This window comes from Cydia fagiglandana, chromosome 5, assembly GCF_963556715.1.
Source record: "Cydia fagiglandana chromosome 5, ilCydFagi1.1, whole genome shotgun sequence".
NCBI lineage: Eukaryota > Metazoa > Arthropoda > Insecta > Lepidoptera > Tortricidae > Cydia > Cydia fagiglandana.
The window spans coordinates 11,606,421-11,678,509 of NC_085936.1; the positions used below are offsets into that span (position 1 = coordinate 11,606,421).

Below are 72,089 nucleotides of genomic sequence, written 5' to 3' on the forward strand. Positions count from 1 at the left end.
AGAAAAAGGGTTTTCAAAAAGTAGAATTAGATACCTAGAATATAGAATTAGAACTAAGTATTACTTAAGTACCTATTAACTTTCGAACTTTATCCCTTTTCTTGACTAATTAAAAAATCGTGAAGCCTCGATTGTGCATGATAGAGCAAAAAAATGCGCTTAGAAAAAAAACACAAAAGAGGGTGTAAAATTATGTATCTTATGATACTTTGCCAAGAAAAGGCTATACCGATACTAGGTACTTACACCTACACTGCCACCGTTGTTACTTTTGACGATAACAACCCACTAGGTAGGTACTACTTATAGTGTCTATTATTTTACATCAGTATCATAATAACTTAGTTCCAAAGTTATTATCTCCTTAGTGGTGAATATGTAACTCGGTATCGCTTACCGGTGTCAGATGAGTAAGAAATTATGTTAAAATATGTGCCCTGTAGGTACAGGAACAACTTTCGCAGAACTACTGATCTTGTACGCCTACGTGCTATTGGATAACATTCGTAATAACGTGTGTGGATATTTAACTGTATAATAAACTTCCATATTGATACTTATGCCTCAGATAGCACTCTATTGTATTTTCGTCGCCACAGCAGTCGTATTTTTATGAGCATCTGATGAAAAATGTATTATATGCTGGCCCGCTGGATGACTTAATAAGGCATTGACCGTTGTTGACGTTTTCACGGGGGCGTATAAAGTCCTAAAATATTGATACCTACTAATTTCATATCAAAATTCACCACACCACATGTACACAAACTTGGCCTCGGGGGCGCTATATAGGTACACAATTTTTTCCCATCTACATATTTAATGTTGATGTTAATGGCATAGCAAACATATACTGGGTGTGGCCTGTAACATGAGCAAATAATTAAAACATAGATTGTACTCCTCAAACGGTGACACTTTTGTTCAACAAATTTAAAAAAATTATAAAGTATTTAGACTTCCTATTTTTCATACAAAATAAATATTATCTTCAATGGACGCCATCGCCACGCCATATCATTGTGATTTACGTTGCTTGTCACGCCTAAAAGATAACAAAATTCGCAATACATTGCGTCTTAGAATAAACTTTAAAGTGTATTATTAAAAATCAAACCACAAGTTATTTTTAAAAGTTGCTGAACAAATGTTGGTCAGTATGAGGAGTACAGCCTACAGTTTAATTTTTTGCTCGTATTACAGGCCACACCCGGTATACCTAATTGACTGCTAAGGAGGTAAGGCTGAAATCAACTCTAGGTAATCAAAATACTTTTGGATCATTATCTACGAAAAATGTGATAAGTATTTCAATTTCATTTTCACTGCAATACTCAACTTTAAGGGACGTGTTCATGTTCAATTGCTTCGAGAACAAGTTCAATTATTCAATCGCAAAACCTGCCTAATGACCATAATGTGCCAAACTGTAAAAATATAATAGCAAGTGAAGAAGGACAACGTTGAAATGCGTATTATCTTCGACGATAAATTCAAGTACCTATCTGCTGCCTATCAATAAAGGCCTGTGCACACCGGCTGCGTGTGTAGTGCGGAGTTGTAGTGTACAGGTCCTTATGAGAGACGGCACACCACTTGCGTACACGTGTGCGTGTGCTGCTCCAACATTTTAGCGCACGCGCACGTGCACGTCACGCACACGCAAGCCGGTGTGCACAGGCCTTAACTGGAAAATGGCGTCAACAATTGGTTTGGTTTTAATTGGTTAGGTCATGTTAAAAAAATACAATTTAATACCTACGAGTAACTATATTGTTTGTCAACAATACTGAATGAATATGAACTTCATCGCACTTGCGCACATTCACTAAATCGAGCAAGCAAACTTAGGAAAATTATTTTTATACAACAAGTATGTAATAAGGGCTCGCTTCTACAAATAAAACAAGCATTTATTTTACTATCGAGTTTTATTATTTTACTAGGTATAAATGTTATATCTAAAGGCTAAGATGAACTTTTAACATCAATATTTACAATTGGTTGAGTCAGTCGTAACTCTAGTGCGAGGTGTATTAAATATACATTATTAAATGAATTATTTACAAGGAATACTGACTTTATTTACACGATATACTTACATATTTAGTAAAAGGCGATTATTATATATGTGGCGTAGTAAAGACATCTGCAATTCTGAATCATTTAGGCGCTAACGGTGGCAATTCGGTCACCTACAAATGTATAGTCAGTGCCATCAATGCCATCATGTCAAGTTACCAATTTAAAGCTCATAATTCTTGTTTTAGTCAGTAAGTAATATCAGAACTTGACGACGTACCTACCGATAGACAACAGTACGATGAACAAATATTATATTTAATGTTGACAGAAATGAATTATTTTCTCGCTAAATAACATTTTCACAAATAGCAACGCTTAATGTATCGAGCGTTCGTGACCTCAGATATAAGTTTATATGTTCTTGTAGTGGCTCAATTACACCTATTGTAGGGTACCGTAATCGGACCCCGCGAGTCACGCTCGATCCACACGACCCGCACCCCTAGAAAGCAAGGCTCAATACTCTCAATACAACTTACAATCGTAATTTGTATTAAACATAAAGAGATTAGGCTTTTTAATGTGGCACACCACTAAAATAAGAAACAATTACTATGAAAAGATTACTTGCATCTGCTATCTACAATAAAATTACAAAACTATCGAGAATACTGAGCTCGTTAGTAAAGATGTGTTAAGTACTACAAAAAACATGATTTTCTAGCATAGATTGTCGAGTTTTTAAATCAATCATTATTAAGGCACATCTCAAGTCACCATAATGGACTATTTACTGACCTGTCCAGCATTCTTGCAACTTGAACAAGAAAATAATAGATACTTTTCTTTTAACAAATGTAGATCCTACCAGACAGATTGACACAATGAGGTCGCCCATCTGCCAAAATTATATCCCATCAGCATCAAGTATTCGGGGAGAGTTCCGTAATAATATACGTAAAAGTACTCTTTAAATCTTCGAACCGGATTTTTAATAAGTATACTAGATGTCCAAAAACTCAGTGATGCATTATAAACATGGCTATTTGTGAAAACGGCATCGGCAGCGTAAATGATGAATGTAAAAATTACAGTAATTCCAGAGAATAATTATCGAAAGAGCATAATGATTGAGTTTAACGTTGACGTACTTGTCTTGCACGTTTAATTAAGGGGGAAGCCTACCAACATATCAGATATGCGAATTAAACAAATATAGACCCTTTCTAATTAAGATAAGATCTTTGATAAGTGCAGATACGTTGGTGCAGCTACAAACCTGCTTGGCCAACGTTGTTCAAACTCGGAGTAATTAACAATGGAGCCACCATTAACAGGCGTTCCCCTCTGTCGAAAATAGGCGGCCAATGGTCAACCTCATGTCAACCATATGTATGGACTGACGTTTATCTGACATGACGTACCTATACATTTGATGTGCCCCTCCCCCGCAAAAAACGGCAGACTATTTTGTACCGAAAATTTTAGACATGGCGTCTCCGTTGGTTATATCCTCTAAGTGTTCAAAGGTCGAAAGCACGCGATTTTTAAAATAGGTACAAGTGTTGTTCTTAAAAACTAGGGAACGTTTTTATAGTTTTTGTGTAATCTCATTAATCTGGCATTGTTCGCTATTTCACAAACAGGTAAGTAAGTAGTTATCCCACTTTCAATTCAATGAAAACATGAAATGTTAATTATTGGGTCAAATTACTCAATTTTTTAATGCATTCCTACCTATATTTGCAGATTGCGACGACGGCCAGGTTAACAAGATTTTTAAAAACTTCAACAATATTTCTAAGGAAAACATTTCCATTTGCTGACTTATTATTAAATAGATTTCTTATTTTATTTACAAACGAAGCAGTCTCCATGGCTTAAGTAATAAATATTTGTATGAAACATTAATCTTAGTTTAAATGCTGAGTGACGGCCTTTTCTTTCGCACACTTTTGCTATTTTTGCCAAATATTGTGCCGATTACCTGTTAAAAGAAAGAAAATGTTAGATAACTTTTAGATTAAAATAATATTTATAACTAAATCAAAATAATAGGTATATGTAAACTGCCGAAGTACTGCGCACATCGTAACAATTGTTCCCATTTTACACAAATAGGTGAACCCTGCTTCCAACTTTCCGCTGGCTCTTAGAACGAACAATACGAACATACCTAGTACCTACATTAGAGATAGAATGGCCATCAACAGTGAGGCGAAGGCGGCAGCAGTGAAGAATGCGCGCCTCCGCTTTGGCACGTGGCGCAGCCAACACAAAAGTAAAGACGACGATATCGATACTAAAGCAGGCCACTGACGAGCCTTCCAAATGGATGCCGTTACAATGGATTCATCCAAATGGACGGCATCCTAATATTAAACATTGTACGTTTTTGACATTCACGGGCCGATTTTGGATTGCAGCCACGCAATTTGGACTGTTGGATGGCTCGTCAGTGGCCACCTTAAGGATGAGAGCCTACCGCGACGCAAGTCACGTCGTCCGTTCGTCTATTGGTCTATTAATTTTTTCTTTTGAATATAGGTAGGTACAGGAGCAATAGAAAGGCGGAAACGAAACTTCTACATATTTTCGCGGTAGGCTCTCAGAATAGGCATCAAATTTTCGCCGGCATGACGGCAGCAGTAAAACGAGCACGCAACTGCGTGTAAACGGTAAACGCCGTGAATCTGCTACGGACATATCGTAATACTTACTTTAGAAACAGAATAGGCGGCGAGCTTGCGCCGAGGCGAAGGAAGCAGCAACGCGAGCGCGCGCGCCTCGCGCAGCAGCGCGTGGAAGGCGAGCGCGGCGCCCGCGCACGACTCCGCCGCCGACACCTCGTAGAACTGGCACCCGAACCGCAGCGACAGCTCCTGACCCTCCTCCGCATGGACCTCCCTACCAACAAAACTTGAATAAAACCTCAATATCGAAAACGACAGAAGCGGAATGTTACGTACTCTACCTTTACGTTAGGTACCTTTCGTTCGACTACAAGTTAAAATAATCTTGAAGAATTTGCAAAAAATGTTCACTCATTTCGATTTAGGCACTGTGCGCGCCTGGGAAACCGGACCTCGTGGGTTAAATAAATACTGGTTCTTACCCTAAAGGTTCCAGGCAGCCATGCAGTGTATAATATAACTATTAATACTTACGAAACATATTTAACTTAATATCATTTAAAAGCTTGCTGAATAAAGAAAACATCGTGTACATCCCTGAATGTGCAGCACCGAAGAAGTTGACTATTAGTGACGTTAGTGTAATGAACTGATTATAGGCTATTTCCAAGGCCTGTGTCATAAGTATAAGTTCAGTAACCTGCTGCTTTGTCCTCTCACCTAGCGTGTTCGAGGTCTCTCTTGTTCCCCAAGAGGGTGACGGCCGCGCAGCCCGGCAGCCGGGTGCGCTCCAGGAGCGATAGCAGCTCGGCGGCCGCCAGGAAGGACCGCCGCTCACACACTGAATACACCACGGCGAACGCGTCGCCCCATCGCACGTGCTCTGCCAGGCAGCCACGAATCTGGGAAAGATTGATTCGATAAGTATTGACGGCATGAAGACATGCAGGAGAAGAATATTGTAAACCATTGGCAATGCCCAAGAAGCGCGAACATGTATTGAACAGTAGGTATGTTATGTTTAAATACGTGATAAAAGGCCCACTGATTAACAGTCCGCCGGACGGTATCAGCCTGTCAGTTAGAACAAAATTTTGAGAGTTCCGAACAACTGACAGGCCGATACCGTCCGGCGGACTGTTAATCAGTGGCCCCCTGTACCGTCACAGTCCGTTGTATGTACTCCTGTACCCTGTCTTTACTTAGTAAAGGGATACTCGTACCTTAATTAGCTACCTAGGTATTTATTCAATCCGAATATGTTTGGTGAAGGATTTACCTAAGCTCTCTTAACTATTTGGACCAGTCGAGACTGAAATGATGCAGTAAACTTAATTATCTGTTCCAGACTCTACCTAAGGAGTCAGTAGACATGCAAGGTTTTTTTGTTATGGTTATGGCGTGGAAGAATTACGTAAGTACCTAATTTTAAAAGCTCGTGACCTAAGAAACTAAGACCGTTCAAATTAATTTACCTAGTCATTATTTGAGTAAACCATATTCCAGAGACATTTATTTTAAAAATAACTATTTATTTAAAATAAACAACGCCACGCCTCAAGTTGAAAATCATAAAGCGTGGTATAAGTTTGGTTTGATTACATATTCAAGCCACTCAAAATGTTTGCCTTAATAAGATGTATTTCTCAAGACAGATTAATTTGAACGCTGGCGCCTATTACAACGGTGTCATGACATGTCTCCGCTTAATTAAAAGTAGCGGTGCTGATAAAGGTTTGGGGCACAAATTCCGGAAATTCAGATTCAGTTCCATTAACAAAAGGCAAGATTAAGCGTAATCTATTAAATAAATGTATTGGAACTCATTAAAATGCAGTCAAGACACAAGTGTCTCTGCGGGGCGCAATGGGGCCGGCCGCTTTATAATCTATTACGCAATTCAAAACATTGAAACACTTTTTTTACAGTTCCGTTATGGAATTTTGGACCTCCATCTAACACGCTCGTAAACAAAAGGAGTATTTTTAACCACACATTAGTGTTTTCTTGTTTTGAGTTGATATTCCAGTACGTGCCACTGAAATATCAACTGAAGCAAGCAACTGCGCCGAAATATCGGCAAGCAAAACATAAGGTGATCGAGGTTACTGGCCTCTTCAAATCATCTACTTCAGATGATGTTTATAAATGTATCATAAAACATATATACCTACCTAAATACCTACTACATATGTATAAGTCAGTAACAGTGCAGCAGTGGTGGGGTATACATAGAACACTGTTCCCGACGGATTGACTATTTTGAAACAATAGGGTAGAAGAGCTTTATTTACAGGCTTTAATGAAAAAGCAAGGAAAATTTAGCTTCGGCATATTTACTGCAAATGTTGAAGCTACGTATTGGGACTTATGTAATGCAGTGGGTAGTAGTACAGTTTAAAATTTACATTGGGAATTTTATTTTTCGCTATCCAAAAACTGTAGAAGTAATCATCGTAACAGGTCGAGTTGAATTTTCAAATTTTTTTCTGAACCCTTTTAAGGTACTTATTTACTTACATTTAATGTAGCGTGCAGCAAATTGCTCAAAGATTTCTAGAAAGTAGATCAAAAGGCACTAGGTAAGCTTTCTTCAAGACCCACCGACTAAAAACAATGACAAATTCAAAAAATTATACCAGCTTACGCAATAATTCGTTTCGCCGTCTGTTTTTGAGATAGGCGGTATTCCGCTGGAGGCGACCGCGGCCGCCGAGATCGCATCTGATAGCCGATACAAGACCCATAAACTTTGTCTAATTAAATTGTACGAGCATCAGCTCCCGCTACCTTGCAGATAAACATCACCATTGTCTACCGCTAAATGAATCTCGGCCTTTCCGGCTTCATTTACAATACTGTGGCCACTTAAATCTTTATTGTTCACCACCTACAGATTAACGTCGAAGGCAATAAAGTTGAACAGCAAAATAATTAACTTTATCAATTTACTTACTGCACAGTTAGAAGTGTCCATAATCTCGACTTCAGATACCGCGCCGTCGAACGCGACTCGGTGCTGATAAAGAAAATCTGAAACCAAACAAAACATTTGTTGGGTATTCCCAGCTAATAGCCACCACTAAAACTAAGCATCAATTAGTATCCTTTAAAGCTAGGATACCTATAAGGATTTAAAACGTAGGTACTTACAATAATTATTTACAGCAGCGGCCGGCAACCAGCGGCCCGCGGGCCGCATGCGGCCCGGGAACCTCTCACTTGCGGCCCGCACTGTAATTTGCTATAACATTACCGACAATTATGGTATAATGGATTGTTATACGGCCAGTCGCTATAGGTATAGCCATACCCTAAACGGACAGCTACATTGTTACCTTGTTTATCTTAATATAGGCAGTGGAATGCGAGTGAACGATAAACACTAAATTATGTTCTTTTAAGAGGCTTTCGCTACGTACTAGCAATGAATATTAAAATCAATTTCCTTAACATTTTAATTTCACTTCGAAGCGCCACGCCAGTGACGCAAAACACGACACTTGCCATTCGTTTAAGGTCGGAAGGAAGGAGACATTTCAATTTAAAGTTGCACTCGACAGCGCGCAAGTTGACGTCAATTGCTTGTAACAATAACTCGTAATTTTGCATATAATATTCTCAGCCTCATAAACGAAATGGCCTCTGATAATTATCTACGATGATTGTCGGTAATTTGATTGTAAACATTCACTCACCTCCTGTAGAGCTGTATTCACCTATGTACCGCTTGGTTAGATAACGCACGACGACCGCTGCAACAAACAAATAACTTATCTTATTATACCATTCAATTATGATGTAATTGATACATCAACCTTTACACCTTTTATAGACACGAAGTTACCAGAATCATGACCCTGGTCATAAAGCTAACAATGACCTAAGGTCGTTCCTCCTAACTTTCTACCAGAAGCGCTATAAGCATTGATTAGTCTTTTCATTCCACTCCCGGTATTTCGATCCAAGGGACGTATACAATACAAACAGTTATCAACAACAATGACGACGCAATTTTGGAGAAAGCCCTCGCCGACAGCTACCTACAAAACGACGAGGGAATCCTGCCACGTCGAAAGGAGCTGAAGAACCTATTCAAAAAGTTCATTACACGAGCCACGACTCGACGGGCGCGGAATAATGAAGATAGGTTTTTTTTTTTTTTTTATGAAATAGGAGGCAAACGAGCAGACGGATCACCTGGTGGTAAGCGATTACCGCCGCCCATGGACACCCGCAACACCAGAAGAGTTGCAAGCGCGTTGCCGGCCTTTAAGATGGGAGTACGCTCTTTTCTTGAAGGTTTGAAGGTACTTGACCCTTTGATGGATAATAATAATTATACGAGTTTCTACTCCATGACTGATGGAAATTTATGTTCTGATGCACTTTCTTGTTTGAATTACTATGCTCAGATCTGATAGTTGATGAAAGACTAGTTGTCTGCATTAAATCTTATGCAGCGTAATTTCTTATTTACCTTCCCTCGCTAACAAATGCTGTTTATTATTCCAGGCGCAGTTTTATCATCAAAGGCGGTGTTAGCCCAGGGGGATTATCGCCGCTTCCATTTTAGTCTGACTCTAGGCCCAAAACGATTACCCAACGTCTACGCAGCCTTATGCAACTGCAGGTCGCATGACAATGGACTTGGGTGGAATGCATTCATGACACATTCTAGGGCATCCGATTAAGGTAACTTGACCAAACGTTCTTCATCTCGATTGCGACTTCTGAGAGTAGGTACCTGCATCTCGATTGTGATTTCTGCATTGGATTTTTTTTGTTAATTCCCTGTCTCTTAAGCATAAATGCGTTGACAATAAAATAATGATTTCAATCCATGTAACCGCATCTTGTTGTTTAGTGCTAAAGAAACGCTCTGAACTAGGGAGATCCCTAATATAGTTAGTCATTTTTCTTAACATTACTAAACTCGGCCATTACACACTACACAATAAACGTGAAATCACAGGTCATTTGTAATCGTAATTAAGTACAATATCACAAAACTGTTTACGGTAAACATTGTACTCGTACTCCTTTGATTGACATCATTCGATAAACCCACTGAGTTACCATCAATAAAGTTGAATGGTTGTTAACAGCATTTATGAAGAATGAAGTTCTTAATGAGGCATTATGATTTTTAAAGACGTAACGTTACCGAACCACCGGCGGTAACACAAATTTATGAAAGACATGCCAAATTCCACACTCTCATTTTCCTTTCGTTTTTTTTCGCCCGCGCATTAAGTGCATACACTTTCTCCGGGACTCGATTACGCATTCGGTGATAAAACTTGACTGTTTAATTTGATCGAAACACTTTTAAGTCCATTACAAATTAAAAACAAACAATCATTTCGATCCGTTATAATTTTCGATATAAAAATCATTTAAATGCGCTGAAGGGCGTAAGACAAATTGCGATGATCAAGCTACATGGCACCACGTGGGTTGATAGATGGTGCTTTATCTTAGGAACAATGGATGTATCGGCAGGAATCTATAGGGTAATTAATAGATTACGAGTCTCATCGATCAAGAGTCGATTGATGCGCGTGTCGGCGAACAGGTAATACGCATCTAGGACTAGGATATACCAGCTTGGCTATGTTTATCTCCACTTTCCTCTATGCTGTCACTAGCAAATTAATTCTTGATTGCGCTAACATGAAATAAAAAAAACCTTAGATTCGTATACTCATAAAAATATTAATATTGTCATAAAAAACATAAAGTTTGTATCTGTTGTTATTGAAAATATAAACTGTTTAAGTTGACTCAAATATAAAAGAGGTGTATGGAGTATGGAGCACAGCAAATTTATTAAAACTGCTAGGTACTGGATTCGATTTATTTATAATAAAAAAACTCCGAGGCCCTCCGAACGTGAGATTCGACTCTTGTAAGTAAAAACCTATTTATATTAAATTACAGAAACATTTTTTCCTTTTACTCGCACAGAGAGGTTTGACATTAAATCGATGCGGGCCCATCGGGTGCTGTGGTTAATGTCGAGTATTAAGGCGCATAAAAAAGCGACTCCACGTGAAATTGTGGCTACGTGAGGGCATTACCTGTCTATAGTATCTATACTGACGCGTGCGTGCACTGGATACCACTGCGTGTCGGGTCACACACAACAAAGAATTATGTTCTGTCAATAACAATTTCATATTGGTGAAATTTATAGAGGATTAAAAGCCGATTATGGCATTTTTGAGTGCATATTAGGGTAGATAAATAACTTTATTTTTTGAGTCTATTTTTCGTAGTCAATTATAGTTTTGCCATGTCCGTCTGTCTGTCCATCCACGGTTTTGCTCCGTGGTCGTTAGTGCTGGGACGCTAAATTTTGAAATACTTTACTACTAAGCACAAATCAGTCACGCCGACTAAGCCGTAAAGTAAGATCAAGCAAATACATTTTTTTTTTCATTATTACGCAAAAAGTGGGGGTTTATTTTTTTCGCTTTAACCCTATTATGTGGGGTTTTTATATTTTTATACAAAATAAAATATCTGAATTCTGATAAAAGCACGTACACATTATACGATATTTACCATATTTTTTTACAGAAGCTAACTTTGGGCTTTTATGATATTTTAAGCAAATTATTTTAAATTATATAATAGAAATATTCTTCAAAACGATTGATCACTTTCTGTTTTACACTTCTATGTGCATGGATAAATCAATAAATTGTCCAATTGACAGTTAATTTCAAAATCTATATTAATATGATGCCGACGTGTACCACCGCCACCCGCCAGTGGTAGATGTCGGCGGCACCGCGGTGCATCACTGCGGAGTGATCCATCACAGCGTGAGAATGAAAAGCCGGCGACGCGACGGCGCAGTTTACTGTATAGGCGGTCCTTTTCACCCGATTAGCGAAGATAGGAGGATGAAAAGGATAATGTTTGAATATGGGTCTATCGGCTCGATTCGGAAAATGAATTAGATTTCTACTAGACCTCAACAAGTTACGATATGGATAATTTAAAGATATTTGTCAGATAGATATGTCAAATTTGACGTTTCCACGATTCTGGAGGTCCTCTTGAACGATTTCAACCAATAATGACCTAGATATCCAAGTCACATCTAGTCGATATCTAATGTAGATCTAGTTGACCTCTAAATCGTCTCCGAATAGGCCTGTATGTCTTTTTTAACGCGTGTGATGTCATAACATTCGTCACATCTGTGGGCTGTCGTATGTGTCTAGGTCAGTTTAAGTTTAATTTTCCGTATTTATCGATTTTTTATACCTATGTGTTTATTGTGGGACCTACTTATTCCTATTTGTTTGAAATGCACCGCAGTCCATAAGACGTCGTTTTCATCTCAGTTGTAAAAGTGACATACATATTTGTGTGATCCGGGATATTATTTTTACCATTTTATCTCATAAGTAATGCATGTCAAGCTATATGTATATAGCTGTACATGTACAGTGCTGCACAATCTACGCTCTTAATTGACATTGCGACAGATTCTCGACACCAAAAACGATTTCCAAGTTTATTTTTAGCCGCTGTCTGTGCCTTTCAAATTTCACCCCACGAATACACTTAATCAACTTCCAGGGAACGTCATGGCAGATCGTTAATAAAATACCTTATTGACCCAAGTTAATTGTTTTAACTGGTCGATTTAAAAACCGTTCATACGCATATCATCTCGAGACTGGCCTAGTTATTCGGACACCAGATAAGGGATAAACTGCATTAAGCACCAATGAAATTATAAACGACTAACGGACATTATGACCTGTAAATAACGTACGGCGGCTCCAGTAATGAGCTCCGAGAATAACTTAAAATCGTAGTCGCCGCTTTATGCTACGGGACGAGCTAAACGATGTTAGTCGGTCGCGGGTCCCTGCCACTCCCTCGTAGACAGGATCTACTTTAAAAACAATTTCACATGTCGGCCCAGCGCTTTTCTGTAATGAATTGCAAACGCGTGCGTCTACGCCGGTCCGTCAGCCGTCAGCCGGCGCGCCGGGCCGGCAATTAGGGCGGTGCAATTACACTCGACGCCGGTGGGTCAGCGCGATTTCCCGACACCGTCGCCTGGCGCCAACCGTTGTGTAACGCTAAAACGTCCGATTAACGCTTAACCGAGGCCCGAGGTCGTTGATCTACACTCACCTCATGTGCAAATCATAAAAGCTATTTTAATAACAACTTTAAACGCCTCTACTCTAATTAACACAGATTTTCTTAATTAAGTGATAATGTTTAAGTCCTGCTATGTAGGTTACGTTGCGACAGCTGACGCCGTGTCCTATAAGACGCCGGATTCATGAAAGTCTTTGACACTATTCACGATAACATTTTTTCTAATGGACAGACGATGTACCTACATGTCCAAACTGCACAACATGTCGAAATTAAACCATATTAAAACATTTATGTATAACATTTGTGTGTGTATTTGATAAAAGAAGTATTTCACTCGTATATATCGGTGTATTCAAATTTGTCCCCGCGAAGCACAGCTAGGAATAGGTATTTTATATAAATCATTCCCATTAGACCCCGCTTCGTGTATGGCGGCGGTCACGTGGGGCCGGGACAAATGGGAAATATGGGAATACACCCTCATACCTGCTATTCTCTACAAATTGATTGGTTTGAATATTTAGAAACACTCATATATATAGTTGCACCAAACAAAGTCTGCAGCGGATTTGATATCCCACGCAGTGTAAGTGTTATGTATACGTCATAATTTCATAGAAGTTTGACGTTTACTGCGTGGGCTATCAAAATCGCTGCAGACTTTTTACAGTCTGACTTTTTATAACATTCTTCGTGGAATGTCTAGGAAAAACTCCACCTGTCATCAGGAATGTATAATGCATCATATTATTAGTGTGTGCTTTTTGATAAGATGCATAATTAAATAATAATGGAAAACAATGGCGAGACAATACAAGGTGAGCTTATCATAATACCGTTTACATTGAAACATTCCGTCTGAAGGAATTTGGTAAACAACACCGGAGATATTTGTTGACGAATAAAATAACGATTTTTAAGCAAAGGGTAGGTATTCTAAATTAGAGTAAACTGACAGACTACGCTGACCTTTTTTTTAACCACATTGCAATTGCAATTGTTACAAGGAGCTTGTGTTCATTACTATAAGATTACGTAGTTTAATGTTGTATTAGAATAGCATAATTTTCTGTAATTTGTTATAGGCTAAGGGAACAAATTGCCAATTAAAAAATAAATACTTAATGTACACAAATTAATGACGTTTGAGCTATTTAGCTGCAAATAATCACTGCAATCGCGCGAACTAACGATGAGCGAACGAGAGTTCAAGGTTACGATAGCGATGGTGCATGCCCAAGTAGCACAGATTAGCTGTATAGCAGCCGCATAATGAAGTACGAATACGCTTGAAGCTGGAATAAAAAAGCTGCATAAGAGCTGTATAAGCCTCTTTTCAGCTTTTATAACTCTTAAATGGGCACAAATTATGCAGCCTTAAGTTCACATAGCTGTTTAAGAGCATTGTAGCAGCAATTTAATGGAATTATAAGGGGTAACAGGAGTTATAAGAGGTGTATATTGACTGGGTAAGAGACCACCAGTTACCCTTTATTCAGTTAATATGTCACATGTGCGCCCTAATACCGGGAAAGATTGACGTTGGGCTGAATAAAAGATAATTATTAACATACTTTTACACCTCTGCCTTAAAAAACATATTTATATTGAAGCAAAAACCTTTAGCGCAACAACACCATAAGTCATTTTGTTAAAGTGTTTAGTTAAATGTTAGTACATGATCTTTTATATATTAATGTGAGAAAGATGTTTGGGAATGCAAGTTTATTGACATTATATATATACATTATCTAAGAAAATTTCAATGCGCCACGAGAATAATCAGGATTTATTTAAATTAATGATATAAATAAGCTATTGTGTAAAAACTACTTTAGTGGTTTGGACGGAATTATGAGATAAAAAGTTAATAATACGTTATAGGAAGTGCTAAACTAGTGATTTAGGTTAAGAACTCATGCACAAAACGTTATTGTTGCCCTTAAAAGTTGGAAAAGTAATTTAAATTTTGTAGGTTATATACAATAAAATGGCGGTCAATGTTAAAAAGCAACGTGAACCGTTAAAATTCTAATATGCAGCATACGACTGTTATATATCTGATTAAGATACTTAAGTGAACCACTATAAAGTCCAAGTCGTTCTTTCGATACACTAGTGAACCTCTAAACAGTTATAAGGCATCTTGTGAACGTTTAAATAGCCGCTATACACACAGTCTCAATGGTAGTATAATAGGCTGCTTAGCGGTAAACATGTTCAGCGCTAAGCCGTATTATGCGCCACATGTGTTCGATTATACGTCTATTGGTTTCATAACAGTTCACTCGTTCTCCCTTATAATAAGTCAGCAAAATAAAAGCTGCTTTAGCGGTAAACATCTTCAGTGATAAGCAGTATTATGCGCCACATGTGTTTCATTTATAGGTCTATTGGCTTCATATTAGTTCACTCGTGCTCCCTTCAAAAGTCAGCGTAATAAAAGCTGCTTAGCGGTAAACATGTTCAGCGATAAGCTGTATTATGCGCCACGTATGTTCCATTATACGTCTATTGGCTTCATAATAGTTCATTCGTGCTTCCTTAAAAAGTCAGCGTAATAAAAGCTGCTTAGCGGTAAACACGTTCAGCGATAAGCTGTATTATGCGCCACAGGTGTTCCATTATGCGTCTATTGGCTTCATATTAGTTCACTCGTGGTCCCTTAAAAGTCAGCGTAATAAAAGCTGCTTAGCGGTAAACATGTTAAGCGAAAAGCTGTATAATGTGCCACATGTTTTCCATTATACATCTATTAGCTTCATAATAGTTCACTTGTGCTCCCTTAATAAGTCAACGTAATAAAAGTCCACAATTACCTCCTTATACAGCACATGGCGTAATTTTATCCACTAAACAGACCTTATAACGGTTAAAGCATTTGATAACCCTTAAAGCTGTATAGGTTCGTAGCAAATATACCTTTATATCACTCTTTGCGTATTAATGGTAGTTTTCAGAGCCGTAATGCAGCTTTTAATCAGCCCTAAGCTATATAAATATCACTGAAATCTATTATACAGCTGTAGGACCACGAGTGTGCTGTTATAAGTGTCTTAATACGCACAGAGCGTTAGATAGAACTAAAAGTGAGTAGTTATAGAGCTATCTGTGCTACTTGGGTGGGTATACCTAAGAAGGAAAAAACCGGCCAAGCGCGAGTCGGACTTGAGCACGAAGAGCTCCGTACCGTTACGCAAAAAACGGCAAAAAAATCACGTTTGTTGTATGGAAGCCCCACTTAAATATTTATTTTATTCTGTTTTTAGTATTTGTTGTTATATTGGAAACAGAAATACATCATCTGTGAAAATTTCATCTGCCTAGCTACCACGGTTCATGAGATTTCACGGTTCATGAGATACAGCCTGGTGACAGACAGGCGGACAGACAGACAGACACCAGACGGACAGCGACGTCTTAGTAATAGGCTGCCGTTTTTGCCCTTTGGGTACGGAACCCTAAAAATTGCATTTTGTTAAATTTCGTTGATACAATCACGCTAATTAATGAGAATATAAGTCTCGCAGAAGAAAAAAATAGTCCTAGCCTCATAGACAACATGCCAATCGCTAACGCTACGAAGCGAACGAACTGTCTATGGGCCCGATTCGGATTTTGAAATAGATATCTTTTAGACATCACCAAGATACGATAACGATATGTTTAAGATCTAACTTGTCAAATTTGACATTTGCGCGATTCTGGAGATACTCTTGAACGATTTCCACAGGATATGACTTAGAGATCGAATTCACATATCTTAATCTAATAGATATCTTAATCTATCTAACGTAAAAGTGACATTGGTTGCCCGAATTGCGCTGCAAAAGAGAACTAGTTGATATACTATAACGTATCTAGAATGGATCTAGAACGTGTCGTCTCTTGTGAATATATTGAAGTTCGAATACGGCAGACTGTCACTAATATGGAAGAGTGATAGAGCTACTCGTAGAGACACAAAGCGATTCGAAGCGATTTTTGCTTAGTTTTATTTATTGTAGTTTTGAGCACAGCAATGTATGGGCGGGTTCCAGTGTCACCTTGGCTAGGCCCCCTGAACTGTTAATGTTCTTATTTTAACTGTCAACACAATTTTAAAGTACATTACATATCTAACGAAAAGTAATAAAGAAAGATTATGACGACGAGTATCTATTTGAGGACTATTATCCTTTTTGTATATTGTGGACCTAATAAAATAATACTTAACTATAACATGTGTCTCTTGTGTCATAGAGAAAAACATACATAGAGTGCTCACACCATACATCAGTTTTCGACTGCGAAAATAATAGTCGTTTTGTTATAAAAATTGATGTATGGAGTGAGCACTCTATTTTTTATTTATTTCTCTATGCTTGTGTTTACATGAATTACTTTTAGAATTGTACATAATTATATTAATTAATAATTATACAGGAATTGTAAAGATGCATTCATCATCCAAGGATGGAACATTGTTAAAAACAAATTGTATTTTTAATTATGCACACATCAATCTTTAGTCTGTTAATTAAATGGACATCATTATTAACCAAAAAACTCTTTTTCACGTGTTCTCTCATAATAAATGCTTCCCAAATTTGCAAGGCTGTTAACCTGTTGGCCGTAATCATGCATGGGTCGTAATCATGCATGGTTTCACATTTTATTACATTCTTCCATTTATTATGTTTGTAAAAGACTGTTTCTGAAAAAAATAAATTTATTATACACTCATAAGGAGACATCGTGTAGGTACATTTTCCGGCATTTATGGTGCAACGGAGTGGTGTTAACGGAATTGGTATAAATAATTTCAACCCTAATGATTAATTAGCGTTAATTACGTTAATATTAACCTTAATTTACCATTTCAGTTGAAAATATCTATACCAATTCCGTTAACACCACTCTGCTGCACCAAACATGCTGGAAAATGTACGATCATTGCTCATAAGAAAAAAAAAGTACCTACTTAGCTAGAGTTAGACCAAGATAAGTCTGCAACGATTCTGATCGCACACGCAGTGCAAGTGTTATTTTAAACGTCAGGCTTCTATGAAATTATGTCGTATAAAATAACACTTGCACTAGTTGCACTGCATATGCTATCAAAATCGTTGCAGACTTTTGTTGGTCTAACTCTAGTTAGTTGTTATTTAATGTTTTTACGGTGTTCCGGATATTTGCGAAGCGTGCGCGGAGCCGAAGCCAACACGTAAAGTCCCTTTGGACACTTTAATGATATTTGTACAGGGTACGTTGTTTTTATGTTTATAATTAAGGACATAAAATTAATTTTACTTTTATATACTTACGTACGAAAATGAAAATTACAAAATTTTACATTACCTACCTAGTAAGACTGTGATAAATATTAAAAATCCTGCATTTGTATAAATCTCATCTAAGTACGTTTGTATTTAATATAAAATACTAACCCGATTTCCCGCACCGCGGACTCCCCAACACTACCACCCGAATGCGATTTACAGTCATCTTCATTTGTGCTGTTTTTCACGACAGTCTCATCAAAGTCATGCGTACTCGAACATATCGACGGCAAAGTTCGCAAACAACATGGTCCAATGCACTTATAAACTCACGATTCACGACGCTTAAAAATCGCAAGGATCTATCTATCAAGTTGTATCGTAAAATATATCGTTCGCGATTTGTTGCGTGTGCTCGGTGTCGGGCGCGACCAGCTGCCGCGACGATTCTGGCGCGACTGTCGGAATCGCGAGCCTCCGAGGGCATAGCACAGCGCCGACGCAGCCTCCGCTCTATGCGTAAGCGCATAATACAACGAGATGACGTATTTACTACGATAGTGCATCGACGTTTGTTGTTATTGGGAGTTGGGAGCTAAGAAACTTAATTCGTCTTCAATTTACTTAATGAATAAAAACTAAAATTTATAAGCTAAGGTATAAGAACTAGGAACTCTATTAGAAATATGTCATGCCTAATTTAATTTAAAACGATATCTTTCGTTACACAAAGGGAAGTTGAATATAAAGAAAACAAGATTATGAAGCAATGATAGAGAAGACTGGTAAAGCAAAAGGTTACTTATTTTATTTATTAATTTTAAAGTAAAATCATAAATTTAAATTAGGACGGAACACCTAACAGGGTAGGTGTTTACATACTTATTTATACAATTAATTAAGCACTACTCGTAAGTAGGTTTACCATCATAGCATCAAACTATGATGGGCAAAATAATAGTCAATGAAATTAACTGAGATTAGATAATCAAATTACCTCTCGTACAGCACTATTCACCTAATTAAGACCAATGTCGGTAACCCGAAGCTTACGCGTAACACCAGAAGCGTGCGTGGTACTAAAATGGTAATTAATACTTAATGGGCCCGTAAATTTAGTCGTTTTGGGTACTTATAGGTCTTGCAAACCTGTCGCACGGGGATCAGGGCTATAACCGCGTAAATCGAAGTTCGCTAATTGCGGGCATTTTTCTCAGTCACTCTAATCACGCCTTCATCGGAGTAAAGGAGAAAGATCCCAGCAATTTGCGAATTTCGGTTTTCGCGGTAGCCCCTCTGCTCCAGATCGGCACGTCGGCGACATGTCAAGGTGAGAGCGTCGCGGGCGCAGACGCCCGCCGCAATAAATTCGTTCTTGCTGAGACGTAATTGGATCCGCCCCGCCCACGCTGGCCAGCTAGGCTACTCCGCTTCCTCCAGCCCATTGTAGGTTAGACCACTTTACCACGCGACAAGTGCACCTAGGACAGATGAGACCGATTTCGAACCCTTAAGCCGACCACTGACTAACAGTCCGCCGGACGATATCGGCCGGTCAGTTGTTCGTAACTGTCAAATTTTTGTTCTAACTGACAGGCCGATATCGTCCGGCGGACTGTTAGTCAGTGGTCGGCTTTATGAATGAACTAATACCGTGCAATCATGATAATAGACATTCTAGTTAATAAAATAGTAGCGGTAACAATCGTTAAACCCGTCATTGAATACCACTAAGTTTGCCAAGAAAATTGCTATAACGCGTTATGTAGAGAAATTTCATACCTATCGATTCCACGTATGAAGATGGCTCAAAGACGAGACGGGTGTCTAAAGACAACTCCATTTATGGGCAGCTGATGCACATTATAAAATGTGGTCTAACACCATCTTTTCTAATATAGCTAAGAGCCTATTAAGACATCAATCTATAAGTATGCATACTACCTGTAAAGTAATGAGATCTAATCATTTAGCGTGAAGAGGTATTGCAAAAGAATGTTCATATTTACATAGGTATGTCTTATAAAGACACATTGCCGCAAATTGAGTGTGGAGTAACCATTAACTCTGGAGTGAAACAATTTCTTAAATGTTAGTTTACGTGCTTTAGCACAAATCGCCATCAATTCGGTTTAGCGCTATAGATTACCTTGACGGACGACGCAATATCCACGTAAAAGTAAAACTTAACGAAACTCGCAAACCGTATTTGTCAGCATTCATTAGCGATCTCACAAATATGAACTTTCGAAAATCGAAGAAAATACCTCGATTTGCATAGAAGTTAGAGCGCGGTGCGCGTTTCTCTGCTCATTAAGGAAGGTTGGGCCGGGAGAAAAAACGCGACGAGTGCTGTCTCCCGAGGCAAATTGGTCGTTACTGGACAGCTTCCTCGTATAAGGTCGGACCTTACCGTATTTATGCAATCGGCGTCATAGTGTCGATGGACCTGGTTCTTAAACTACATTGTGCTCGAATAAAATTATCCCGCAAACCGGTATATTGATGGGCTACAAATCAAGCATGATTTCGACGACGTCGTAAAAAATTGGTCAAGCGCGATCGGGTGTTATTGTTAAAGCTTTACAACCAGCAGTAATCAGGGCAATAGGTACTTACACTTTTGATCTACCAACTCATTATTAATGAAGGTCTATAGACTCGTAAAATGTATGTTCTTGCCTGCTTATATAGCATTTCTTTAATACATGTAAGTGTACATACCATATAAAAAATAAAAATTCAGTACACACGTCCATAACATAGCGCTACAGACCCCCAAACACGACAGCTTGTAGTATCATCTTCATCAAAACTCTACGTGATCAAAATACATTAAATGTGGAGAGCTTTCTATGTTATTTAACAATTATTAAAATTAAGTATCGTCAACTGAATTTAAAAAATTGTCTTAGATACGTGTTCATTTAAGTAGGTGTACGTAATATACGGGCTGGCGTTCGTTACAAAATAGACTAAGCTTAAACTTATATTTAATCAATCAATATATTTATTTATCTATATTATCCTTCTATACAAATAGACAAGAAAATAATGTATGAGATAAATTTGAATATTAATTTAAAAGATACTAAGTATCATAAGCATTTATATTGTAGGAAGGTACGTACTAATCTCGGAATTTCTTTGTGTGACTGCTCACGTGCCAGAGATAGGCATAATCTTTGCTTTGACTATGGAATATATTAGTGTAATGCCGAGGTCAAGCTAATAATATATATTCCCTGTTCCCGATAGTCAAGGATACGGGAGTTGAGACTTGAGAGATTGCTGTAGAGGCCAGAATTTTATAGGAGCATTTCGTACGTAGGAAGCGGTTTATGCGGATAGGTTTGTCCGTATGACCCTTAAATGTCCACCATGTTTACGATACACGATTTCTTTTCCTGTAAGCGCCAATTATATCTTATCAATAGTATCAACCCTCTGTTTAACGCGTTGCTTATCTCGATCTCAATCTTGCGCACAAATTGGTCCAGTCGGCTGCGGCACACGCAAATCATATTTGATTAATTCATTGCGACATTTGCAAACTGCATATTTTCGATATATGCATTCAATTAAAGTTGTTCTAATTAAATAAATCGTGTATTTACTGAGCAGTTTCGCAAACTCGCGTGTCAAAACTCGTTTGTTAATGGTCGCAACAATGGTTCACACTTGCCTATTGAGCTTCGTATCTCTGGATCTTGCTTGTTGCAACGTTAACACCTACTCTTTAGTTGAACCGTTCATTGAAAAGAGCAATGAAAACATTTCTCAAGATTATTATGATTTCAAAAGCTTTAGTAAATATTGCGTTGAGTTAGTTTCGGCGAACTGGATTAAGTGCAGCGTAATAATGGTTTTAGCGTCACTGTATTGTGGGAAATTATGCAGAAACTATAGAATTGTTAACATAGGTTATAAACCGCTTAAAGGGGCTAAGCAAAGTCTTTGTCCATTTGTCTTATGCTTTATTCCTGGAACAATTATAGTTTTTTGGTCTTGGTGGATGAACTTTCAGTTGAAATATTGTCATATTTTTTTGTATTGTAATGCCTATTATCATAATAAACTTGGTTTTTACTGAGCACTAATTGTTATCAGTGCTCAGTAAACTATGTTTAGTAGTTACAACAAACTTTGTTTAGTTTGTTGTCACCATAAACCACGGGTGTTAAAACAGAACATTCTTCATTGTCATCTTATGTTATAACTTATGTTGTCATGGTGAAATTGGCGTACAGTCAGCTGTAGACATAAAGTATACAACCCCCCCACCCCCCTGCATAGAAGTTTGTATACCTAGGGGGGTACTTAGTATTAGGACTGTGGAAGATCTGAAAACGAGCATATCTCTTGGTTTTTTATTTTACCTACTAAAATGTCGCATCTCTGATTTTGAGTTAGAAACAAGTTATTCTGATAAATTACTCTTCTCATTAAAAGTGCAGAGAACAATAGCGTTATACATACTAACAATGAGAGGCTATTAAATCCAAAAAGCTGACATAAATTGAAAATTCAGGCGGACGCTGTTGTAGCGCAGAAGCTTTGGATCGAATGTCCAATACATTTACCTACCAAATGGGGCATTATGGTTTTGAAACCCAGAGTACCACGTGCGTTCGTTATTAAATTGGCGGAGATGGGGTCACACGATTTGTTCAACAACACTAACAGGGCCGGCCCACGCCGAATTTAATTTAATATAAAATAATACTCAATTAATTATAGTGTCGACAGAAGTAGGCCTGCTTTTGTTTTATTATACTGGTCCCTGTTGGAACCGAAATGATAAACGGAAACGGATGAGAGAGATTTTTATAGTCGCCAGTGAATCTGCGTTGTCGATTAACCTTTATGAAACAACATTCGTATAACAGATTACCTAAGTAGAAGTATTGTGTTTTGAAAATGCGCGATGCTGCAGGAGATTATCACATGTGGATGAAATGTTCAAGCATATATTATGATGCGTAACATCTTTAACAGTACGATCTCTAAACCTTCATTAAAAGAGCATAATCCCATCTTAATGTCATATTTTCATAGAAAATTGACATTAATCATGAATTGCAACACTTTGTCGTTGCAAATGCTATGCAGTGTTAGCTTGATCCGACTTTAATCGAACTAGTTACTAGCATCTCTTAATTTAGTAACTTTTATTTGTCATATCATATAGCCACAGAAAATATAAGTAGTAAAGTAAATTACAAGCTTTAAGGGGCCCACTGATTAACAGTCCGCCGGACGGTATCGGCCTGTCAGTTAGAACAAAATTTTGACAGTTCCGAACAACTGACAGGCCGATATCGTCCGGCGGACTGTTAATCAGTGGGCCCCTTTACAAGTATATATAAAGCTCTCAATTATCATTTTCGCTGTAACTTTATTTTTTATTTGACGCTCCCAAACATGACCTCCGCCTGTCTGTTTTAATCGATAAAAATATAAGATTTTCGACAGTTGACTGTCAACATGTCATGACAGTAGACAAGGTAAATGACAACGATACGATTTTTTGCATCGAAATTAAGCTGCAACACATACTTACCTCCATCCATACCCCTAATTTAAGTGGTTGTGAGAAGTCATTTGAGTGCTTTGTTTACGTGTTGGTTATTCATATTATATGTTAAAATAGTTTTTAGCCATACGATTAAATATATGTACTTATTAACTTTTATACTGATACATTTTTCATCGCACCAGGATAAGCCTGCTTTATAGTCAAGTCCAATACAATATGTTGAACTAAGTGCAACGCACGTACGGTCTTATACTCCCTCAATATAGAGTCTGCAGAACATTTTGAGAACCTTACCACCTTAAATTAACACATTCATTGCCACCCAGACAAACAAGATTTCCGCGCCTGGCCACAATAATTTCGTCATTTAAAGCAGAAAGTAATAGTACCACGATCCCGCCTGTCGGGTCGTCGGGAACGAAATCATAAAATACCCGATAGTCGGTTTTTCGGCACTGAATGTGTTATTGGTGGAATCTCCCGGTTTTATAAACGAGTTTTCCACTGGCGAGGCGAGAGCATACTCTCTTAATAATAGAGTTTATTATTTTGATCAACCTACGAATTTGCATACGAATTCCACTCGGTTGAAGCGTGAAATTTCAAACAATTATTAACACCTCACTCGCTTGCGATCGTATTTCACTCGCGTCGGAATCTTCCAAACCAATATACATACACTACCCTATGTATAAGGAAATGAATACCTTTTTCAAAACTGTCTTAACATGTAGTTTCCACCTTGTCAGAGAGAAGGTCATAATCGTATTTACGATGTCTTTAAATTCAGGTCTGATTTCTTTTTTCCATAGTTTTTCCTACTCTTCATTTTGTAGGTAATCATCTACCCAACTATGCATTGCAATTGTTTGCCTCTTTTCTTTCACACATTGACAATTATAATACAGTCAATAAAAAGTGACAGTTTTAGGAATTATAAAATACCTGTATTCCAACTCCCACCACTATTGAATTGAACTGTTAATGTGCAAAATGGAGTTGCTATCTCAAAATGTCGCAAAAGCATTTTGAAACCACCAACTCTGAAAAGCCAGCCCTATTCGGCAAACGCCGCGGTATCGACACCTACCGTTACATAAAACAACGCAACAGAATCATAAGTACCTTTCTGTTTTTATTGTCATGTCTCCAGGTATCTGAAGATAAAGACATTTGCCAGCAACGAAACGCCTACACTCGTATGATTAAAGGTAGAACTCATAACCAATGGATTTGCTTGCCTACTTATTCAAAATATTTTTCATTTCACCTGCTCGTTTTTTTTTACATTTAATATCTGCGTGAAAAGCCCTACACGCCTGCAAATACTATTTTGGTTTGGTTTGGGTAGGCAGGTTTAAATAGTATAACTCAATTTATGTTAGTGAACAGACACACTCGAACATACGTCTTACTAAAGGACCACTAAGGATTCGTATCATTGCAGAGTTTACGAAAAAAGTAACACTTACTTTAGGTTACCAGGTTGCCCGACTGCCTTTAGGTACCCGTATAGCTGGTTATATTACGTATTATTGTAAACTACCATGAAGGGCCTGGTGTCTGGACCGATCACGAAATAATCTAAGATGCACTATAAGACTTACCTACATCTTTTGAATCCTACAAGATTTTCTCTGAACATTGCATAACTGTCAATACTAAAATAAATTTATTCAGCAACATCGGTTACTCCACGCATCTGACAAAAGACCCAAAAGTGTGTCATCATTAAAACATCGGCACACATGTCTAAGATAACAAAATTCCTTTTCAATTTTGCGCACTCCCAGCCGGTTTGTACACAAAAACGACGTAATCGCCCCGGTATTTATAATGTCAAGATTAAATTCCCCGCTACTGAACTACGTGGTTATTACAGAGAAATAAGGGGTTTGCTAGAGAACCGTCATTACTACCTGATAGGTATTTTAAACGTAATTACACCCTTCATAATTGTTTCATTTTAAAAACGTATCATAAGCGATACCTTGACCGTCTGGTTTATGATATTTGTAATTCAATTTTCCTGGCATGTTGATACGGTACCGAGTGCGGAATGTCTACAAGAAATCCATTAACAGGGTAAATGCTCCATTTATGTCCGATCGTCGGTTGTATACGAGGGCAGTCGGAGCGGCGATGTTCGGACAACAGAGAAAGCATGAGTCTCAGTAATAAATGGGGGTAAATAAATATCAAGCAGCAGACAAAGCGCACGGTCGGTGCACGAGCTGCTAGCCAGAGATCTCCATCACGATCGCCAAGGCCTACATTCTGTTTCTATCAATCGAATTCAAATGTAATTCTAATTTACGCAATCAGATTATTAGCGGACCTACTCCGGACATACCTACCTACTTGGATTCGCGTTAGCGCAAACTTGTGCGAGAAAAGACCCTATTCCGCTCTAATATCAATACCAACGTTAATGTTTCTTTTAATTTTAGATGCACAGAGTTATCAGATAATTTAAAACTAGAACGGTAATATAGTGTTATTTCTGTGAAGTCCTATTTCAGTGAAATCGTCATATAGTGTCAAGGTACAGTGGCACAGAGACTACTATATTACAAATACGAAGGTAATATCTATACTTAATAGCCAAACTAAGAGACACAAAACATACAAGCGCGAATATCAATTGATACCGGAAGTTAAACTTGTGTGCAAATAACTACCACAAGAAGCTCAGCAGCAGCGCGGCGGAAGCACACTGACAACTTTTTTTTAAATCTCATTTTTCGCATTTCTCGACATTTATTACATTACAAATTAAAATATATTTTCACAAAATTAAACACTTTCGTTTCATCAATCATCCAGATGAACCGGGGTTATTATCACGACCCAGTTTCGGTAACTAACTAAATGATGAGAAAGTTTAAAACCGGCATATTTATAGCGGGGACACGCGGTCTGCGGATATTGTTTCGCTAATTTATAGCACGACAATTCGTAAACGAAACGTGGACCGAAAAATCGTAATTCAATAATACCCATCGTCAATAAAGCCAAGCATTCAATAAGGGCTACAGTAAGTTCACATCGCACCAAACAGACGGCAATTCATAACGAGTACTGAAATAACTACACTAACATTTAAAGATAATGCCTTTTGACGACGTAAAAAACGCACACGCGTATATCTCAATGATGAAATGTTAACGCTTAATAAATTTTCCAAAAAGGCCGAAGGACATACCAACGGGACATAAGGCGGTATTATCTGTTGGTTATTTTATTTGAGCCTCCAAGAGTTACGAAAAGGGCTATCTTTCAATACATCTGTTAGGTAAATAAATACCTTTGACCCAAAACCGTCGGGTTGAGCGGCGAACGGTTTTGTTAACCTTTCTGCGCCAATGTACAACGCTGTAAGCGCCCCCAAATTTAGTACATATAAGTTCTTTTAAATTTGGAAAATATGATGGCCATGGAACACAGTGTTTACCATCGATATTGACCAATTTTACAAGGAAATGATCCGTTGAAATATCTATACTTTATAAGGTATAGTACCCCAACGGACCTCACAATGGCATAACTGTAGCTCACTCTACAGAGTCTGGTTCATGGAAACATCATATCTTTTATTGCACATCTCTATCCATCGAAGTCCTAGGTATATTTGGAACGAATTTTTTACTGTTACGTTTCTGTGAACTAACGTTCAATTTACACTTATTTCATTAAATACTTGTTTTGCAAACTGGCATCGTTGATACCCTTATGCCGAATTAAATTGTTATTATAGGCTTGACTTATGCTACTAAACTAGAGTATATTGCACAGCAAATCATGAAACTAATTTTATAATATCTGATGACATACTTAACTACAAATCTGCAATGATTCTGATAATCTTGAGTTAAGCAGCTAATACCAAGAATAAGGTCGGTAGTAATTTCTCTCCTCGTATTACATGTGGGACTAACGTACCTAATGGTTTTTATATCACTGATAGTTTTAGTCAAGTGTCAGCTTTCTTCGGAATCTGACCGTGGCAATTTGTTGTGGATAAACAATAAGTCGTGAGTGGACACTCCCCCCGCCTCCCGATAGCGGAATTCACGAGGAGCATCCAATTTACGACATAACTGTTCTGTTACACAATAGTCTTCATAGCTTTATGGCTGAAAGGGAAGTACGGCTTTAACGCATTATAAAATAACATTACTATAACCGTGGACCGCTTGAATTCGTGGAAGTTTACTGGGACTTCCATGTTCTAGAACGGATCGTTAACGATGAGGTCCCTAGGTCAACGATCAATTTGGCGAATATGTAGGTCACCTAAAGGATAAGTATACATAAGAACCCAATTATACTCAGAAAATAGTAAGATTGACAGCAAAATCTATAAAGACGGCGGGACGACTAATCCAATATCTTAACTAGATTGGATGCCCAGGCGTACAATTGGGAAAAACCTATACATACTTACATTTTTATCATTAGCTTAGCTACACTAAATTTTATATTTATTGAATAATAAACAACTGACATTATTTATTTACCTATTACTTATTAGTTCCTTATTGCACTCATCATACTTGGTAAATATTTATAATGTTTAAGGGCACTGCTGTAAATTTATAACGAATAAAAGAAATGTTTGACTTTTTTTTGTAATATACGAACCATTATTGGAGACTAACCAGTAACCCCCCTATTCATAAACGCGCTACAAACCTCAATTAGCTAATAATCGTTTGTCCTTATCTGTCATTTTGACTTATGTATTTGTAAGAAAAGGATAAACCATAATTTAACTAAATCAGGCCCGTAAAGTTTAATGAATAAGGGGGTAAGTTACAAGTTGGTAAATAGTATCCGCCTAGTATCCGCCGATTGCGTATTTAACAACGTTGACCACGCGGTGTTAAAGTTTAGAGACAGTGGATTTCCAATAGTGTGTTGCGTAAGCCTGCATGTACGACATCGGTTTAGATTTAAGCTCCCTGTCCATTTGCTTTATGTTATCCCGTAACTTACACATCAGAAGACATTAAACAGGCTTCCTAAGTCAAACGATTTCTGCAACTCTCAGACAGCATTATTGCTTAATCTACGTAGAATCAACCTAAAATACAAGAGCTTAGATATTTTCCCTCCCATGAAAACAGTACAATACAGTTCCCGAGGGTCAGGACACAGAGATTTATTGAACCAGCCCGATAGGAAAACCGTTACCTTTTAAACAAAGGCAGGCAGTAAACATAAAAGATTGCCACAGCGCAGGTCCTGATCTGGCTTCAGAAACAAATCAAACACCTGCGAAGCAAATCCGAGGATCTGCGCGCTGCGCACACGGCACCTGTTATGATTTATGCCCCAGAAACGCCATTGTGCTGTCATGACGCCGGCCCGCGCAAACTTATGAACCGCCTAACCTCAAATGACTTGTGTTTCAAAAACACACTGCCGCTATCAGGCAAGTTTACCTATAACCGAGGTCATCATTCACACGGGTTAGCAAATTTAAAATTGCACAATGCTGGATTTTACCTCAGGTGAAACCATATTGAACGAATTACCGACCTAGCGGCACGTTCGTTCGGGGCAACGTACCGGACGGATTACGATAATCGAATAAGCTGCTTTTTTCGTAACCGAGCCACAACGGGAAACAGAAATCCTCTTATCGTGGTCTACTGAATTTGCCACGTGTAGTGACGGCGAAAAAATATCGAAACGATTCACCGTTTTCCTCTTGACTTACAAAAATACTTGAGCTACCGGCTGTTTCTCGTGCCCTAGTTTATTAACGCAATGATATTTAAGTTATTTGTAACTTAACCTTTTCGCAAGTTGAATAAACGATGTCATTAATCTTTATATTCGGGGACTTACGTACTCGGAGGATGATATGTGGGAAGGTAATCTCTCAGGCTTACCTAAAGTGTTAAGGAGGTGGTTTTGGGCGTCATGTTACTGAATCGAAAGTAAAACTGATGTAGTAATCAATATTTACATTCTCGATTTGGTCAGTGACGGCATTGACTATGAGAAAGATTAAAATCAGGAAATGAAGTATAAAAACCATTCAAAAGTTAACGAGATTTCGACATGATATACGGGATTGATAAAATTATGCGACCTCGTTTGAAACAGTAGCGATTGATTCACATAAAAATATTGGCAGACAAAAAGAGAAATGCAAATTATTTTTAATTGCCTTCCGGTAGAAAGCGGGTGAACCTGAACACGGAACGGGCTGGCCGTTTCGGCTTGGTACTTGTCGAAATAATGACAAACCAGGTGAAGCCAGGCGTCGAAATCGCGCTGAAGCCTGACATCTCGTGAGCAGCATTGTTATTTGCAGAGTATAGCGAGTAGAGGTGAGCATAAGCTTCAATACGAACCAGTATAAGTGAGCCTTAAGATGGAGAACAACAATGAGTAATTCGAGATTACCGTTATGTTGATTCGGCTGATACGAATTATAGCCAGCGCTAGCTAAGCTATGGGATTTACAAGGTTGCCCGCGCGTGCCTGTTCGCCGCCCGAGCACTTTCTACGCCCTCCACCGCCCTTTTATTACGAGCAGAAATTTATAGTGCCTGTTAATTTCAATCATAACCATATGGTTCACTTACCGGACGTAATAACACAGATATGGAGCAAGATTTTATAAAAATAGATTACTTCTCGTCACAACGACGCTTCAGTTTTGCTCTCAGCTTACTCTAAAGAAATTCTTGTAACTATTTGGTCTCAGGCGCTTGCTATCGAGACATAATAACAAACTTACAAAGTGAGCAATTCAAATATAAGCGGATATAACTCAAGCACCAGAGAATGAATCAGCCTCAAAGAAAGCACACGAGACGTAAATAAACAATGTGAGACAAAGCCGACTGCACTTAGATTCTCAATGTCAGTGATAATAATCCAATGGCAATCAATAACCAATAAATCCGTATGAGTGTGGGCGCGACGTGTTCCCATTTGTTTTACTTAACCCTCGGCGTCCTCTAGTGTCGGATGAGTGAGGTTCTTTCCGGGAGTTTAGTGGGACCTCCGAAACGTGGGTGTATCGGTCAATCTGCGACAATGGAATGAGTTGACAATAAGCTCATCCACGTTTTGTGCGCGAATCACTCAAGTGAAACCCTTCCGCAATAGCAAAGCTCTTTACAATCTTTGTCACGGACCAACCGAGATCGGTATAAAATCGAGGAAAAATTTGAAAAAGGAAAAAAAAACATGAAAATTATGGCTCGCGATTGGTGGCTTCGCGCGTAACTCTTAATGGTAGAGGAAAGAATCCTGAGATTTTAAGTGATGTTTTTCGTGTAATGTTGACAGCAGAACTAAAGCTAAGTACGTCAGGACCGTTGTTTCAGAAAACCACACACAAATTCACCACAAATTATATTATAGCTAAGTATATAGCGTAGTAAACTTCAGGCGCGAGTAACAAACGTCCAATAACTTGTTGGCAACTACTACGAACAGAGTTGAGGCTTACTTTTGGTGGCATAGGTAAATATTCTTAGAGCTTACCATAGGCAACGCAACGTAAGGTTACATTTGTACCGTTCTAATTAACTCACACGAACTAAACTATCTAGAATATTAGTAATAAAATGTACCTATGTCTAATGACACAAACGGGTCTACCGCGATATAATTTCATTGTTTTTACCTTTAATTCCGACGTTTCACCCGCGCCCCGCGGTAGACCCGTGTGTAATTAAATATGTGTACAAAACGCGAGTTTAAAGTGTTATAATAAAATGTATGTTTTTCCCATCACAGAACAATGGTGTTCCGGACATTTGGGAGGCATGCGCGAAGCCGAAGACAACACGTAGAGACCCTTTTGACTCTTTAATGAAATGTAAAGAGTACCTACACTTTATTACTAATAAAAATATTACCTAGTTAAAAATATGCCTATATCAATTATCATATCGATGATAGCTTTCGTTAGACTCGCCTAAAACCATATTATATTATTTTTTCGTTCAACCTCAACAAGTAGGTAGTGCTTGATGAACGTATGGAGATTAATATTAAATCAACATGTACTTTTGTTAAATTGCCTTCTATGATAAATGAAGATATTTAGATTTTATTGAAATTATAACACTTTTATATCCGAATGTGCCTTAGTAGGCTATTGCATCAGCGCCCTGGATCTATTGTATAAAACTACCTATAGCTTATTCATTTCGACAAGGCTAACAGACGTCGGTTAGGTGGGTATAAAATAAATCGCATCAATAGGTAACTAGACTAAAACTACAAAACTAGTAAATTATTTTTGGATTAATGACTTTTAATATAGACTATCTAAGTAAAATGTTTTTTTTTACCAGCTCCAGCTCTACCTGTATCACATTAAATAGGTGTATGTTGTAGTAAGAATGTAGAGCCTAACTGAGGTTAGCCGCATTGTGCCTTCAATTTTCTAACCACACAATCAACACAATGCATTTATAACCGCGTGAAACTGCACAAGGTCTCAAAACTTCAAACCTCTTTCGTAGCACATTTGCTAAACAATATACCTAATGAGGGGATATTAATGACGAGCGATTCATTTCTACATTCAATCGAGCAGGTACGTATTACAAAACACTGCTATTACATCACATTAGAAGATAATGCAAAATGCTGCGAAGGCTAGCATATGAGCGCTAAATGAATGCGGACATCTGAGGACACTAATAATAATATGTAATATGTAATAGGTATCTTAAGGCGAAAAGTTACTAGGACACACTGAACCGTAGGTGAATACCGTAGTAAAAAAATAATTATAAAGAATTTATTAATTATTTATTTCTAACAGGACGGTTTTTATGTACTTGATTCTGCTTGATTAAAGTTCGATTTTCGGTATGAGAGTAATTATGTATGTCCACGATACTGGCTTAGTAGGGACTTGGTACTTCGGTACGATACTACTACTTAAACAATAGCTCTATTTACAAGCAGAGTTAATGCCGTAATCTGAATTTGAAGTGTCGTTTAATTCGGTTATCTTGGGATTGTTCTTGGTAAAAAAAAAACGTATTAACCTGTCGCCTAAAACTGTTTTCTTTATTTAAAATTGTTCACATTCAACGTAACGGCTTGAATTATTTGTAAAGGTTTTTATTATATTAGAATTAGATTCATCTCTTGCACGAGTTTTTTTACCTTTGCTTATAGTCCGTTTTTTTTAGCATTAGAAAGAACTTCGCAGAAGTAAGCTTGTGGTTCCAAATCCGGCACTTTTAGCGGTAATAATTTGAAGTAAATTATATGTATTGACCATGCTACATTAGATAATTCAATAATTATTAACAATTAAAGAACCTGATAAAAACTGCACGCTTACTTCTGTGGAGTTCTTTCTAATGCTAAAAAAAATGAACTATAGAAAACAGAGGTCAGTTTTTACTACTCTGTGTTCTAAGTGTAAGTACCTAACGAACCAAGTACCTGCAAAAGCTCCATAATTGAATAATAGCCGTAATTTTACCTCAGAATCTTACCCAACGACTTATCGCAAATGAGAATCTCTTTACCCGCACTGTAAGATCATATCCAACAATACTAATCGTTTCAGCGAGACAACATTATTAATGCATCGGAATCGTATAAATGTCAGCATATTTCTAAACCCACGACAATAGGTAGCTCGGGTTAAACGGTAGGATTTCGTCACGAGAATGCAAAATAGATGGTAATTAGTACCCATCTGGCACATGATACTGCAATAGTGGCGAAAAGTGGAACTACAGCTACGTAATTCACAAATGCGACAAACTATATAGGCCCAAGTGTAATATCACTAATATTACAAGTTTGGAACTTAACTTAGTGGCGACTCGATTACATAGTCGCTCGACAGAAAACCTAGTCAAATGGCACATATTATTGGCGTCGTCTTTACTATAACGTTTATTTACGCACGAACCGTATAGTATACATACATGTAGTTAGGTACACTACGTGTGGCAGGTCCTTAGGTGGAGTTTGTATTCAAGAAAGATTATGTGATCTCGGTGTTGTTATTTATACATATAGGGACTCGATTCCTGACGTCTTAGGGCCCCCCCACATCTGGCGTCTTTCGAGCGTCGGCGTCTGTCGGCGTCGGTCCAGCGCTATGGAAAATGACGTCGCTGCGCAGTTGCGTCGACGCTGCGTCGACGTTGCGTCGACGTCGGCCATAGAATTGTAGACGCCGACGCTCGAAAGACGCCAGATGTGGGGAGGCCCTTAGGTAATTCATAGCCAAAGTTATGCTGGTGGACAGACGCGGACCGCGGTTGTCAGTAAGTTTTGCTAATAACCCAGTTCGCGACGTACTAGCTCCTATCCGCTTGCGACGACATCGCCTTTTACTGGGGCAGATAAGTTGGTAGCGCTCCAAAGGCTAAACGTTAGCTGACATAATCCTTAATGGACGATCTCGTAACGCTTAGCTACTTGTCTAGTCAACAGGTCGGGTGTGACAGTTACGATGATTCGTTTGGCAACTATTATCTGGTCGCGAAAAGGGGATTAAGAACGACCATGGCCTAAAGGCCTCATTTGTTTCAATCGGGACCTTTGACCTTTTAATAGATGCAGCGTCAGTTTACTGTGATTAACATTTTATAGATATTTAGTGAATTACTATCCTAAATTCTATTCTTAGGATATAAAGAAATAGGTACTAAGAAATGCAAAATATTGTAATAACTTTGACAGCTGTAACTTTGACAGAAGTAAAGGGCGCTCTTTTTCTGTGACTGGGTTATTATTATTAAACGTTAGCACGTAGGATACTGGCGTTACCCTACATTTAATTGTCTATATTGTCTATAATCTACAATATATTGTCTTGTTTTCGAGATGGCGTCAAATTCACGCGTTACGCGTGGCACGAGAACTACAAGCCAGCCCTGGGTGCGTAGCCAGCATGCCAATCGATTACGCTCCGTAGCGACACTAAACAGCAGATAGGTACAGAAATCAATCTACATACAGAGGGCCTACCGCGAACCACGTTCGATGTGTCGCCTCTCTTTTGCACTTGTAAATTCGTACGTAAGTAAGTGTGACAGGAAGGCAACACGTCGAACGCGGTCCCAGTGCGCTCGAGTAACGCACACATAGACAATGTTCACGGACACGATACTCGGACCGGTTGGGACCAGTGCGAGCGCGAGTGCCATCCGCTTGAGACGCGCGTCTGTGAACTTTTTTGTGCAATAATGGAGAAACAAACAAAAAGTTATTATAACTGTTCAGTGGACGGTTGTTTAAATTCAACATTAAACGGTGAATTGTCGTTTTTTAAGCTACCAGTGGTTTCAGAGAGGTAAGTAGGTATCTGCTTGTATTTCGATGGTTCGTTTAACGTTATGGCCGAGCGCTGCGCCAGCGAGATGACCTTGTGGTGATTGGAACGCATCTACACGATGGCGACATTCAGTTGTGATTGTGATCTAACCGGTTTCCAAGATGGACGTGGAAGCCGTTGCAGCAATTTATCTAAGATACGCTACGTACCATTATTATCATCAAGTAATTTTAAAAAATGTCGTAGAAGCTGCAATTACTTAAATATATTTTTTTAATTTCATGTTACCTTATAATTTGCTTAAATTACTTTAGAGTAGTTTAGAGCATATTATAATTTTTATTTAATTTTGTTACTAGCTTACCAACATAGCTGTGCAAATTGTGCTATGTAGGTACTTACTATATATAGTTACTAACTATTAGTTAGATATGTATCCAAAAATCATCTATTTAACTATAAGTATGTATTGCTATATTTGAGCGTTTTCCAAAAAAAGTGTACATTTCATTCATGTCTTCAGAATATTGACTTCTTGGACTCATTTTACTCAGAATTATTTGTACATTCACGCCTCATACATGAAAAAATGTGTCCAAAGATTTCCTTTCCAGATCGTCACATTCTTGTATGAATTTTTTTTTTATTTGTATGAACATGACGCACTGGAAAAAAAAAATTCATACAAAATTTTGGGACACTTTTTTCATGTATGTCTGTGTACAGATGATTCTGAGTAAAATGAGCCCAAGAAGTCAATATTTTGAAGACATGAATGAAATGTACACTTTTTTTGGAAAACGCTCACTTATTTATTTAAATTGTAAATGTACTGTCTGCGTAAATTTCCTATTCTTTCATTACTTCCATGACGCGGCCTCGTCATTTTAATTTAAAAAATCGAAAATTGATACTGAGCACAAACGTCCGCACTCGACCGCGTTCGAGCACGCACTGTGGAGTGGATTGGGCCACGTGTAGATGCGTACCGCCATCGCTTGCCCAATCTCTTTGATGTGCAGCGAAACTCCGACACCACGGCCAACTCTCATCGCCATCCCGCGCGCCATAAGCCAACCGACACCACTACCCCCTCTACACGTTCGCCCAACATATTGGACCAATAGGTTTGGCCATCGTGTAGAGGAGCCATTAAACAGAACAGTTAGGTAGGCAGCTAAGCACCCCGACCCGACGAAGTAACTAAATTGGTGTAAGGTAAATTCTGGCCATCGCCACCTTACGTTGAAAGTTAAGTTGAAAACATGTTTTTTTGTTTGTGTAGAGATATTGTATTGTTTTTAGTGTAATTTGATAGGTTTAGGTCTAAAACGGATAGGGCAATGGAATGGAAAGTTATTAGGGATTTTTATAATGAAAATAAATGAACGTAAAATGTTTCTGTTATGTAAACTTTTTGTATTGTAATACCTACTATTATTAAAGTTTTACTGTTTTGTTTTGTAGGATAAGTTTTTTGCTATTACGGGCTATAGGCATTCCGGGTTTGGAGTTGCCCCCTCAGTCACCCCCTCTACTTTAATATTAATTCGTCTGGCCGATTATTTTTAAGGTTCCGGTATTTTTTATAATTAAAGTTATATCTTTATTTATCTTGTTTCAGGCGAACTGAGTGGCTGAGATTGATCCATAGAGAAGATTTAATAGATTCAAGTTGCTGTCGTGCTCGTGTGTGTGAAGCTCATTTTAGTCCCGACTGCATTACAATAAATTCAAGTCGAAAGTTGTTAAAAAGAAATTCAATTCCACGATTCCTCCTACCGTTACCGAATAATTTTGTAAATAAAGGAAGTCAAGCAATTATTGAAACAGCCGATGCAAATGTACAGTGTGATTATGATTTGGAAACGAATGCTCAAGTACAAACTCCATTACACCTTTCAAATGATACTCCTGGAAAAAGAAAACTTTTAAGTGAAGTTCAAAGATGCCGAAAGAGGCTAAAAATAACAAACAATACACAGTCTGAAGCCAACACGTTTTTTAAGTTATGTGATAAATTTTTGACCCCAACCTTTGCGCGTGTTGTTAAACAACAGACCAGAATTAAAACTCAGGGACATGGGAACAGTAATAATTTGGACTACAAAATTTTCTGTTTGAATTTATACTACGTAAGTCCTCAGGCATATGGTTTGTTAAAAGACACTTTATGTTTACCAAGTAAACAAACACTAACGAAAATGTATATGCCTGTAACTACAAAAATTCATAGCCATCTGATGGATGTTCTTAATACCAAAGTGCAATATATGAGTGATATGGATAGAAATTGTACACTTGTCGTTGATGCCATGAGTATTAAAGCGAATTTATTTTACAATATTAAAGAAGACAGAATATATGGTTTCCATGAAGTTGACGGTGTGCAATCTCCTGAGCCCGCGAAGTACGCTTTAGTAGCAATGATCCATGGCTTATTTGAAAATTATAAGCATCCAGTAGGTTTTGCATTATTAGCTGAATGTAAAAATTATCTAAGCGTAACAGATTGGATTGACAAGCTAATCCTACAACTTTTTTCAATTGGTTTCCATGTTCGAAGTTTAGTGTCAGATATGGGTTCTGATTTTTTGAACAGCGCCAAAAAAAGATCAGTATCTGCAGAAAGTCCCTTTTTTTTCGTTGGTGACCGAAAGATATATTGTATATTTGATCCACCTCACTTAATCAAATTAGTACGGGATAATTTGATTAACTATGAATTTCATTTTGAAAACGATGTGGCGAAATGGTATCACATACTTCAGTTTTATGAGATGGATAAGTTGAAACGACTGAGACTTGCCCCGAAGCTTACAGATAGTCATATTAAACCCACAGATTTTGAAAAGACGAAGGTAAAGTACGCTGTGGAAGTTCTTAGTGCTACCGTTGCAGCCGGCATAAGTACATACAGGGACTTTGGAAGAATAGAAAGTTCAGCAGAAGGCACAATTAAAATGATTGAAATTATGAATGATTTGTTTGATTTTTTGAATACATCATCTCGCTATGGAAGAAATAAATATCAAAACGCATTTTGTGGCGAAGAATACCAGATTGCATATATTAATAGCATGTTGAACTTCTTTGCGTCGTTGAAATTAATTCACCCAAATAATGGCCGAAATGTTACATCTACAGTAAAGTTCATTGAAGGTTTCCAAATAACCTTAAAGTCTTTATTAATGTTGTCTGAGGATTTAAGAATTGAAGGATTCTCTTATATACTGACCAGCCGATTAAATCGGGACTGTTTAGAAGACTTCTTTGGTCAGATTAGTACTAAGAATGAAAATTCTACGGAACCAACATCCTGGCAGCTGGTTTCAGCATTCAGGAAATTATTTCTCATAAATATTTTAAAGTCGCCTAAAAGTGGTGATTGCAAAGAAGATTTAACAAAATGTCTACTAGATGGTGAGAAATTATATGCTCCCTTAGCCAATGAGGCTGGTAATCCAGAAACCACTTCGACAATGGTATCTACTAAAAATGAAAGTTGTGTCAAAAGTAATTTAATATCTACTACGGATTATGCCACACTTGACTTACCGGAAAAAAACGCGTTAGTTTACGTCAGTGGATATTTGTTGAAGAAATGCTTAGATTACCACGAGGAATGTAATGAGCTTATGGCTTATGTAAAAGGAGAAGACAATGCACAAAACTATTCACAGGGCACTACATTCACCCGTTATAAAGATTATTGCAAAGATGGCACCGAAACTTTATTAACTATACCACCAGACAGTTTCGTGAAATTTGTCATATCAATGGAGGAAAGATTCTGCAACTTTTTCAAGAGTAACTACTTGAACTGCGAAATCCTAAAAAGCCTCTTAAATGAGGTACAGACTCTAACTTTCTCAATGCCTTGCAAGTGTTTTCCACTAGCTTACTGTAAACAATTGTACATGAGAATGCGAATTTATCATACTTTAAAATATAATAATCGTGCATTTCGCCAATGTCAAAATCTACGCAAGATATTTTCTGTGACACATTTGTAATTTAACAATGACATTAAAATTAAAATATTTTAGTTATTATTAATTTATATTTCCATTCTTCCAGTTTCATACTAAACAATAAATCAAACAACTAAACTGCAAAACGTAATTCAAGACCAAAAAAAGTAAGAAATGTTGCCACTTTTTTACTAGCGACTCTTGTATTTAAAAGTACTTTTTTAAATAGTAGGAGTAAAATTACTAATGAATAAATTATTTATCAAAATGAATTTACTATCTTACAAACAAATTATTGCAGTGGCAACATTTTCTTACTTTTTTGGTCTTGAATTACGTTTTGCAGTTTACATACGAGACACGATACGATAGATACGAGTGCCACTACCACGATAGTTTTTTGGGCATAAGCCATAGTTGACAACCCTAGAGCGACCGCCGAGCGTAGGTATGAAAAGTACTGTAAAGTGACTTCTGTATGTACCTGTTTATCTGTTTTGCAGTAGCGAACGAAACGCAACTGCCACTGTCACACTAATACATATGGAAGTGATATAGACAGATGACTACTTCTACGCTACGCTACGGATCGTTAACAATTGGCATGTTGGCTAAGCACCCCGTTTTTGTGCCTCTCTGTCTTGCGCAGCTTTCGCTGCTGCGGGTAATCTTTGCTTTTAAAGTACAATGATAATATGTCATTAAATAAAATGAGGGCAAATTTAAAAAAAAAATTGTTCAGAATATATTTTTTTTATTAGGTTTGATCTATACAGAAATTCCACATATCCGGTTTCTTTGTCCATGATTTAAAAAATATATCCTTTACTAACTCCCATCTGTCTAAATACCTCTTTGACTTCTTCTTCATTTCAATATATGGGACATCTTGCAAATGTTCTAATCCAATACATTTTTTCACTTTTTCACTTCTATTCAGAACACTTTGAAATCTTTTGTAGATATTATATTTACTGATGTACAAAGAACTGCTCAGCAATTTGGCTTTTTTCTTTGTAACACCTAGTTTTCGCCCCTGTACCGCTACCTCCACTCCCCTGTAAAAAAACTCATTAATCAAAAAAAAAGTAAAATCAAAAATAACATTTGCATAAAAAGTGACAATACAAATGTTATCAGGCTAGCCTGCTGAGGTTATTAGGTTAGACTCTAGAGTCTAACTGTGGAATTTAAGGTTATTCTAACAAATCAAAATTGTAAATAAAATGTGTATTTAAACAAAAAAATCTTAATTGTGTCAATAAATAAAAAAATTAGAGATGCACCGGATATCCGGTTACTATCCGGTATCCGGCCTATCCGGCCACTATTTTACTATCCGGCCGGATACCGGATAGTGACCTTCTATCCGGCCGGATACCGGATAGTAACATTGCTTGATTTCGGAGTAAACAAATTGGATTTAAGAAACAGACACGGTCATAATCGTACTTGTTTATTATTTTAAAACAATTTAATCATTCCAATGACTTGCACGCGCACTCATTTCGAACCTAGAAATGAGTCCGCGCGAACGTTTGCTAGGAAACAGGTCAAACCTGCAGAATGCGCACCTGAAAAACCGAAATGTAGGTATAGTTCCGCCGGCCGAATATCCGGCGGCCGGATACCGGATATTCGGCCATTGTGCAGGCCGGATATCCGGTATCCGGTATCCGGCCAAACAACTATCCGTTGCATCTCTAAAAAAAATATAATAATAAAATGATGATGATGATGATGATGATGCTCTCCTGACCGATTTCGGCCACAGGGACTGTGTGCTCTGGAGTAGGCGATTTTTAACTCGTGTTATTATTAATTATAGAATGTTAACATAACAAAACAAGTTGCCAATGAGGTTGAAAAATAGACTTCCATTTTTTAAGGATATAGGTACTTCTATTCCTACTGACGTTGCTAGAAAAATATAAGCTTATAATCAACAGTAACACTGAGATGAGCACCTTACAATAATAATTCTATGACTACAATGATAATTAAATAATTAATGCCAATAATTAATTAATTACAATATATATTCATTCTCTATTATTAAATACAGAATTTCTATGCAAATGCCATAAACCAACCAATAAAAAGTTACAATTAGATAACTTGTCTTTAAGTGGAACTTTTAGTCATTTTAATGTTTGTAAATTACTGGATTTATACGGAAATAAACATTGTTTTACTATACTTACATAGATTTCGTCCAAAGTATGCTGCCAGGAGCTGGTCTTACATTCTGTTCAGTTCTAATGTGAGGGAACACCAGCTTGCTTTGGTAGAACTGTGGTAATATATCAGGTTGAATCAAAGATTCATCTGCATTTCGTTTCAACAAAGCTCTTGTCAAAGATTCATGAGAATATGGTACTCCGCTACCAAAAATGAAGTGATTGATAAAAATAGGCTTGGCTAATAATAAGTCTATAAGGCCACCCTGGATGCCGACATGGATCCATCGAGCCATCTTGTCACTACAAGACACCGATAGTGTCCGGTCCCCTCTGCCCGGCTTAGTGCGAACCTGCCCAAGTAGATGATAACTTGCCCCCGGCTGCTTAGAATCCTGCTCCGAGTCAGGTAAACACTTGGCTCCAGTTCTATGAATATCTGACTTAGCTTTTTTATATTCTACATCACAAATATCTTCCATAGCTTGCTTTTTCATACTCTGTAGAACATCACCATACTGTTCCTCTTCTCCCACTTTAGGTAAGATAGAGGCATCTCCGCAAGGCAGCTGAGACGAATAAAATATAAATTTAATGTTTTCTTTTACTTCAAACAATCCATTTTTTAAATTAAATATTGATTGCTTACTATTTAAAGCGTGCTCCATATTTTCGTAGAGATATATCAAAAATCCTCTTCTAGCAAATACCTCAGCGTGACTATCGTTGAGGATATCTCCCGTCGCGGACATTTTCGAAGCACCTATACATTTCGATCCAGTGCCTAGAGACACTATTTCAAACTCCTCCGTTCTGTTATCGTATTGTATAATACAGGATAGTACGGTCCACTCGGCGTCAACAGGTTTTCCGGTCTTTGGAAGTTCATTATAAAGTTTCACACAGCTTTCAGCTATTTTGTCTACAAATGTAATATCGAGTTGATCCATATTTCATCTTCTATGTTTATGTTCGTTTATAAAATAATTTATTAGCTCGGCGGCGGACTTATTTACTGGTCGGTGTACGCTATTATTTTATACACAACGTAGTAGTATTAATCATTTTGTGGCACAACATCAAAATACTTAGCAAAGTACCTGAGGACTATTCATGAACACATGACATTGACAATGACAACAGCAAATATTGACGTTGACAGCTGAAGAGGCGTTTTTTCAAGCTACCGACCCACCTTGTTTTCATGGAGTTTTGACATCAATTACGCAAGCTTGTACGCACGGTTTGTGGCACACGTGACAATATGAAATGGACGTAATTAACGAAACAATCTAAACTCAATATAAAATGAATTTACTTCACTTCATCATACTACTGTTTTAGTTTTATTCGTAAATAGCTACGTATATAGCCCCCTCCATACTCGCGTTCGCGGCTTCGCGCCACGATTCGCGCACGAGTGTGGAGGGGGCTTATGAGATGGCTTAAAGCCCCCTCCAGACTATGCGCGTGAATCGCGGGCGAAGCCGCGAACGCGAGTGTGGAGTCCTGAACGCAGACCAGCGAAATCGACTCCACACTCGCGTTCGCGGCTTCGCCCGCGATTCACGCGCATAGTCTGGAGGGGGCTTAAGGCCAGTCCAGACGGGAACAATTATTCGCTAATCTGATTAAATTGCGTGGACACAAACGCCAATTTGGTTCGCCGATTTCGGCCACCGTTTTGACTGACCTTGTATTCACGATTGGGGGCTTTTGTAAGAGCCCATGAACGTGCACACTGGCGCCAAATTATGCTAAATAATCGTGATTATTTAAATTTCACGAAAGACAGGTACCTATTTAAATAAAAGCGGCCTAGTGCGAGTCGGACTCGCCCATGAAGGGTTCCGTAGCAGCAAGTAACATAATAAAATTACGGATTATGATTTATGACGATTAAAAAAAACTACTTACTAGATCTCGTTCAAACCAATTTTCGGGGGAAGTTTGCATGGTAATGTATAGCTGATCAAGCAAATCTTGTCAGTAAAAAAAGGCGCGAAATTCAAATTTTCTATGGGACGATATCCCATCGCGCCTACATTTTTCAAATTTGCCGCCTTTTTCTACTGACAAGATCTGCTTGACCAAGTATATATCATATATTTTTTTTAGTTTTATTGTTCTCTTATTTTAGAAGTTACAGGGGGGACACACACATTTTATAACTTTGGAAGTGTCTCTCGCGCAAACTATTCAATTTAGAAAAAATGAAATTAGAAACCTCAATATCATTTCTGAAGATCTATCCATAGATACCCCACACGTATGGGTTTGATGAAAAATATTTTTTTTAAGTTTCAGTAAGTTCTAAGTATGTTTTTTTTTTCTATTTTTGTGTGAAAATCTTAATGCGGTTCACAGAATACTTATCAATTTTCAACAGTATATAGTAGTGTACCCTATGATGGGCGTGGAACCAGTAATGGGACAAAAAACCACAAATCCTGTAAAATAAGTGTCTAAAAGTAGTTTATAAACACTGCCTGTATATTATCATAAATAAGAGTCCTAGAGCTGTTTCAGTTTGAATTTTTATTAAATTTGGTTGTTTTTTAAGAAATTGGCGTCAACCCAAAAGTTGTCGTGTCACTGAAAAAAAAATACCACTACGAATTCTTAACAACTTCGCTAAGAGAGGTGAGTTAATTTATTAAATTTTAATTAATTAATACTTGATGAAAACTAAAATGTGTTTTGTTAATTGCATTTACCATGAGATAAGGTATACAACATACTATGTTGTGAGTCCACAGATGTAAAAAAATAGTGGTATTTGGCCCAATCCCATTATAGGAGCTGTAAAACTGCATACCTCCTATAATGGGAAATTTACATAATGATGCTTGCCATGCCATCATTTCATGTTTAAACAATACAGAAGTAAAATGTAGTTACGAAATATGTCAACCAGGAGGTATGCTCGGACTTCGGATAAATTAATATCGTTTTTTAGTGTGGGTCAAATCTTGGTAGCCGAGTTTGAGCCACTTTCCCGTTTTCCGATTGAGTTGAAATTTTGTATTCGTAATTAAATATGCAAATCGGATGATAATGCAATATTATGATAACATGGACCAGATCTGATGACCTATTTCAATATTTTATACTGATAGAGTAGTGTCCATTACTGGGGGGCCCATTACTGGAGCTTTGGTGTCCATGACTGGAGAAAAATAGCATAGTTTTAATTTGTTAAGTATGTGGAAACTCATTGCAGTATCTTTGATACAACACGCCTGAAACATGAAAGACGGGTAGGACTTTCATCTTTCAATACGCTAAGCGGTAGACCATTCACATGTATTAGGGAAATATCACAAATACTCCAAATTCCCTCTTAAATGTCCCATGACTGGTGCTGTTACTATAGTTCTTATAGTTCCGGAAAAAAGTGGCTGTGACGGACAGACAGACATGACGAATCTATAAGGGTTCTGTTTTTTGCCATTTGGCTACGGAACCCTGAAAAGGGGGCTGCTACATACTGTATTTTGTTAAATTTAAATAATCACGATTATTTAGCAATGGCGCTAGTGTGCACGTTGATGGACTCTTAATTTAGAGCCCTGTTATAAGTAAATAAATTTATATAAATATGTATAAGTATATAAAAAATATGTATGTCTATTTGTATGTATGTTCATGTATAAGTTTATCAACATAGAAATAGGTATAGAAAATTGTCTATATCGAATATGGATGATTACCTATACATATATTTATATGATTATAATATTCTAATGACCCAAAAACATAATCATGCAATCAATAATCATAATAACTCTACATGGAGATAGAGATTCGTCGAGTAAGGTACATACGATACGTGCGCCTGCGGATGCTGGCTTCATTATAGCAACGGACGGTGGGCGGTGATAGAGGAGGGTAGTTTGTCATTCCACACCTCATTACGGCCCAGAATGGCCTAGATGACGCGCAACATCCCAACAACATTTAAATATCAAAAGAAATTGACCTTAACGCCCGAGATTCAATCGATCCAATATAGATGAGCGATTCAAGCCCTCACAAAATTATCATATCGATATGATCGATATTGTAATAAAAATATTTAAAGCTCATACATATTTAATGCGCTTTTGATTCAAGGCACTTCCCTTCTGTTTGTTGTCAGGTCGGAAACCACTCGAGACCAATAAATCGATTAAAGGAACAATAACAACAAGAGTAAATGATAACATTAGCAGCAATTGGCGCCGATCGTAATAGCCAATTAATAGGTAGTTGAAATCGGTTTTGATACTAAGTAAAGTTGATATTGTAATATTAATTTTAATGGAATAAATCCTACAACAGTCTACCTACTTGAACTGTTTTATCATGGATTAAGAAAAATAAATTTACAGTAGGTACAGTCAACTGTAAAAATATGGGTGTATATAGCCTATGGTCAACGGTATTTTAAAGTAACAAATTAATACAAACTGAATTCGTGTTTATACACATGGTAATGTCCCATCTGCACCGGCAATAAAATTAAATTGACTCCACCGGTGTTAGCGCGACGCTCAAACACGTAATCGGATAACTGGATCGGACACTAATTGAATGTTGTGTTACACACTTACCGAAATTGGTGGCCTTTTAAAAACAATTTCCAACATAATGGAGCTCAAATTAGACTCTCGGGGCCGCATTAGGGCTCATTACGAGGCTCCAAACACCGCTCATGATGCCAGCGCTTCCTGGACTCCTGCGAAATTAAGATGCCTTTATACAAGTCTGCGAAGGGGTCTCGTAACGGTTTTTGTGCCTTATGTAATTCATAATCCATTTTTTATGAAAAAAAAGTGTCTGGCTGCGTTGTCTGGTATGAAGCAATTAGCATATGCTCATGAATGGCTCTCTCATACATAAAAGTTTAAAGTTTGGAAATGGCAATGAGAATTTAATTGAGGGTCATCTAAATAGCTACGAATTGCACGGAAGAAAATCGCCGTAAAAAATACCTACCTTTTTCTGGATATAACATAAATCGGATAAAAGTGTTTAATAGGTATATGACTAGCATCCAATAATTTGTTCCTAGTTATTGCCTTTAGACAATACTTACTACGTTACTTTTAAAGATGATTTCTTGATAAACGCGGTCACATCTAGTGACATAATTCTAAATTAAGTAAGATGTCAAGTAAGATTAATTTATGTTTATATTTAAACCTCCCATTCATTATCAAGCACATGATAAAACAGGTGCTAACATCTAAATGTTGCTCACGGCACCGGACAGTGAAAGGTAAGGAAACAAACTATGGCTCAGGTGATCATTTCCTTGAGATTAATTTCTATAACCTGCGTGTTCTTATTTGGACCGATTGTGTCTTGCTTCATTAGATGCTGTTTGAAACAATAACTTTCTCTGACAAAATGGTAAGTGAAAACAATTGGAAATATTATAAGTATATCGTTATGTAGGTACCTACAATCGTTACGTTCTCTCCGTAAATAACGTTCTTCTAAGGTAGCGATGGGTCGAACCGGGAAAATACGGACATTCAAAAACTAACCACCACGTCCGTTAATAGTAGGTACCTACATATTTACATATTTTATGTTTCCGTTATTGGTAAAGTTATTGTTTAGATGGAATAACAATAAATAAGTGAAATTACAAACATCAAGAAAATAGGTACAAAATTAACTGTAAAGTGATTTATTCTCTTAAGAAACATCGGCGTATGTGCGTTCTATTTGCGCGAAGTAAATGAGCATTGTCTGGACCTCATTTCTCACGAATACCGAGGTACTAAGATGCACTTTAAACACAAAACAAAACACGAACGGCACTCAGGAAGTTAACCGCCGCAGAACACAACACGAGTCATCGTGATAGTCGATTATTCCATTGCGTACGAAGCAATATTCCACGTCTTGTTTTGGCAAGTTTGATCAGAGATAACCGAAAATTGAATTGTTGATATTTATAAAAAAGCGTGTTACTAAGAGTTCAAAACGATTGCAAACTGCACTACAAGGTCGAAACAACAGTGCTTGCGTAATGTTTGGGACGTTATCTCCCATCTACTTACGGTGTCATTCATAATGCAATACGAATAATTTAAAGTTTCCCAAATTATGCAATGGTACAAATTGAAATCGCTTTGTGGCCATTGCGACCCCTGCAGTGCATGCTTCGGGAGCGCAACAAAACGTTTTGCTTTTTGGCGTATTAAATATATTATAGGTAGTAAAGGAAAGGTTGCAATCTATTTTAACACAATACATTCGATGCGGCAGCGCCAAACCCAAACTTACTGCCAGTGCTTTACCAGTCATAATATAGGTACTTCCCGTATGAATGCCTGATTGATTTACGTTATCTACCTATCATGTCCTGACTTTAAAGGCCCCTAAAGTCCTGGAATAATTTTGATTTGAAACAAAAATCATGTGCTAGTGACTAGTGCCAACAATCGTCTGGTAAATATCTTTATTTACCAGACGATTTAATTAAGTATAAATAAAAAGTGATAGGAATATTATGCAGGAATATAATCGAATACCTACATAAGGGTCTGTGCGGAAAGAGAAGAGTCGTAGAATGTATGGGATCCCCTACACTCACGATTCTTCTCTTTCCGCGCAGACTCTACTACGTACAAACATACAGTCACCACACGGTATTGTCATGCCATTTAGGAGTCTTGCTAAATTTGAAATACTATAGCGTAAGTATTGAAGAACCAATTTAGCATGAAACTTGCTTCCTTTATTCGTATCGTACCTACGTAAGCTACGTATGCTAAACTACAGCATTAATAATTTATTAATGGTTTATTTTATTGTCGCTTGCCCTAAACTTAAAAGTCAATCATGGTTATAAATCGAAATCCAATAATACTCCTCACAAACGTCTTTTACCATTCTGTATTTGGGACTGATGAAAGTTACAGAGACACCTTACAAAGTAAAGACAGTCTATCATTCAATGATTCATACGTTTTAGTTACGTATGTTTATCATGAATGAACTGATAGTATTTACTTAGAGAAAGTTGATTAAAAGTGCCTATAGTAGTGTACCCTATGATGGGCGTGGAACCAGTAATGGGACAAAAAACCACAAATCCTGTAAAATAAGTGTCTAAAAGTAGTTTATAAACACTGCCTGTATATTATCATAAATAAGAGTCCTAGAGCTGTTTCAGTTTGAATTTTTATTAAATTTGGTTGTTTTTTAAGAAATTGGCTTCAACCCAAAAGTTGCCGTGTCACTGAAAAAAAATACCACTACGAATTCTTAACAACTTCGCTAAGAGAGGTGAGTAAATTTATTAAATTTTAATTAATTAATACTTGATGAAAACTAGAATGTGTTTTGTTAATTGCATTTACCATGAGATAAGGTATACAACATACTATGTTGTGACTCCACAGATGTAAAAAAATAGTGGTATTTGGCCCAATCCCATTATAGGAGCTGTAAAACTGCATACCTCCTATAATGGGCAATTTACATAATGATGCTTGCCATGCCATCATTTCATGTTTAAACAATACAGAAGTAAAATGTAGTTACGAAATATGTCAACCAGGAGGTATGCTCGGACTTCGGATAAATTAATATCGTTTTTTAGGGTGGGTCAAATCTTGGTAGCCGAGTTTGAGCCACTTTCCCGTTTTCCGATTGAGTTGAAATTTTGTATTCGTAATTAAATATGCAAATCGGATGATAATGCAATATTATGATAACATGGACCAGATCTGATGACCTATTTCAAATTTTTATACTGATAGAGCAGTGTCCATTACTGGGGGGCCCATTACTGGAGCTTTGGTGTCCATGACTGGAGAAAAATAGCATAGTTTTAATTTGTTAAGTATGTGGAAACTCATTGCAGTATCTTTGATACAACACGCCTGAAACATGAAAGACGGGTAGGACTTTCATCTTTCAATACGCTAAGCGGTAGACCATTCACATGTATTAGGGAAATATCACAAATACTCCAAATTCCCTCTTAAATGTCCCATGACTGGTGCTGTTACTATATATACTTAATTTTATAATCGTTAAAGTGTATTTCCGCGCTATGTTAAAAAGTCAGCTATTCTATTAAAAATTATTATATATATTTATCAATGATTTTATTGAAAAGATGATACCTAAATAATTATAGAAGTAATTTTCGTTCTAGATTTATAAGTCTTTTGTGTACGAAGATTAAATAAAACAATATAATCCTAATGTAGTATGTAACTAAAGTAACATATATAAGTAGGTAATGTAAAATTCAACTAATTTTTTTTAACAATATTAGTTCACCCAATAGGTATAGCTACGAGCTACGTCCCACCCACCGCTGGGCACAGCAAAGGCGTCCTTTCATGCACGAGCGGGATTTAGCCATATTCCTCTCCTCCCGACTAAAAGTAAAGTACCAGTTAATTTCCCAGTCGTCTAAAGTAAATTTCCAATAATCAAGAACATACGATACCAAGCGAAGACAGCCGTCAGATCACCATTCATTTTAAAAGTTCTAACATCTACTCCATTGTCAAGTCATGTAGTAACCCTGCTCGCCACGACACCGCCTACGGGAAAGTATATTTCCCTATTAATAAATATTTAAGTGCTGGTCTGTAGTATATGTAGTTATTTGGATTTTATATTCCATTTGGAAACGACATTCGTAACACTCGCAATATTAAATGTCATCAATGCAATATATATGGCTGTTTTATTGGGACATCATGATATAAAAGCAACTCACGATAATGTAAACGGAAGCTCAAGTGGTGTTAAACAGGGCACTAAGAAATAAATGAGATCATTTATAAGCCATCAAAACTGATTGTCAATCTCGCAAAACAATTGATTTCGCCACAGTTCTGAATAAATTTTAAGTTGCAGATAAGTAAGTATCTATATTGGCTATATTCTACCCCAACAACCGTGACTGAAACTGAAAAATCAATTAGAATTTACACACAACGTCGTAGTAGCATCATTAGTTACAAAGATTTACATCAACATTCCAAGCAAAGTCAAAAAGTTGAACTTCATTTCATCAAACATACGTTTTTCGTAGAGTCTGTGCTGAAAGAGAAGACTCGTGGAATGTATTTGGCCCCATACATTCCACGACTCTTTCCGCACAGACTATGGTAAAGATACCCATTTGCTGACAAAAAAATATTTAAAATGCCAACATTGAAAAATGTCAACACCATTTCCCATAGCGTCGCGTCTACACATCTTTGCCTCTGCAGAATTGATAACGAATCGGAATCGTGCCGGGCCCACATTTAGCACTGGCACGCTCGCAGCGCAGACCACGGCATCTGATAGGTAATGCACTCTACATTGCATGTTATTACAGTTGCAATACCCCGCGTGGACAGCTAAATATCATCCGGCTGATCGCGACCGCTCCCTCGGCAATCCGATATAAAGCGATTCCTTGGAATAGGTGGGTTTCCTCGGTTCCTCTATGGAGTTTAAGAACACGACTGTGTTCTTCGGTGGGGAGCCAGATATTGCCTGGCAATTTTAAAGAAATAGGTTCGGCGAATGATGCGTGTGACATTGAGACTATTTCACCATCATGGTATAAATTTTATACCATGCAGATGGTGAAATAGTCACCGCTTGCTTGTTGGTAAATGGTCATCGTAGCCTTTAATAGGATAGACGCCACTTTGAAGCCAAAGCATTATGTACAAGGTGGCATACCTCAATAAAAACAACAGGCGATCTTATCGCTAAAAAGCGATCTCTTCCGGACAATCTTTAGGTAGCGGAAATTTTACAAAAATAGTTAAATTAAAGTAAGTTAAATTACTTGTGAGCGCATAAACTGTATACACAGATCAGTCGCAGCTCGGTCATTCTTGTTGTCTTAAGCTTGACACATTTTTGTTGGATTTTATATACTTTTACTACGCACGCAAACATGTACGATTTTCCATTATCAGATATGTACATATAACCAGCAAGAGGTCATCATAACGCCGCCTCCGCTTTAGACTTAGCATCCTACATCTCAATTTAATAGTCCATAATATCTTAATGCAAAACCAACAGTTGTAAGCCGATTTGTACATAAATTAAGCGCTCTTTAATATGACAATTTACGACCGTGCCTAATAGGCTGCGTGTGTAGATGCAGAGCCCTCAGCTGTAGCCAGATCAATTAATTTTGCACCTAGAGGACATCTTTATGTAGTGGCCGGTTTTAACGGTCCAGGGTATTACGTATCAGGATCCACTGCTCATCTATCAGCAAGGTATTAGTGTTTTAAATAATATTCTGCATAAAGCTTTGACTTGTGGACTAATGCGCACATGAAGAAAATTACATAATATTGCATAAAGCCCCTACGTTCGCTATAATATTTATCTATATATAGTAGTGTACCCTATGATGGGCGTGGAACCAGTAATGGGACAAAAAACCACAAATCCTGTAAAATAAGTGTCTAAAAGTAGTTTATAAACACTGCCTGTATATTATCATAAATAAGAGTCCTAGAGCTGTTTCAGTTTGAATTTTTATTAAATTTGGTTGTTTTTTAAGAAATTGGCGTCAACCCAAAAGTTGTCGTGTCACTGAAAAAAAATACCACTACGAATTCTTAACAACTTCGCTAAGAGAGATGAGTTAATTTATTAAATTTTAATTAATTAATACTTGATGAAAACTAGAATGTGTTTTGTTAATTGCATTTACCATGAGATAAGGTATACAACATACTATGTTGTGACTCCACAGATGTAAAAAAAATAGTGGTATTTGGCCCAATCCCATTATAGGAGCTGTAAAACTGCATACCTCCTATAATGGGCAATTTACATAATGATGCTTGCCATGCCATCATTTCATGTTTAAACAATACAGAAGTAAAATGTAGTTACGAAATATGTCAACCAGGAGGTATGCTCGGACTTCGGATAAATTAATATCGTTTTTTAGTGTGGGTCAAATCTTGGTTGCCGAGTTTGAGCCACTTTCCCGTTTTCCGATTGAGTTGAAATTTTGTATTCGTAATTAAATATGCAAATCGGATGATAATGCAATATTATGATAACATGGACCAGATCTGATGACCTATTTCAATATTTTATACTGATAGAGCAGTGTCCATTACTGGGGGGCCCATTACTGGAGCTTTGGTGTCCATGACTGGAGAAAAATAGCATAGTTTTAATTTGTTAAGTATGTGGAAACTCATTGCAGTATCTTTGATACAACACGCCTGAAACATGAAAGACGGGTAGGACTTTCATCTTTCAATACGCTAAGCGGTAGACCATTCACATGTATTAGGGAAATATCACAAATACTCCAAATTCCCTCTTAAATGTCCCATGACTGGTGCTGTTACTATATGCCTATTTATGAACTGTTTTAAGTATGTAATGTAACGTAGACTCTAAACGGAGCCGACATGGTCTTCTAGATAAAATCCCAAATAATTACGCATTATATAAAATACATTCGTTGAGTATGTTATGTATGTGAATGAACTTATTATATATCTATCATAATCTTCAGTATGATATAAGAGAATGCTGAGGAAATTACATTCCTGTTCGCATCTGATCCTGTGACCGCAAACTGGGATGCATCCCATTTGTTTTCATCTTCACTATAATGCCTGCCTCTAAGTAGTTATTACAATACCATTTTAAAGTCGTTACTTTAAACTAATGCTTAAACAGTCGTCACCTAGTACAGATATATAATTGTTGTAGGTAGGCACGAGTACAACACGGCGTATCTAAATTTAGGATAACCCATTGGAATATTTTTTGGAATAAATTAATTTAAGGTTTTAGTAGATTACAGCTTCCGGGCACCATAAACCATTTCGGTATAAGTAGGTAAAAAATATTATTATTAGGCTTTTTAAAGTAAAAATGCAAAAAATATTACATGAGTACAATTGAAATGCGTGTCTAGTACGATATAAACCATCCATATAGTAGCAGATAATGGCCCCCATTACACCGCGTAAATTCCTGTAATAGCAACGTAATTTAATACCACGTCGCTGGCGCCCCCGTGATTCGTCTCATCCGTCTGCCTGGCTATATGTAAACCACAGGAATTTCACACGGAAACTACAAAGTCAATAGTGGTCCAACATCCAGAGATGCTTAAGTATATTTATTTATAATTTATATACAAACATTAAAAATAAAAATAAACTAACTTATCTATAAAATAAAACTAAATTAAAACTAAAAACGAATACTAAATAAAATAAAATTTAATTAAAATACATCCAAGAAATTGGGCCCCTTTGGCATGGTGCCGAGGACGCTGGCAGCATTTCCCCGCTGTATTGCTAAGCTAATACGTTGAGCGAGAAAGCTGCCAGCTCCTCGGTCACCAGTGAAGTCTATAAGCCTTTTTGCAAGCTCTTTAAAAAGTTGTACAGCATTAGGACCCCACGAGCCAAAGGTCTCAACTATCTCAACCCGAAATGGCATAAAAATATACTCGGGGCCGAGACCCCTGTACTTCTGGAATTTGAGCTTTTCGGCCGCTTTAGCCGCCGCACCTGCTTGGTTACTGGTTCCCGTGAGGTGGGAACATTAGTTTAATGAAATCAAAATTTAGCACCAGTAGAAAAAGGCGCGAAATTGGAATTTTTCTACGGACAAGTTGACAAGTCATGTGTTTTTTTTTTCAGTATATTACGTAATTCTAATGGAAAGGGCTTACATTAGGGATGTACCGACTAGTCGCCGACTAGTCGGGAAAGCCGACTATCCGGCCTCATTTGTAGTCGGCGATTAGTCGGCGACTAGTCGGCAAAAATGGCCGATTAGTCGGCACTTTATAAGTGACAGAAAAACAGGGCAAAAAGCTAATATTTAACATAAGCTTTCCACCTATTTTACCCAAATTCCTATTATGGGTGCTTACAAAAACTTTGGTTCGAATTATTGACAGTGTGGTCGCTTTCTTATGTCCGATTGTCCGGTTGTCGTCTGAAATATAGCCTTAGGTTTTTTTTTTCATTTTTGGCTTTACCACCTGTTTTGCATTTAGATAGATGAATAGTGCGACGATAGGGGTAAAACGACTATTTTTAACTGCATCTGAACCGAACTTAGAGGAAACTAATGATCTGGCCGACTAGCCGACTAGTCGGCCGACTAATCGGCCATCAGAGCGCCGATTAGTCGGCTAGTCGGCTAGTCGGCCAAATCAATAGTCGGTACATCACTAGCTTACATTCATCGTTGCAGATGGATCAGAGTTCGGGTCCGAGCAAGGACCGTGTTCCGTGTCACGAAATATAAGAACATCGTTAGAGTTAGACCAAGACAATTCTGCAACGATTTTGATAAAATCTTCCATGAAATTATGATGTAAGTTTAAATAACATTTGCACTGCGTGTGCTATCAAAATCGTTGTAGACTTATCTTGGACTTACCAATTTCTTATTTGCATCCACACCGCACAATCAAATTAGCTATTTAATCAGACTGTTCGACAATATTGTCCGATTGAATTCGTTGCTCCTACTTAGCCAGCTATTTTATTTTGTTGCAAGGTATAACCTGGGCTGTAACCGCGAGAATAGAAGTTCGCAAATTGCGGGGATTTTTCTCTGTCACTCTAATTACGCCTTCGTTGGAGTAAAAGAGAAAGATCCCCGCAATTTGCGAATTTCGGTTTTCGCGGTAGCCGCTGTGACTCGCGCTTACCGTGCGTTCTGTGCGTAATCTCATGCGTAATAATTTACTGAAAGGCCATGGAATTAAACAGGTGAAAAACGTCTTAATTCTTTTTTTTAAGCTATTTGAGACATATCTTTAACCGCAGTAAATGCATGTTTAAAAGCACCTCCGCCCTGATGGCTTACCGCGAACCTCATTCGACGTGTTGCCTCCCTGTCATACTTACGTATGAATTCACAAGTGCGACAGAGAGGCAACACGTCGAACGTGGTTCGCGGTAGGCACTCTGGTTGACGTTTTGTGGTTTGTGGTTTCGACATTGATATTAGCATAACCAAGAAGAACAATATTTACTTCAAATTTTCAGAATACGAGAAATATTGAACATTATTATTACATCATATCGACTTGTTGTAATCGCAATATAAAACACTATCATGGGCAATTGGAAACTCGAAGTCGGAAGGATGGCGATGTATATGTCTTTTCCCGTGATGTTATTCCACTTTTTCAACCAGCCAACTTATTTCGAAGAATGGGTGACAAATACTAAACGACAAATCTTCCCACCAGAAAGCAAAACAGATCGAGAGGATATACAGCAACTAATCGCGGACATGAGAAAGAAACAGATGCAAGCATTTGAGAAGGAGTGAACTTCGCATATGGTTTATTAGGCTTAATATAAATGTTAGACTGTATTGTGCATATTAAAAAACGCCTCAAAGGAAATTAAACACATTTAAACATAACAAATGATTTATTTAAACTTCAGTCTTGTTTTATTCTTTTGTTTTTGTGCCTGTAACTTGCAAGAGAACCTAAAGAAATCACAAAAAATGTTACATAAACAACATGTTGAACACTGTAGTACTGTCCAATAAAGCCTGCTACCATTGGGGCGACTACACCAGATAGAGACCGCACACTGTTCGAAGCTCCAATTAATGCGGCTCTGTGTTTATTGTGGCTTCTCTTTAGTATCATTTCTAAAGTTACTAACCTACCAACTGCATTACCTATTGCAAGAGGTATCAAAAATAAAGCATACATATAAATATTAAAAGAATTAATCAATCCTAATATTGACAAAGATAAAACTAAAAATACATGGAAGTTTCTAACACTGTAATCTTTGTCTTTTGTATAAAAGCTATTTATGTATCCCATATAATAACTACAAATTGATCCTATTATGCCCTGGAATGATATAATATACCCAATATACTTGGGAGTTAATTTATAAGTGATTTTTAAATACAAAACATAATTTGAATAGTATAATGACATGGCAAACCCAAGCAATCCTTTGAAAAAAAATATGGTCCCATATTTGGACCATTCTATTTTATACAACTCTAAAACTGATTCTTTACAACTACTAACTATTTTATGTACAATTCCTTTTGATGTAATTTTTTCTTTGACTGGTTTGTTTGCCTGTTGCAATTCTGATATTGATTTTGGTAATAAATACACCAAACCTGAAACAATTACAATATATATTAGATACTCACAATTAACAAATTTAATGTCATATCTCAATCAATAATTACTGTTATTAGTACTAAAATTAATTGGTTTGTTAGCACAGATAAGCCTGTAGCAGATATACTATGATGTGATCATTAACCATTCTTATTCTTCTCTTTCTTCCATGTTTTAACTGTATAAGCGCCACTTGCACCATCCCACTAACCCAGGGTTAACCCAGTGTCTAATTGTACTGGTAACCATGGTAATTCCAGGGTTTACCGGTTAATCCCAGGTAAGTGGGATGGTGCAAGTGAGTGTGTTGTTCCAAAAAGTAAATTCAAAAGAAAGCATCAATCATTGATGACATGATGACCATGCAGTAACAATTATACAACCTTTCTAGTGATACATCTGCTAAAGTATAATTTTTCTTGAATATGTTATCAATTATCATAGGTAAAAAAAAGCGGCCAAGGGCGAGTCAGACTCGCCCATGAAGGGTTCCGTAGCAGCAAGTAACATAATAAAATTTCGGTTTACGATTTATGACGTATTAAAAAAAAACTACTTACTAGATCTCGTTCAAACCAATTTTCGGTGGAAGTTTGCATGGTAATGTACAATGTACATCTTATATACATTGACTACTATTGAAACTAAAAAAAGTTTTATCATTATTGTTATTTTCTATTTTTGTGTTAAAATCTTAAGGTGGTTCGCCTAGGTTACTCAAAACTTAACTCTCGCTAGATGGCACCACTTCTGCAAAATTTCAGATTTTATTTTTTTGTGAAATGGTCTTGGTATTTGTATACTTAAAAGTATGTTTCGCGCACTCTTTAAGTAAATATTGAACTATTAAATAAAACATTGAATACTTCATTGTGCAAAAACCACCTTTTTAATTTGACGGAGTGTTGCTGTCACGCTTTTTCCTACTATTACTCACACATGCAAACAGTGTTTCCGTGATCCTTGTAGTAGACAATTTCACACAACGTAAGTATGTTGCAATAGCGTAACGGTATGTTCGTGGAAATACGTGCAAGAGGATTGGGGCTCAAGACTGGTGCGAGTAGGTAATTTCTTTTTGTTTCTCCTTTGTGTTATCTTACCTTTAAACGAGCAATTATTAGATATATAATTATTTATTTATATATTTGGATGGTATCAGAAACGGCTCTATTAACGATTTCGATGAAATTTGCTATAAAGGTGGCCCCTGACAAGCCTTCCAACAGTCCAAATAGCGTGGTGGCAATCCAAAATCGGTCCGTGAATGTCATAAACGTACAATGTTTAATATTAGGATGCCGTCCATTTGGATGAATCCATTGTAACGGCATCTATTTGGAAGGCTCGTCAGTGGCCTGCTTAAGGGGTTTGATCTCTTAGCTAGGTCTATGAGAAAACGCGCATTTTTGAGTTTTTATGTTTTGTAAGCTTTGGTCGGTCTCCCAGATATTCAATCTCCGCTTGGCAACTAATCCCAGAATTGGCATGCGCACTAGTTTTTACGAAAGCGACTGCCCTGACCTTCCAACCCAGAGAGTAAACTTATTTGGATTAGTCCGGTTTCCTCACATTGTTTTCTTTCACCGAAAAATAGGTATCGGTGTATAAATAGGTAGGTATCAAATGCTATTTCGTACAAAAGTTCGAAAAATCATTGGTACGAGCCGGGGTTAGAACCCGCGACCTCCGAATTGCTTTCCGCTAGGCCAGCAGCGCTTCCCCCACATACTCAGTGTTATCAGGTTTTACAAAATCAAAAACGATTACTTATGAAAGCAGAAGAATATAAATGATCGTATTAGATTTATAATTGTTACATATTTGCCGTAACTTATTTTTAAAATGTGTTTTTCAATTAAAAGACACGTCAAGATTGTTTACCTTATTTCTAATGCTAAAAAAAACAAACTATAGTAATAATTGTGTTTTTCATTTATAGACAAAATCCATTATTTTTAACCACAGGAAATTTTATACACTTCTTTTTAGGGTTTCGTACCCAAAGGGTAAAACGGGTCCCTATTACTAAGACTTCGCTGTCCGGCCGTCCGTCCGTCCGTCTGTCTGTCACCAGGCTGTATCTCACGAACCGTAATAGCTAGACAGTTGAAATTTTCACAGATGATGTATTTCTGTTGCCGCTATAACAACAAATACTAAAAACAGAATAAAATAAAGATTTAAATGGGGCTCCCGTGATACAACAAACGTGATTTTTGACCAAAGTTAAGCAACGTCGGGAGTGGTCAGTACTTGGATGGGTGACCGTTTTTTTTTTGTTTTTTTTTTTGCATTATGGCACGGAACCCTTCGTGCGCGAGTCCGACTCGCACTTGCCCGGTTTTTATTGCAGTGAGGATGTCCTGATTGTAAAAATCAGAGAGATTAGGAAGAGTATAATTTCTAATTATCTTTGTAAAAATTAAAGAATACGTGTAGCCTATACTTAATAATCGATTTATGATAATAAGAAAAATTAAATAAAAATAAAAAAACAATACGAAATGTAGGTGTAACAAAAATACAAAAAGTTATGTTCCAGCATACAATGACTGGGGATCGAACCGGGAATCTTCCGTTTGCAAGCAAAAAAGCGACTGTTTGCATAACACGCCATGATAGTTCTTAGCTAAGCTGACGAACTTCTCGCTTAGGTCAATTAACTACCTGTCAAATATCAGTGTCAACAAAATTGCACTAAACATGACGGCACTCCAAATTCGAGCCGTGGTCAGCCCGGCAACGTCGGAAATGGTATGGCAACGTCGCAAATGTATCTGTACACGACATTTGTGACACACACATACGTAAAATTGATGAAAAGTTAACTATGATTTTTGCATGATTTCTGTATGAAACATTGTTTTCCTGTTAATTTCGCGCAAACGAATATTCGAAAGAAGATAAATGCGGAAATATTTGTGTACTAATACTGTGTAGTTACTTAATGAGATTTGATTGAATTTTGTATGAAAAGCGAACCACCTTAATGTGGTTCACGGAATAGGTACATCTACTTACCAAGTTTCAACAGTATAGTTCTTATAATTTCGGAAAAAAGTGCCTGTGACATACGGACGCACAGACAGACAGACATGACGCATCCATAAGGGTTCCGTTTTTTGCAATTTGGCTACGGAACCCTAAAATCCCCAAGTTTGTTTACCTGCATTGACAATAAAGCAGATCCCAACAATGGTTGCAACCAGTTTAAAGGCTTCTTCTGGATGATCTTCTGCTATATGCCCTCCAATAACTGGGCCTATAGTCATACCAACTCCAGATATGGCTGCCATTTTGCCATAAATGTCGGACTGTTTCTTTTCACTCTGCTCATAGTCTGGCACTAATGCTTTTGTCAATATTTGTGTCTGCTTAAATAGGCCTGTAACATAATTTATGTATTTTTTAACATTTATTCGCTTATTAATATTTTTTATATCCAGTGTCTTTAAGATAGTACTACTAGTACTTACTAGTAATGTGTTAGCAAAAAATCAGTGCATGTCACTATACCAAATTAAAAGTCTACTTAATGAGAAAAACAACACTAACTTACCTAAAATTGCTCGTATAATTAGTATAACAACTAGTGAACTAGTAACACCCAAAGCAGCATAGGCCAGACCACATATTAATAATGTAGCAATCAGTACAACTTTACGCCCTTTAAGATCACTAAAACTGCCCTGAAACAAAGTGATAATATACTTAAGAAGTTATAAATATTACAAAAAATTAGAATGCAGTAGGTAACAATCAGGACTTCCATAGCAGCGGGCAATTCTTTTTCTCTTAGATACAGCGAAGAATCCGAAGAAGAAACCGTTCAATTCTATTATTTTGATAATTTAGAGTGACCAGAGAATACCACCATACAAGTGATAATCAACAGCAAAACAACTTTTCTATGTTCACCATTTTTATAGATAGTGTCTAGAAGTCCAGTGGTGAGCTAGGCAAGAGTGAAGTGGGCCACCACCCTATTAAATTCTACTTTCATATATGTATTCATTACTACTTAGCTTTTGCCTGTGGATGTGTCTGCGTAATGATGATGATGAATAAAAGTATTATGTCCTTTCCCAGGACTCAAATTTATCTCTATACCAAATGAAATCTAAATTGGTTCAGCGGTTTAAGTGTGGAGGTAACAAAGAGAGTTACTATTGCATTTATAATATTAGTAGGGATTACATAACATAACCTTTCATAGATAAGTTTTTATCTCTGCTTATACAATCACAAGTGGAGAGCAATAAAAAGGCCACTATAATGGGAAATTTCCAGACAAATTAAACCCATAATATTTAAAACTTTCGCATTTTGACTCATATTTACAGATGGGTCTATCAGAGTTAGCTGCAACCACGACCACTGAAAACTGGGTTGAAATGATGGTAAATAAAGGTAATAAAATAAATCCGCGACACACCCATCTATAAATGTAAGTTAACCCTTAAATGCATAGTGTAGGATGTAGCCTCCAGAAAAACATATAATTTTATGCATAATTAGAAAAACCTATATACATATGTCCGTTTATATATTATTTCAATAGTAAAACTAAGCCGTTTTCCGATTTTTTATATAAATTTACGCAATATTTTAATTTATAAAAATTACATTCGTTTTAAGACGAAATGTCAGAAAACTTTGAAAAAATCCAGTATTTTGATGATTTTTAGTACTTATGTGATTTTGGAGGTTTTTTTGGGGGTTTGTAATTATTTTATATTTAAAAACTCTATCATAGGTGTATTGTATCACAAATAGTGTACCTTTCTGATGATAGTAGGATTTATCATATTATATCTCTTACTGAAAATTATATATTTACATGAATATGATTTAGCCTATGCAACTTTTAACACAAATTTCGCAGTGAAAATCGATGTTATAATTTTATTACCATTTTTCCCATAATCAGCAAACAATAAACACATAATTATATTAATTTTAGGCAAAAAGAAAAAATCATGCATTGAAGGGTTAAATTAAATTTCATTGCTTTTGAGCATACTTCTCAAAGATTAGGAGCTAAGCATTATAAAAAATTAAGTATTATAAGAAATTTTATTATAGTTACAAGAAGTGGTCCCGAAGCCAGCTGAAACCCAGAGTATATTGAGCCCAGGAGCCCCACATAGACATGGTCACCACCCAAGGTCCTCACATGACTGGCAATCAATGGAACTATCAAGCTCACTGCCAGGAGATCCTGAAATTCAAATATGAAAATATATAAGGTTTACTCGGGTAATTCCGAATGTCGAAAACTGTCAGATAATTCCGAAAAGAGACTTTTATTATGATGGAATTAAGGGTGACTTTCATCTGAATTTCGGAATTATCCGACATTCAGTATTACCCGAATACACCTTATATGTATTCAAGTATAATATATGTATTCAGTGTAATACAGATAGTATTGTGATTCACACATTGCTAACATCAAACAAAAAGTTTCGACTGTTCAGACTCATTTAAATCACTGCAAATAGCAACAATCATGCAGCAGCAAACATTCACAAAACTTTTTATTAATTTATTTCATATATATTTTATGTATAAAAAGGTGAAGCAAAAGGTTAAGGAAAACGCAAATGAAAATCCTGGTTATATAAAGAAAGACAAGAACATGACACTACAATTCTCAGCGTTGATAAAAGAAACAGATAATTGTGATTCTGGTATTGTATATAGTATCCAAATAACTATGCATAAGTTTTAAAGTTTTGGTGACGTGTACGAATTTTAGTAACAGGACGTAGGAGGAATAATACACAAACTGTATTGCAATAATAAAACGATAGCAAAATTAAATGTACTTACCACAAACGCAACGCATTGAAGAAGATAGATTGTAAAAGTCATTTTTTATGTTATTGTTAAAATACACATAGCTGATAAATATTCACGTATTCGAATATAGATTTATAATAATGACGTATTACTATAATTTGCATGCAATCCCCTTCATATTCTATATATTTCTTTTTTTCCGGCCAATCTATACCGAAATACCATGGAAATACCGACTTATGGCAGACACGTCAACTCAAGGCAACAGCTGTCAATGTCATTGACTTTTATATGAGCGTTCAGATTTTCACATATTATCATCCCGAGTTAATCTGGTTATCTGACTTACTGCAGACGCGATATGCTGGTGTGAATTATATTTTTCACACAATATTCTAAAATAAACTTGTTATAGCCTGACAAGTTCTTTTTTAGCCCTGATATAATGTCGCTACAAACAGCTTACATATAGCAACAATACGTGTACGTCAAGAATAGTCGGGACAGTGTGTATTGGCATCGTGCAAGAGCGAGTGAGGTATACAATTATGTACATGTGAGTTGTAGAAGTATGTTTCCCAATCGAAAGAGCATGTTTAGTTGATAATTAAGTATGAATAATTTACCTATCCGCCATAATTTGATTCTAAATATTCGACCTCCGTATATATATTTACCAGATTCAGTCACTCGTGGTGGTAATGGCTCATTCTTATAATAAATATTTTTTATTATAGCACTAAAGACGCCTTAAATGAGAAAAATAATAATTTAATAATTAATATTCATATTTAGTACAAAACTAACCAGTTTATTACAAACTCACTATGAAAATCAGTACCCGTCATGTCAACAAATAATTTCACAACATTGTTTAATGGAATGCTACTGAATCCCGTATCCTTTTTCTGTCGCAAGTATTTTAATGTATTTAAAATTATTTGTTTAGCATCGGTGTGAATTTTTTTGGGCATTTTGATTGCAAAATCTATTATTATCCTGAAATATTTGGGCGATTCTCAGAGATGACATTCGGTGCCTGACTTCGGTGCCAAATTTTTTTTTTAACTTATATAATATGCAAGTTTATTTCCTAAAATCTACCCTTAATATAAAAAATATTGGTAGTGGAGGCCTCCATTAGAACCTTATAGTTTTCAAGATATTTGAGATTTAAAAAACACCGAAATCATGTGCAGGCACTGAAATCAATTTGCGTCACCGAATTCAATTTGCGTCACCGAATTCAATAATGCTTACACCAAAATCACATTTAGGTTTTATATATCAATTATATAATTATTTTAATCATATTTTTCAATCCTATTTGTTGATAAGCGATGTAACAAGGCTAATGATCTCGAAAGCTTACATAAATTTAATAGATATAGACTCAAGATTTTAAAATAACCAAATTATGGCTTGTAAATCAACATCTCTAGAAGATATCCCACACTATATGACTGGCCTCATATAATAGGGTGATGTGTGGCCCTGAAACGAGTTTCAGACATGTCGACATTGTCGACCACAAATTCGCACATTAGGTATAATCATTTATTCATTGCATTATTATATCCATGAAGGAGAAGATGTTTGTTTCACGCAATCCGACCGCACACGCATCTAAAAAAAACTTATGTTACTTGCACCCGATAAACAATACACTCTTGAGTGGTGTTCAATGCTCATTAAATATTTAATGTACTTATAAAGCAATGTGATGCAATACGGAAAACAAGTATTTTTTTAATAAAAGAGTTTAAAAGCGTGAACTCCGTCAATTTAAAACTATAATATTTGAAGTAGTCGAGTAATGCTTGAAGATCCAATTACCAATTAATTATGATCTCCAGCACCCTCAAACACTTGAGCTAAATTGTAACAAAGTTGTTGACAAAGACATAAGACATTGAGGACTGTTAAAACATTTGCTGTGTTCAATTTGTGTCTATGGCTATCCTTTAGAAATATCGATCAGTAGGTACGCTCAGTGCCTTTGAAGCGATCTCGACATTAGAATGCTATTTTATTTTTAATCCCTTGTTCTGTACATCCTGTCCCTTGGGTTCACCTTGCATAGTACTTTACATACACAAGTTATTTTAAAAGAAGTGGGACCTAATTGACTACATTTATTTAACATGGCTGACATGTTTAAAGGTATCGAGGTGTAGGACCTCCGGTGATACAGAGGACGACGAACATAATTTACTTAATTGGTTGGAAAAGAATATCAAGACAGAGAAAGAAACATTGGGTCTATACGTCTGGTTTAAAAAACTACTCATAGTGAACTAGTGATTTTGTGACTACTATGACATAATTTACTTACGAACATAATTTTACGTTTGTACAACGTATCTTTCACTTTTTAGATATGATAAATTAGTACAACAAACTAGTTTACAAAGCAGGATTTGAATTCAGTGATCACTTTTTTGATATCGGTGGTCAAAAAATCCACCGAAACCAGGGAAATCAACACCAGCGATATCAAAATTAATCGCTTTTTAGCGATTACAGAAATAGCATGAACGATACAGAGGAGATGTAATAATGGTGGATTTACGTACTTTCGATGACTTCTTAATCACTCACATAACGATAATTGCACTAAAACTTTCGGAGTAAATTGCACCACCGATCTCAAAAAAACATAGGACCAAACCCAGCGAAGGACGGAGAAACGTTTAAAAAATCACTTTATTGTACTGTGACTGTACCTCTACTTTATTCAACGGTTAAGGCACAACTAAAGCATACTATGTTTGAGACACTGAGTTCCTGGTCTACAACTTTGAAGGAGTACTGACATGTTTTGTAAATTACACCGATATCAGTCACTAGCCCGGGACACATCGTAAATTTGGTTTTATTCAATGTGTTGAGCAAACACATTATTGTGATATAAAGAATATGATAAGCTAACTAATACCCTATGCGTGAATACCCATAATAACTCCGATCTAATGCCCCATCTTGAGTAATAATTTTTTGTTTCATAAAATCTGGGTGCGGGACACGCCCACCGAACATCATTTTTGGCATTTGGATTTATTTTTCTTGTATTATATAAATAATAAATAAATAATTTGATAGTGTTCCAGACAGAATATAAGCTGAAGATCATGCCTAAATTAATTCAGATTTATTGAACAGTAAATTCAATCAATTACTGCCCCGGACACGTAAAAACGGCCCTCCTGAGAAATGCCCATTTACAATCATTTTCGATTTGTTTACATCGGTGACATTCAATGACTTTCAATGTCGGATGTCAAACAAAATAATTGCCATTAAAATAAATTAGTTCCATCGAAAATCCGCAACGTGGCGAGGGCTAAAAAGGAACTTGTTAGGCTTTACGAAGAATACAGAACATCACTCAGCGCCGAATTCTTAAAATCGGATATCAGCTATTTTAATATGTGCACAGGAAAATACAGCTGTCTTCCATAGATTTATAAGGCGTTATTAGTTTAAGCTGTCTTCTATCATTAAAGCCGTAACAGACTACCGCACCACCGCACCGCACCGCGACAGGAACAGCTTCCGTTGCTTTAATACATTTAATATTCTGGGTCAAGCAGATCGTGTCAGTAGAAAAAGGCAGCAAATTTGAAAAATGTAGGCGCGAAAGGATGTCATCCCATAGAAAATTTGAATTTCGCGCCTTTTTCTACTGACAAGATTTGCTTGACCATCTATATGTATGTGGCTTGACCGACTATATTAGTAATACCCAGTTCCGGGACCCATAAACCAAATAATACAAACTTATATAATGCTAAGTAAATGTATTTCAACAATATTTCAGTCTTCTTTTACAATATTCGTATGCCTGTAACTTATAAGCGAACCAAGTAAACTGATGAAAAATGCTACATAAATAACAAATGGTACGCCTAAATATTGTGCAATCACGCCTGATACTATGGGAGCAATTACTCCAGACATAGAACGCACGCTATTTGTGGCACCAATCAAGGTCGATCTGTGTTCACCAAGTCCTCTTTTCAGTACCATTTCTAAAAACACCAACTTAGCAACAGCTTCACTTATCCCTAGAGGTATCATGAAAATAACATAAATATAAATATTAAAAGAAAAAATAAATCCTAACATTGACATACTTGTGGCCAAAAACGCATGAGCGTTTCTAGTGCGAATTTTTTTATCTTTTGTATAAAAGCTATTAATAAATCCTATCAAATAACTAGACATTGATCGTATAAGGCCTTTTAAAGATATAATGTAACCAATAGACTTAGGTGTAAGCCCATATGTTGTTTTTAAATAATAAACATAGTTAGAAAAATGCAATAAAATAGTAAAATCTAACAAAACTACAAATAAAAATATTGTCCCATATTTAGACCAATCTATTTTAAACAATTCTAATACTGTTTCTTTGCATACATTAAGTGCTATTTGGATTACTGTTGTTGAACCATTCTTCTTGGATGTAGATCCCTTACTTTTTTGCTTCTCGTCATGTTTTGAGTTTGGTAACAAGTACACAAGACCTAAACATACAAACAAAAAATACTAATTAGTCTTTTCTCGTAGGTTAGTTAACTGTAAAAATATTTAACCTCTGCAGTTAATTGAACGGACAAATCTTTAAATATTAATTAAGTAATTCGCATTTGCACAAGATTATGTTACCTGCACTGACAGAAAAACATCCCCCAGCTATAATAGCAACCAAAGGTAACACGTGTTCTGGAAAGCCTTCTGCTAGGTGTCCTCCAACAAAAGGGCCTACGATCATACCAATTCCAGACATGGCAGCTATTTTGCCAAATATTTCTGATTGCTTCTTTTTATTTGTCTCATAGTCAGGTACAAGAGCTTTGATCAAAACATCAGTCTGTTTAAATAAGCCTGAAACATAAGAAATATGCATATATATAGGTACCTACTTATAATTATAGCATGCTATAATACATATAGTAAAGAACCTTGTCGTGCGCTTAAACTGATATAAGAATCAAGATAACCAGCACTCGTCCAGTCCACCCATAGTAATTCTTATTGAACCCATCCTATACCGTACCTAATTGTCAAAAATTCTGTGAATAAACTAAAACCTAAAAAGGGAAACACTTTCACCGATAAAATGGGTTATTAGATATTGCACAATTTGAATCCATTTAAAATAAATGTGCATTTTATCGAAACCCACCCTGTATTGGTCCGACTATTATCTACAAGCAGAGATGCACTTACCTAAAATTCCCCGCACTATTAATATAAAACAAAGTGAATTAATAAAACCCAGAAAGGTTTGGCATACAGCACATAATAACAAAGTCATAATTAGTACCATTCTCCTCCCTTTAAGGTCACTTAAACTACCCTGTAACAAAAAATAAATAAAAATGTAACATTTTAAGACGTAGAATCTAATTATTTATATAATTTATATATTATTACATACTCTATTCATTCATCGTTTTAGCAATTATTTTTTCTTAATTATATTATTTCGTTTTTTATCTTGGTTAGGTACTAACCACGTTGTAAAAGGTCCTAATTCACAACCATCTTAAAGATGTCAGGGAATCCAGGAGATTTGCCCAGGAGGGAGACTTGAACCATTATTATAAAGAAAAAAGATGTATAAAGAAAAGTGTAAATATTAATTATTTAGCATGCACGTGTCCAGACAAATACGATAGGTGATATTGGAGTGCTGATAAAATATATATAATATTTTTTAGAATTTTTTAAATAAATTGGATCAAGTCTCCCACCTGGTCAAGTCCTCCGGACTCCCTTTACTAGATTCTTGATTATAAGAATACCGACTCTATTTTCACTAACAATAGTTTATAAATCCAGCAATATAGTACATTTCGATGCTAGTGCGGAAGGTATGTCATTACTTCACGAGTAGCGAGATATCTTGCCACGAGCCGCAGGCGAGTGGCAAGACTCGGGACGAGTGAAGAATGACATTTCCGCACGTGTATCGAACGACGTTTTTTAATACAGTTGCGAAAAAATAAGAAAAACATTGTTAATCGTACACTAAACAAAAGTGGTAACAGTGACAGCTCGGTTAGACGTCGTCTTTAAGTATATTATATCTATGGGCGTTTGGCAGCTATTCCGTTCCCTTGGAGGATATAACCAGCGGAGACGCCATGTCTAAAATTTTCGGTACAAAATAGTCTGCCGTTTTTTGCGGGGGAGGGGCACATCAAATGTATAGGTACGTCATGTCAGATAAACGTCAGTCCATACATATGGTTGACATGAGGTTGACCATTGGCCGCCTATTTTCGACAGAGGGGAACGCCTGTTAATGGCGGCTCCATTGTTAATTACTCCGAGTTCCGTTCCATTCAGTCAACTTATTAAGAACGGAATTTTCAATATTGAATATTAAAAAATAAACGTGTTATAATGATGAAGAGGTAAGTAATTAAATATGAAATATGTAATATTTTTCGTATTCTTACATTAACGGTAGGTTTTTATGCTGATTACGACGTTTAAAGGAAACTAATATTAACACTCATCAATAAGTAGTCGTGAATTGGAACAAGTATAAATTTAAAAAAATTGGAAAAGTAAAAAGCACTAGTTCGAGATAACCAACTTTCCGCACGCTAAACAGCTACGTAAAGTAGCACTTTTTGAGCAACTGTATTAAAAAGATTTTTTTTTAAATTGCGATGCGATGTTGTTTTTTTGCGTGCTCAGTGGATAAAATATAGGTAGATGGTCAAGCAAATCTTGTCAGTAGAAAAAGGCGCGTAAATCAAATTTCTACGATACGATATCCTTTCGCGCCCACATTTTTCAAATTTCCCGCCTTTTTCTACCGACAAGATCTGCTTGACCAACTATAGCTAAACATGTTTTTTTTTTAACATACAAACATTATTGAAACAAAGTAAAAACTTGCAATAATCGAATTTAAACTGTTGTGAGACATACTAACATTGAATAATTTTACGGTTTAATAAAAACTTGCAGTTTGTAATAATTGTAATACGAATCGATAAGGTTATAGAAAATTTTATATTTACAATCAGGGTTCCCGATACCAATTGGCATGCGGGGTATATTGCGCCCAAAATTCCCACGTATATGTGGCCGGCGCCAAGAGTTCGCACATGGGCCGTTACCAGTGGAACAATCAAGGCTACAGCAAACATATCCTGAAATATAAAATGAATAATTTAAGTAAGTACCCTTTGGCTTAAATCGCTCTTATAGTCAAGAAGTTGACCAGAATAGCAAGACCCTCCTCAAATAGCTTTTAGGCCTTCTAGCTCCATAACCCATTGATCGGGCTTGCTCGCTAATTTAATGAATAAAATATAATGTCCTCAACTACACGTTTACCTAACTTCGTTTAAATTAGATCAAGTTTCTTAAGTTATTGCGTAACAAACTATCCTCTGATAGTTTAGTTTAAATTAAATACATCTAAATGCCGGGACGTGCCCCTAGCCAGCCGAGCCGAGTGTTTCCAGTTGAATGTAAAACCTTCGCTTCGCTCACTCGTTTGAAGTTCAAATATTAATCACCTAACCCAGAAAACACAAATGTTTGAAGAGGTTTCAAAATTCCGACAACTGTACAAATATAGGTACCTTATTTAAGGATATGAATGGAAATGTACTTAGTTATACTATAGTCATCATGTAAACTGTTACTACATTCGCTTTGGTGTTGTAATTAATTAATATCACGCGTATAGTACAAAATAATAATATGTACCTAATATAAATAGGTTTGTATTATGAATAACACGCTATTAAGTACTTACTAGAAAAGATACGATTTGGAGGAGTAAAATGTTAAACGACATTTTTACATTTAGTCGTCTCTTTAATAAAACATATCTTAATAAAACTTCATGTGTCCCACTTGATTACACACGTTATGCACGTCTTTAATACTTGTAAAACATAAACGTAATGGTATATGTATGTAGTCTTGCCAGCGAGTGATACCTAGACAATTATTCTTTGAGATCCGCTCAGTAGGTATTACAGCACAGTGTAAATATACCATACTAAGCAAATAAATGATTATAATAATAATGGAAATAAGTTAAAAGCGTTGATTGCTATATTTTATATTTTTGGATTAAAAGTATCAAAACGAATTCATCCTATGGTCTAGCGCCATTTCTCTCAATCTCAATAGAAAAAGGTGGCAATTTTGAAAAAAACATCCGATCTGATCTCCCATCCAAGAATATAATACTCACTAGTCTCCCATACAAAATTTAAATTTTATACCTTTTTCTACGAAGAAAGTTGATTTGCTATCAAAACTTTGTTTTCACCACGATTCGTTTACAAACAGGCCCTACCACGAAAAACGAAATTTCTTTTTCTGCCCCTCTCTCACTCCGCCCGATAACGAAATAGAAATTTCTTTCCTTTTATCGCACATGTGCAAGAGCGATAGAGAGGCAGATAACAACATTTTGATTATTCATTTTTAGCGGAAGCCAAAGAGTAAAGTAAGTAGAAATAGGAAGCCCTAAGCGTTTTGAATAGGAAAATACAGCCGTGTTACGTTACCGATTGAAATTGAAGTTTCTTTTGACATGTCGACGTGCTGTCCGTGTTCCGTCAACTAAAAATAAAAAAATATATTATTATAATGATATAAATAAAATAGTCTCAACGCATTCGAATCGAAATTTTTATGTTTGGCTGATAGCAAATTCTAAACAAATCAGTATTTATTCGCAATTGTTACATAATGAGTAATCTGAGAAGAAATGTAAGTGCGATTTATTTACTACTAAATAACTGAAAGACAAATTTTTACTGCATAATATTCTACTCTCATAGGTTTTATACAAAGTAAGCCTTTTATTACAGTTTAAAAAGGCTTACTTTGTATCAAACATCTGAGATAAAAACATATTAAGGCTAGGCCTTGCTAGGAATTTATTAGAAGTGGATTAACTATTACTATTGGGTAGTATTTTGAATCTCAGTTTCATGACTAGACTGTTTTCAACTTCACACATACACAGTCATTCACTTCATGAATATATTTCAATGGAACTTAATAGGTAATTTTAAGTTTTGATGATTATTTTTAAAACTTTCAGGTTCTGCAATGTTTTAAAAAACTCCATCGAACTAGGCTCAAAGTGTTTAACGGAGATCAAATGGCATTAACAGCTGGTAGGTTAAAAATAAATGAAGAATTTAAGAAAAACAAAGGAGTTGACAATGAAGAGGCAATAAAGGCTGTAAGTAAAATAATGATAAGGTACCCATTTTTTTCTTAAATTGAGCAAACCTGTTTGCTATTATTGATCTAATCTAAACCTAACAACCAGGCGTGTCTCACTCTGCGATTTCGTCGCTTTGCTACAGGTAGCTAAAAGTACATCCGTTTGACCCCAATCTTGGGGTTTGCCATAAGCCGCGCGTGGCGCTGTCGCCACCTAGTGGCCATATCTGTGCTGATCGTGACAGACGCGTTTTGTTAAAGAGTGAGTCTTCTGTACCTAGTACTATTATTTATTCTGTGCTAACAACTACAAACTTTAAGACTTATAATGGTGTTGTGTCTCTATTAGGGTTGCCAGATCGAAAGGCGCTATTATCGGGAAAAAATATAAATTTTTCGGGATTTTGGGACTGGTGTCGGGAAAATTAAAGTAATTGTATTAAAAACAACGATATTTTACATTATTGGCACTACGTTAGCTACGCGCTCCACGCCGGTCGCTCGATCGACGACAGTTCGGAACATGAAATTATTGTTTTGTAACGTGAAGCTATTTTTCGGGACAATTTTCACTTCGTCGGGAATCGGGAACACGTGCTAAAAATCGGGAGAATCCCGCCAAATCCGGACCATCTGGCAACCCTAGTCCCTATGCCAGTTACATTGGACATATTGAGGAAAGAGATTCAAATAGCACAACCTGATAAGATAACAAACCATAATGTGAATTATCGAGGTAATACAGTACCACTTAACAAAAAAACATGTTAACAAATGAAATCATGTCAATATTAGGGTAAACTGCCCAAAATTTGGCCATATAACTTTCACTTAGATATAATACATATGCATATA

General features: G+C 36.7%; 6 protein-coding genes and 1 long non-coding RNA gene across 7 annotated transcripts in view; 2 read left to right on the plus strand and 5 right to left on the minus strand.

Annotated features, from left to right (window-relative positions):
- Positions 1–1,912: 1,912 nt before the first annotated feature.
- LOC134664476 (ras-related and estrogen-regulated growth inhibitor-like protein) lies at positions 1,913–18,502 on the minus strand. The gene is made up of 6 exons (XM_063521151.1): positions 18,227–18,502; positions 8,357–8,413; positions 7,615–7,691; positions 5,379–5,560; positions 4,746–4,932; positions 1,913–4,012 (listed from the first exon to the last, which is right to left on the minus strand). The coding sequence occupies exons 1-6, from the start codon at positions 18,288–18,290 to the stop codon at positions 3,944–3,946; spliced, it is 636 nt and encodes a 211-aa protein (XP_063377221.1). The 5' UTR covers positions 18,291–18,502; the 3' UTR covers positions 1,913–3,943.
- Positions 18,503–39,596: 21,094 nt separating this feature from the next.
- Positions 39,597–42,153, minus strand: LOC134664451 (tRNA-specific adenosine deaminase 1). Its single transcript, XM_063521112.1, has 2 exons — positions 41,069–42,153; positions 39,597–39,922 (listed from the first exon to the last, which is right to left on the minus strand). The coding sequence occupies exons 1-2, from the start codon at positions 41,992–41,994 to the stop codon at positions 39,622–39,624; spliced, it is 1,227 nt and encodes a 408-aa protein (XP_063377182.1). The 5' UTR covers positions 41,995–42,153; the 3' UTR covers positions 39,597–39,621.
- Positions 42,154–43,264: 1,111 nt separating this feature from the next.
- The window catches only part of LOC134664485 (uncharacterized), a 58,878-nt gene continuing 30,053 nt past the window's right edge, over positions 43,265–72,089 (minus strand). Inside the window, exon 2 of the long non-coding RNA XR_010098252.1 lies at positions 43,265–43,357. This is a non-coding gene — a long non-coding RNA (uncharacterized LOC134664485). The remainder of the gene's footprint in view (positions 43,358–72,089) is intronic.
- Positions 55,038–55,495, plus strand: LOC134664480 (protein PET100 homolog, mitochondrial). The gene has a single exon (XM_063521156.1). The coding sequence runs from the start codon at positions 55,148–55,150 to the stop codon at positions 55,364–55,366; it is 219 nt and encodes a 72-aa protein (XP_063377226.1). The 5' UTR covers positions 55,038–55,147; the 3' UTR covers positions 55,367–55,495.
- LOC134664472 (major facilitator superfamily domain-containing protein 9-like) lies at positions 55,452–62,248 on the minus strand. The gene is made up of 5 exons (XM_063521143.1): positions 62,037–62,248; positions 61,291–61,422; positions 59,761–59,890; positions 59,368–59,586; positions 55,452–56,194 (listed from the first exon to the last, which is right to left on the minus strand). The coding sequence occupies exons 1-5, from the start codon at positions 62,076–62,078 to the stop codon at positions 55,482–55,484; spliced, it is 1,236 nt and encodes a 411-aa protein (XP_063377213.1). The 5' UTR covers positions 62,079–62,248; the 3' UTR covers positions 55,452–55,481.
- On the minus strand, positions 65,815–70,088 carry LOC134664822 (major facilitator superfamily domain-containing protein 9-like). Its single transcript, XM_063521559.1, has 5 exons — positions 69,799–70,088; positions 69,053–69,184; positions 67,242–67,371; positions 66,678–66,896; positions 65,815–66,535 (listed from the first exon to the last, which is right to left on the minus strand). Exons 1-5 carry the CDS (start codon positions 69,838–69,840, stop codon positions 65,823–65,825), a joined length of 1,236 nt encoding a protein of 411 aa, XP_063377629.1. The 5' UTR covers positions 69,841–70,088; the 3' UTR covers positions 65,815–65,822.
- Positions 70,581–72,089, plus strand: part of LOC134664823 (complex III assembly factor LYRM7) — a 1,899-nt gene continuing 390 nt past the window's right edge. Inside the window, exons 1-2 of the mRNA XM_063521560.1 lie at positions 70,581–70,769; positions 71,107–71,250. Coding sequence (XP_063377630.1) covers positions 70,749–70,769; positions 71,107–71,250 — 165 coding nt within the window. The 5' untranslated portion in view covers positions 70,581–70,748. The remainder of the gene's footprint in view (positions 70,770–71,106; positions 71,251–72,089) is intronic.

Excerpts from the sequence above, each read along its gene's own strand:
- LOC134664476 (XM_063521151.1), bottom strand. The coding sequence starts at position 18,290 with ATGAAGATGACTGTAAATCGCATTCGGGTGGTAGTGTTGGGGAGTCCG. Across the intron at positions 5,561-7,614 it reads TGGACACTTCTAACTGTGCA|ATTCGTGGCTGCCTGGCAGA; the intron begins GTAAGTAAATTG and ends AATCTTTCCCAG. Across the intron at positions 4,013-4,745 it reads CCGCCTATTCTGTTTCTAAA|GTAATCGGCACAATATTTGG; the intron begins GTAAGTATTACG and ends TTCTTTTAACAG.
- LOC134664451 (XM_063521112.1), bottom strand. The coding sequence starts at position 41,994 with ATGGATCAACTCGATATTACATTTGTAGACAAAATAGCTGAAAGCTGT. Across the intron at positions 39,923-41,068 it reads ATACTTTGGACGAAATCTAT|GGGAGTGGAGGTAGCGGTAC; the intron begins GTAAGTATAGTA and ends GTTTTTTTACAG.
- LOC134664480 (XM_063521156.1), top strand. The coding sequence starts at position 55,148 with ATGGGCAATTGGAAACTCGAAGTCGGAAGGATGGCGATGTATATGTCT.
- LOC134664472 (XM_063521143.1), bottom strand. The coding sequence starts at position 62,078 with ATGACTTTTACAATCTATCTTCTTCAATGCGTTGCGTTTGTG. Across the intron at positions 59,891-61,290 it reads TGGCTTCGGGACCACTTCTT|GGCAGTTTTAGTGATCTTAA; the intron begins GTAACTATAATA and ends ACTTTGTTTCAG. Across the intron at positions 56,195-59,367 it reads CTGCTTTATTGTCAATGCAG|GTTTGGTGTATTTATTACCA; the intron begins GTAAACAAACTT and ends TAATTGTTTCAG.
- LOC134664822 (XM_063521559.1), bottom strand. The coding sequence starts at position 69,840 with ATGTCGTTTAACATTTTACTCCTCCAAATCGTATCTTTTCTA. Across the intron at positions 66,897-67,241 it reads AATAGTGCGGGGAATTTTAG|GCTTATTTAAACAGACTGAT; the intron begins GTAAGTGCATCT and ends CTTATGTTTCAG. Across the intron at positions 66,536-66,677 it reads ATGTTTTTCTGTCAGTGCAG|GTCTTGTGTACTTGTTACCA; the intron begins GTAACATAATCT and ends TTGTATGTTTAG.